We start from the raw sequence: 55,904 nt of genomic DNA on the forward strand, positions 1-55,904 counted from the left end.
AAAATTTAATATCATGACTTGTTTACACTGTTCTATCTATTATACAGTGAAATGTAAGTACAATATTTATATTCCAGTTGATTTATTTTATAATTATATGGTAAAAATGTGAAAGTAAGCAATTTTTCAGTAATAATGTGCTGTGACACTTTTGTATTTTTATTTCTGATTTTGTAAGCAAGTAGTTTTTAAGTGAGGTGAAACTTGGGGGTAACACAAGACAAATCAGACTCCTGAAGGGGGTACAGTAGTCTGGAAAGGTTGAGAGCCCACTGATCCAGCAGCCCTACATCAATACTCTGGGAAGAAAGGAGGGGAGAAGCCAGGGTTAGCAGGGGTGTCAGACAAGGGACCTTATGCCTCTCATTATCTTTTATTCATACATTTCACATCCTTCCTATATCCCAATCTAGTTTGCCATCCTTTGCTCTGTTGTATCCAGATTAGGCCCTGATCATGTAAATTGGTCTAGTAGATCCAGTTTCAGGATCAAGACCTTAGACTGTAGACTCCTTGGAGCAGGTACACATCTTTGTTATTTGTTTGTAAGGCATCTTGGCACAGTAGACATGAAATAGCCATGAACTATGCTTTATAATACAATGATATCTATGTTTTCCAAGAGTACTTTTTAAAAGCTATGTAATTACTATTAGACACACTAGGATATGGACTTTTACATAATAACAGCAGGTCTCTGTTGCTGACAAGCAGTTGATCTTCACATAGTTTCCTTACTGCACCTATTATACAGGGGCAATTACAACTGCATAACAACACAAGCTCCACTGTGCCTTCTCCTTTATGTCAGAAGATTTGCCACAATCTCAAAATAAAAGCCACATTAGCACCTGCACATCCAATAGCTTAACATATAAAGGGAACTTGTTCTTATATAACTGTGTCATTGTGATCAAAGACCATATTAAATACCTTACTGTAGAATGTATTTGTTGCACCAACCATTCCCTGACACGACCTGGTCACAGATTTTCTATTCCGAATCGAAAATGTATATATATAAATAGTCTGGTGCGTGAATTTATTATTTTCAATTCTAGATTTTACATTTTCTTTGTAATGAAAAGGCATTGTGTGAAGGCTGTCACACAGCATTTTGTCAATGAAATGTCATGCATTGAGAATTTTCCAAGACCCATTTACTGAGTAAGATGATGTGCCATGGAACAAAGTGCTACCACCTATTTGTGAGCAGAGATTGGGGATACATTTTCCAATCTGTAGTTTGCAGATAGTAGTTTATCTGAGCACAAGCATCTTGTTTGCCTGTGCCTAATTTTGAAGCTGTAGCCCACAGAAGCTTGGGTTTCTTGAAAAATTATGATTTGCTAGAGAGTCACTTTTAATTAATTTAGACATGAGAACTAAGTTAGTTTCAAGCAGCTACAAACTAACCTCTAAGGAAACGTAAGCAGATTTTTAAAATATGCAAGCATTGTAATTAGTATTCTGTCCACTAAATCACTTCCAAGCTATTCCCTTTCCCCCACCACACATACAAAATCACAACAGATAGGCATTATGCAAAGTGCACCACATATACATTCAGGTTAGATAGCTTATTTTAGGCTAAGAAAAATCTAATGCACGTATATGGCTATGATATTTGAGCACTTCAGTCTTCAACTTATCTATATTCACATGCCCCTGTGAGTTAGGGAAGTGTTGTTATCCCCATTTTAGAGATGGGGATTTGAAGCACAGAGACTAAGGGGCAGATTTTTAAAAGCGACTTGCCCAAATCTGTGGCAGAGCAGGCTCTAGGTTTCCTCAATTAACCATTTTCTAGAAAATAAGTGTAAGTTTTCCACCAGAGAGAAAGCAGAGTACGTCCCTCATTCTAAGTCCCCGCTCCTTAAACCTTAAACTGTTTCACAGTCCTGGTTGACAAACCTCTCACATTTAGAGATTCTGTGCATAGGAAGCTATGTAGCTACATACAACATGGACAACTCTTAGGGTACATCTACACTACATACCCACCGTAGCTCTGATTGAGCTAGTATGCTAAACATGTAGTGTAGCTCTGGCAGCACAAGTAACAGGAGAGGCAAGCTGCCCTGAGTAGTACCTTCTGAGACCAAAGGCACATAGTCAGGGCAAGTAGCCACTCACTTCTGGGCTATACTCTATTATTAGCACGCTAGGTTGACCAGAACTAGTGCGGGTAGGTCTTCTTGTGCAGGGAATCACACCCCCAGCTCAACGTGTAAACAAACCCTCAGAAGAATGAAGGTTACATTTGTCTAAGTATTGGACGGTCAAGGGCCAAGTTCGCAGCTGATGTAAGTCAGCATAGCTCCATTGACATCAGTGAAGATACACCAATGTATACAAATCAGGAATCTTGCCATGGATTTTTAATCTGGTCTTTAGAGTCTCAGAATTTGCTTTGAAATTTCAACGAAACGGCAGGTTCTCTCACTAGATTTCTGAAACTTCCTGCTTCCATTTGCCCTCACAATACTCTAAGAATAGTATCTCTCTAGGTATGTTGGCACTTTCACTTCTGATTCCAGATGTGCTGATCCATACAGACATTTAAAATAATTCCAGAGGCCAGGTATTAACCAAGGCCACCAATTTTCAGACTTGGGTGCCTAAAATAAAGTAATGTTATGTTGCAACCTTCCAGAAAGAGTATTTTATGTAACTTCTCTTTGTGTATGCCATGAACATAATAACCTAAACTACACACACACAAAGCCTGTTGGGCTGCAGTCTGCCTGCCGTGCTTGGGGTAGCAAAAAAGCTAGAGCCGCCCCTGTGCAGGTGTAGAGTGTGCCCATAATCCCACTCCAATTACCACATTTAAGCAGGTAAAATTCCCACCTTACTCTGAACAATCTAAACACACTGGCTATAGGCTAAAAGTTACCCCTTCACATATTTGTCTTTATTTTTAAATTAAATTAAACAACTTATCAGCTACAAAAATCTACCCTACATTTCATTCTATGCTTTCTCCACAAGTATAGCTACTCATAAATTGATTTTCCTCCCCCAAGCTTCTCTATTGCCTCTCTGAGCAGAGAGGCACCTGGCCTTTTAATTCTCCTGGATTAGAGCTAATGAGCCTCACCTGGTCTGGCTAGCAGCATGAGACTGCAACACAAGCCCTGCATCTCCCTGCAGAATCCTAGAGCTCATTCTGTCCCAGCAAGTGTGAACTCTGTAACAGCTTCATAGTATACTTAGTATACATAGTTATACTTATACATAGTATACTTCATAGACTAATACTTAGTCCTTCCATGGGTGCAGGGGACTGGACTAGATAACCTCTCAAGACCTCTTCCAGTCCTGTGAATCTATTACAGAAACTATTTTATTTTACTAGATTAATAAATATTTAATGATAACAATACTCAGTATTTTATATTTCCAACTGTTGTATAAATACTAACTAATGAATGAATCTTCACAACAACTCTGGTGATTGGTTAGCATTATTATCCACATTTTAAAGACAAGAAAAATAAGGCACTAACTGAGGTTAAGTGACTTTTTTTCCAGGCCAGTCAGCAAGGGGTCTGATCTTGCAGCTCACTTGAGCTGTCTTGTTGAAATCAGAGAGAGAAAGTGGATGAGGTAATATCTTTTACTGGATCAACTTCTGTCCAGTAAAATATATCACCTCACCCACCTTATGTCTCTAATATCCTGGGACTGACATAGCTACAACTGCACTGCATACAACAATTGTTGAAATCAGTAAGAATACTCAGGTGAGGGTGAGCTTCAGGAAAGGGCACCAAGTCACAGCAGAATATACATATTTCTTCACACTGTCTGTTACTCCTGGAAATATGGGGTAAAATCAATAATAGCTATATGTAATGGCTAGAAATTTAGGCCCCAGTCCTTAGCACATAGACATACTTAATTTTAAGTATTTGCAGGACCAGGGTTTTATATAGGCACATGAGAATTGTTATATTGGATCAGACCTGTGGTCCATCTAATCCAGTATCTTTTCTCCAAGAGTGGACAGTACCAGATGCTTCAGAGGAAGCTATAAGAAACCTTGCAATATGCTTCACCCATCATCAGACAAAATTCAGCTGAGAATTCTATTGGTACTACATAAAGAAGGAAATCTGATATACATACAAATGTCCAGATCCTACTTTGGGATCTCCTAGCAAAGACCTCTTCTTCTGTGTGGAGTCTCGATGACTCTACTGGATCGGGGGTGGTGATTTTGATACAGATTTAAATATGTATTGTATTTATACCATACATTTTAAATGTCATGAAAATGGGCCAGTTTTGTAGGGGATTTTTTTATTTTATTTTATTTTAGTTCTTATAATATACATGTAAATAGATATACAATCCACACCATTAAACTTATGGTATTTTATGTAAAGAAACTATATATATTTTCTACCTGGACCTGTTACCCATTATGAAATACAATCAGAGATCTGGAATATTTTTGATAGTCTCATTTATATTTCATCGGTAGCATGAAGAAGTCCCTGTGTGAGATGCTGCCATTTAATATTTCTCTCTGTTTGCAAATTCAGCAGCATCCTGCAGAGTACAAGTGGGGGGGTCTGACATTTGATCCTACTGTATATTTGTTGCATGACGTTAGATGGTTTCTTGGGGCTGCCATGCCAACCTAGGGTGTTGCTAGACAGAGGCAGAAAACAGATTTATCTGAGCCAGCATAGGTGAAAATATTAGTTCTAGTGAATTATTCTAGTGATTAGTGAGTTATCCTAATATAGAGGGTTCACACCGCTGGCACCTAGGCAGACTTCTTCAGAGTACTGCCTATATTAACAGTCACAGGTAAATCTTGGGACATAAACCTGGAAGGTTCTGAGTGTCTCATGAGAAGTGCCCAAAATTTCTCCGTTTGCTTATGTTAGAAATATCAGGAATGTAGAGTTTGATCTTTCTTGGGTTTGCAGGAGGACCTTAGGAAGTCTCAGATATGTTTATTGTGAGATCTAAAATGCTAATTGAAGGGGCAAAGGTGTTGAACTTCAACAGAGGCTTCCTTTATCCAAAATGTGAATTAGTCATTGAAGTGAAATATGTTCAAAATTAAAAAAACCACACAAAACAATTAATTTTAAACAGTCTGCTTTCCCCTGCTCAACTTTCACTCTCTTGATCATCCTCCATTATCATCAATGGAAGATTTGCCATTGACCTAATGGGAGCAGGATCAAGCCCCTAGCCTTTGTGATGTCATCATTGCACTTATTCTCCAGACACCATAAAAACTTTCAGTCTAGAGAGACCTGAGTTTCTAATGTACAAGCAGGAAAATACAAAATCCATCCCCTCTCTGGACTTCTTTAGACACCAAAAAGTGCCTTTTTTTCCCCACCTGTAAAGAACCCATCTCTTTTTGTAAGTGTAGATTGACATTGAAGAACACTGGGACAAACAATATCCCCACTCCTTACCTCTTCCTCCAACTCCCTATTATTATATTATTATTATTATTATTATGTAGTTTACTGCCTAATGGCTGACTGCCATCCTCCATGATGCATAAGTACATAAGCCTGATTCTGCAACTTGTTGCATTAGGAAAGACTGTTGTACCTATAATTAGCACTATTGATTTCAAAAGGGCTCCATACAGACAGATGCAACAATTTGCAAGATCAGTGGTGTCGTTTGTGATGCACTTTGAGATCCTTCAGGATGAAAAACACTATAAAAATGCAGTAGGTTATTGCTGTTATAAATCAACCTAAGGTTTTACACCACACTTATCACTATGGCATCTCAAATATAAAAATACCTGTCATCAAGGCCAACTTGTTAGTCATCCAGGTTGGGACCACTACTCCATGCCTATTGTCTGCTCTGAAAATAAACAAAAATTGGCTCTTTGGGGCAGCAAAGGGTTAATGGCACAGCCACTTGCCTCTCTTGTCATCGTTGTCATTCCCATATAAAACATTAAATAGACCTTTTGTTTAAGTAATCAGGAGGCAGTACCCGATGAGGCAACATCCTGTTTGAATAATTTAAGTTGTGACAGTAAAAGACCAGCCTCCTGGTGTAATCTAAAAAGACGCGATCATGGTGTGTTGCCTTAGTTCTTTGTCACTGTTATTATATCTTAAGTTATGTAAAGTCAGCGCTTGTAATTATGTTTAACATCATTAAATCCTATTTTATAGCCTCATTCCAATACATTTATGGTTTAAAAAGTAAAGCAGCTGTGAATTGTTATCACTGTGTTTTCACCTGCTTGGCTCATTAGTTTCCTCTCCCAGAAAGACTTGTTGAACAGGCTTTCTGCCCGCCTTCCTTCCGCCTACCCCCACCCCCAACTACTGGTGGGGTGGAGAAAAGGATGTCTCTTTTCTTTCGTTCTTTTTTCCTCTTCCTCCTCCCTCCCTCCCCCTTTCTCTCTTCTGCCTTCTCTTTACCATTAGGTCTCGCTGACAGGGCTAGCTCAAACTTGCTCAGGTTAGCCAGAGATAAAGAGCTGGGCTTAATTTGCTCTCTGAAGTTTCAAGAGAGAGTTGTGTGGGAGGGTGGGTCTATTTCAATTGTTGGTAGTAAGGGGTCGAGGAGGAGACACACGGATACTCACAGAGAGCTTTCTGCAGACGGTGCTAATGACTGAACAACAGTCTGATGTGGAAGAACTAAAACCTGTAAGGGCTGTCAATAAAAGAGAAAACAAAGGTGTCCTACTCCTGTAAGTATCCGACGTATTGCGTGTAAAGTCTCTGCGCCTGTTGCCTGTGGTGTGGGGCCGAGCTGAGCTATAGCTACAGTATCAAAAGGAAAAAATCCTGTATACATTTTATGTTGTTTCTTAACTTTTGATACTGGCTGCCTTGTGATTCTGCTGTTTTCTTTTACAGCTGTTAACGCTGGAAGTTAGTAGAGAGACTACAAAGTTTCAGGAATGCAGGCTCGATATGATCATGTGAAATTAAGAAAATATTTGAACGCCAATAGCGAACTGTTTATAGTCCAACTACACGTGACTAGTTTTGTAACTCGGGGACCACGAATAGGGCTGAACAGAACTTGAGTCTGGCTTTCGTTAAAGCTGGGAGACTAGAATGCTATCTGTGGAACATGTACATATGTTGTCTTCAGAGTTCTGTGTGCCAGAACTTATCTTCACGTTTGTGTCCAGTGCTTCAACAAAGCTGGTATTGTACAAAGTCTAGTCACTAAAGTAACAATGATGTACTATCTCCCATGACTTTAGTTTGTCTTCTAAAAGTGGTTTGAATCCTTTCCCCCCACCCTCCAACTTCGGAACAAGAAATTTGGGAGGGGGTTAAGTTCACCTTCATTCAGAGTAATGGAACTATAATTAGATCCAGTCTAAAAAACCCTCTAAACATCTCGTTGTGAGTTTCCTTGAAAGCACAGGACACTGTGTGGGGTGTGATGCTGGTTTGCAGGAAGCATAGCCTAGTCCTGATTCTGATTCCCCTGAGAACAGTTTTATACTGGTTTGACTTTTCGACAGTTGCACAGGTGTAAATGATACTAGAATTATTCTCCTTATCTCTGAAGTGAAAGGTCAGAGTTTCATTTGGTGTAACCAAAATGCTGCTTCTGTTTTCCCTGGTTCCCTTAGTGGTACTCTGTATTTAAGGGGAGGGAAGGAGTTTTTTATTCCAAAGTTGGGGGTGGGGGGAATAATAACTATTGACTAATGGAAAACTGACAGGAAAATCGTATTGTGTAAAGACCAATAGAGCCCTGCAAATCTTGCGTTGCATCCGCGGATGTGGATATCCGCGGACCATGTTTGCAGATCGGATGCAGATACAAACCGCGCAGGGCTCGAAAGATCAGTATCTCTAGCTCTGTGATCAGTGTTCGCTCTATACTTTAGTGGCAGTGATACCCAGGAACTCATTCAAACTTAAATTTCTTTCCCTTTTTAATCTTTGAAGGTTCTTGTACTCTGTATGATGAGTGACACTTTAAATATTGAGCTTACTTTAGAAAGGGGGGAAAGCTTTAAAGATAAAATGGCCGTTCCCAATACAACATTAATATGTGAGATTGACTAGAAATGTCTCTCTCCTGAAAGGGTTGGTGTTTCTTTTAAATCATGCCTTCATGACGCTTCTTTACATAATTACTTCTTCATGATGGGAAAAATGCTTGTGTTAAAATATCCATGGTACAGATGGGAACAGAAGGTGGAGAAAGATATTGGTAACATTTTCAAAAGTGCTTAAGTAACATAGGAAGCTAAGTCCCATTTTCAAAAGTAACTTAGACTCTTAAGTCTCATTGAAAGTCAGTGGCACTAGAATCCAAAGTTACTGGGGAATCAGATTCCTAAATTCCTTGAGCACTTTTGAAAATGTTATCTGAAAGCTTTAAAAAATAAAAGAGAGAGAGAGAGAGAGCAAAGGAAGACAGACTGTGTCTGTGTGACTGCCAGAAGGATTAGAACTTAAGTTCCTGTACAAGTTCAATTTTTATTAACTTTGCATTAGAGGTTTTCTCCTTAAAATTTCTCCTTAACACTTACAACAGCATTCCTTCATAAAGAAGAAGAGCCCATCTCAACCATCATTTTGGGTGCTGTTTGAACATCCCACTACCGCCTCGACATGTTTATGTAATTGCATCTTTTTAAATCCAAAGAACTAATAATATATACACAACACGCTGATCTTTCACTATTTCAACATACCGTATGCTCTTTATCCCCTCCCTATTTTGTCTTATCCCCACTCTGTTTAGTTCAAGATAAGATCCTTGTATGGCTTTTTATAAGTAATTTATGACGTGTACATAATTCCATGTATAACTGATGAGGCAAACCACATGGAGTACTGTCAGTTAAAACTGAACTTCCATCTGTTTTGCCTGAATATGATAGACCTCATGATAGTTCTTATAGAGGGAGTGGTTTGCTCTGGTTTTCTTGGTCAAAATTTCCCGTTGTTCTTCCCTACCAAAAAATTGTGCAGTGTGCTGTATAGTGTTTAGCTTCTGCTTACTGCCTGACAGATGGCTACATTTCCTGTGTGCTGTATATATGTAGCTTGTGAAGGTACAAACAATCCTTCAAATGTAAAATACTCTTGGAAAGTTGAAAATACTTGGTGCACAATTTTGCAATAAAATATTGAAGAAAGATATGACCAGTGTTACTCACATGCCACCCAAAGTACCAGAGATTAGAGTTCTACCCAAACCAAATATCTGGCTTCAAAGAAACCTGAATTTGGGAGAGTTTGAATTTTGCACCTTAAGGCCTCATCCTTGTTGGAAATTACAGTTCCCAGTTACACATCACAGATCATGATTAGAGCTGGTCAAAAATTTTCCAACACAACCCTTACCTGTCAGAAAATGCTGTTTTGATGGAATCTAAACAGTGTGCCAACACTTTTGATGGAAACCACGTAGGCAAGAAAGCAGGTCATCCTGCCTGGGCTGCCTCTACTTCCTAGGAAGTGCCTCCCAGGCCTGCTTGATACCCCATGACTCCAACTTCCTGGGGAGTTGGGCACCATGGAAAGGCAGTTGTCCATGGAGCTAAGAGAAAGCTGAGAAATTCAGTTTCAATTCTCCCAAAATTGAATTTTTCAGAATGTGCTCCTGTGAAAAATTTAATCTTTGACTTTTCATCTGGAGTTGGGACTAAATTATTTGTCCAACCCACTGACATTTCTCACAAGAGGATCTTTCCATTTTCCAGCCAACTTGAATCTCAATCCTGTAAACACATTTAGGAAGATGGAGAACATAAAAGGCAGCGATCTCATTTTCTGGAAAGGTGTATATGCTTCCAACACTTTTATCTCTGGTCCAAACAGGTGCACTCCCAAAATACCCACCACAGTGAAATGCACTGGCAAAAATAACTTGTTCCTGAGGCAATGCTTCAGGAATGGAAGAGGCATGTTCTGCATTTTTTTTCCCCTTTCCCACATAGGAAAGGGAGCAACTATGTCCCATACAAATGAAGAGGCAGTTCCCTGAATCACTCTTGAGCTCACTGACTTCCTACAATTGATGGCCCTGACCCTGCATACAGATCCATTTTGGTGGATCCCTAATAATTTCAATGGTGCTTTTTATGGTGCAAAGGTCAGGTCATGAGGATCTGCTTGTGGAATCAGGACCTATGTTTGTTAATCATATAGTTTATATTTTTTTTGCATAAATGTGAATTTTAGTCTAAATATATACACTTGGACTGCATAATACTACCCTAGGCTGTGTGAGTCTAAATAGAAGATCCCTATGAGATCCTCTTCTAGTTACAGTAGCACATAAAATCAAGTGCACAACTGTAGTTTCAATGACACTCCTTTTAAGGGTGTTTTGTTTGATTTTTACTACAGCAATCTTTTTATTTTTTTTTAAAGCAGGAGTTAGGTGCATAGCTTATCTAATTTCTGAAAACTCTCAGAGCACTAAACGACATTTTTTTTTAAATCAGTGTTGCATTAATTGAGGAAGTGTGTGACTTTGTGAGTGCAAAGGATGTAAACAAACCCTGCCATCAAAGGGTTTCATGTCACTTGAAACTTTGTAATGTGTTTTTTGTAGAAACAAGTAATGCAATCCTTATGACATTAGATAGTGTTTTAAAAACACTATCAGACCTGTTTACTTACACTCACTCACTCTCCTGTAAGCTTTTCTGGCAAAGCTTCAATTTTAAGAGAAACTGGGTTTCCTGATAGACAGGTGGGATAACACTCTGTGAATCTATATGGTCCTCATTACCACAGTATCTGAGCACCCCACAATCTTTAATGTATTTCTCCTCACAACAAACCTATGAGGTAGAGAAGTGCTATTTATCCCCATTTTACAGAGAAGCAACCAAGGCACAGGGACGCTAAGTGATCACACAGGAAGTCTGTGGCAGGACATAGAGCTGAACCCAGGTCTCTCAAGTCCCAGGCTAGTTCCCAAACCACTGGACTTTTCTGGTGCTTTGCTAAATAATAATTAATCTTACAAATTTCCATATGGTGAAAGACCTGAATTATTTAAAAAAGGAGTAATTATGTATGCTTGAAAGTCAGGTTTTAGTTGTTGTAACTTTGCTCCTGTAGCTAAAGGCCTTGTGAGCATACTGCCTCTGTGCTAAAATATCCATGCTTGCTTCCCACTGAATATGCAATCCAACTGATATTCAAAACCCTCCATCAGGCAGCTCCTAGCTTCCTGAGGCAGTGTGCTCACCATGGCCTGTGTCCCCAGTGGCTTGGGAGCTGTCTGTAAGAGACTGCCCCCTCGCTCCATGTGCCCTAGCAGTGTAGTTGACAATCAGCAGAGGCACTTCAGCTGGAGGTACTTTGCTTTGTAAGAGAGGACTGCTGGTTGGACTCCTTGGGGGCCCTTGAGCTAGAAATTGGTCCCATCCCCATGCCTGTTGGTCCACAATAATCTACCTTAGCTAAACTTGGGGCATTTGTCAGAGCCAATGTCTATAAGTCAGCACTTGGAGATGGTTGAGGAGTGTGAGGCTCTGTGGGGTTGAGAGTTTTGCAGAATTTGAGATACGGAAGCTTTGTTTGTTGGGGGTTGGCCTGTTGCTGTATCTATGAAATGTAATTGTAACTATCTGTCTGGAACCCTACAGTACTTAAACAGCTGTCATTAAATGTGTTCACATTGGTTATTTCAATGTGGTGTTTAAAAAGCATCCCTCTCTTCTCACTGTGCCTTTGTGCTAAGATCACAGTTCAGGGTTCTGGGATGGGGTTTTCACCTGAAATGTTGAGCTAAAGTATCTTACACTATCATATCATATGTTAAACTCTTCTTTCTTCTCTCTACTCCTCAGAGAAGTTGTTCTCTGAAGCTCTTCCTAAACACATCAAGAGTCCTTAAATTGCTTCCAAATTGGCATTCCTGTGATTGATATCTTGATGTAAATCCCTTTTGGTCATAGAGTATCTGGTTCTCATATTGTATGTAATGTAAGGAGCCTTATTTTCCTTTCACATGCACTTAATTCCTTTGACTTCAATGGAGCCACTCTGATTTATACTGAAGAGAATCAGGTTCATGCTCTCTAAATCTGTCTGTGATAGAAAACTCCCGACAATACACCAGTTAAAACAGTACATAATTGGTTTTATGCTGAACACGGTATGTGGTGTGTATTTGTGAGCTAGCACGCTGGAGTAGTAGGGCTAGTATTAACTGACACATTCCATGCACTAATGATTACAGCACATGACAAATTTTGTCTTGCTAATCTTGGTGCACCAGACTTTGAGAAACGAAGGATTTTAACTTAAAAATGAGTGTAGGTCTTTTTAGGGCATTACAGGTAGGGTAAGCAAAAGTATTCCTTAATACTGAGAGAAAATATAAAAAAACAAGTGCTTCCAAGGGCTATAGAAAATAATTAAATAAAAACTGTCCCCTGCTAGGAATAGTGTCATAATACATATCAGATAATTATATGTATACTGTAGATCATTGGTAACTTAATGTTTCTGTTTGATAAATAATCACAGGTTGGGAGAAGGAAAAAAAATGGCAGCCCTAGTCTGTTGACATTCAGGTGACAGTACACAGTACTTTATTTTTCCTTTGAAATGTGTGTGACTTAGGGCCATGCAATTGGTGGAGACTTTGAAACTGGTAAAGACCCTCCCTACTCTTTCGATTATATGTGGGGTGGTTGTGAGGGTTTTTGGCAGCTGTCTGCAGTTTAGTGTTTCTAGTTATGAAGAGGAGTTAACCTGGCCAATCTTCAGCTAGGCTCAGTACGCTTTAAATGTCTGCTCTTCACTTTATTTTTTTAAGTATGTGTCTGACACACTTACATGCTTGGAACTTTGCAATAGAAGGGTTTAGTGTCCTCTGATCAATAGTACCATGTTCATAATCCTCTCTTGTACTACATACAAAAACTACATTTAAAAGAACATTATTTAAGGTTGCAAACCCTCAACTTAAGAAATACTAGAATTAAGGTTCTGTTTTCTCCATATAAAATTAAATGTGTGGTTGGTTGTTTGTTTGCTTGTTTGTTTTTTCCAAGGCTTAGTCTTGGAAATGGCTGAACTATTTTGTCTGAAATTTTCCCAAAAATGAATCCACCTTAGGCAGACACTTGGCATAGAAAATTTCAGCTGAAACAGTTTGCCAAAGCTATAAGCAACTGATACCATGGTTTTAAAATGGGAAGTGTTAGGCAACCTCACTAATAGGTGGTGCTCTCAGCCTTGCCTATAATGCATGCTCTGGACCTGATTTTCAGAAGTGCTGAGCACCTGCACTTGTCTGACTTCATTTGCAGTTGTGGTTCTTCAGTACTCCTGAAAATTAGGCCATGTAAAATTACCCCGGTTGCCCTGCAGGTCATGTATACTGTCAACACACACAAGTGCAAAGCTGCCTGTCTAAGTCTTACTGTGTGATACCTGAAAAAGAGCTGTGTAGCTCACAAGCTTGTCTTTCACTAACAGAAGCAGGTCCAATAAGTTATACATCATCCAGCTTGTCTCTCTTACTGTGTATGTCACATACAGGAGCATGAGTTTGCGTAGGCTTTTGCTCTACACCAGCTAACCCCATTGACTAAACTCCGAAAATAACAAGATTCCAAACCTTTTTTTATACCACTGTTACTCAGAGATAAAGAAGAATTTTTGCTGGCAACTATCATGATCCTACTGGTCTTCAAGATGTGTCCCCAGGGTCCCCAGTTGACTGTTGCCTCTCTGCTGCCACTCAGTGGCTTGCTACTAATCTTCTGAGCAGGAAAGACAATGAAACCTGAAGTGACATCAGGGAGGACTTCTCAGGGCTTGATTGGAGGAACACCATGAATTCTGATTTGTCAGGGCTTCCTATTTAAACCCACAGGAAGTTGTCTCTACAACTGGTCTCTACCTGGCTGTTACGTTGGACCTTGCCTTCTTGCCTGACTCATGAATCCTACTTGCTTGCCTTGCTCCTGGTTCCTACTTTGTTCTTGTTTCTTGCCCCGGTCTCTGAATCCACCTCTGACCCTTGGCTCGACGCCAACTCAGACTCCAACCACGAGACTTAGCTGCCTATAGCCCTGACAGCAGCTTTATAATTGGTGCTCTCTTCTAATGTTCAACAGTGACCACAGGACCCTCAGAGTGTCAGATCTGCTAGTTGATGCCCAAATATAATATCTTTTCTCTTTGCCACCCCAGCCACACACATGCTTCTATCCTGTAGCTGGAATAGTGGTACATTTCCTTCCTGAAGCTAGAACAGATCCTCATTGTCAACAGGCAGTTACCAAGAGAACCAAACACACCCTACCATGCTGAATCAGAGAAGCTATACAAAACTGCTCTCATTTGGAAGCTGCTCTATATCTCTTCTGAAGAATAAATGTGAACTTTGTACAGCTTCCTAAAGCAGATGTTGCAGTGGAATCTAATACTGTCACCCAGCTGACTCTTCCCACTCTGCACCCCCAAGACCAGACAGATGAGTTGACAGGCCCTTGAGGAAGAAAGTATAAATTTCATTTACTATGCAGGCATATGTTACTGCCAGCCCTTATGGCTAGAAGAGCTGTTGCTTGGTCTAGCAACCTTCAAAGATAAAATCAATATGAAGAAAAATGTCTTAACCAGTATTCTTTGACAACTCCCAAGATACAATTAAGTTCTCTGCCAGAGCTATTTCCTCAAATGCTATATTGCACAAGAAGCTCTGGCTCAGGATGTAGAAGGCAGATAGCCAAGTACAGCAGCTTCTGTCTGCCTCTCTATTTTCCATAGAAAGAAAGCTCTTCGGGGAGCAATAGCTGAGTCAAATGGAGAGAAATACTCAGTTTTCTCACAAACCAGGTAAAAAGCCAGAGGCCTCTACAGACACATTGTCCTTTTTCCATTGACAAAACAGCAAGAGAGTCTCACCTGAGGGAAGGCAATACACAGGTGACAATTGCCTGTCTGTCTACTTCCAGCCTACTCCAACCTATAGAACTTTACTATCTCCTTATCATAAAATGCTGTGTTGTGTTGCCTAATGACAGGATGATTATTGTTAAGTTTACCCTAGAACAAAAGGCTGGAGGCAATGGGGAACAAACATATCTGAATGGAGGACTATCCAGGGCCAGGCTGAGGACTCTTGATGGCTTTCCCATATGTATATGAGCATGTGTTTGTGACTGATAGACCGTAACACCTCCTGGGTGTCCCAGCCTATGATGGAGGCTACAGTGCAAAAGTGAAGGATGCAGTGCAATTTACAATCAAAATGTTTACAAAACAGCATGGAGTTTGCTGATGCACTAATCTGTCACAACCAGCTTAGAGAGGAAAACTCTACAGAAGGTTGGCTGCTGTGAAAGATGACAATGTGTGGCAATGGTGGAGATGGCTGATACAAATTGTAGCAAGAGATGTCACTATAGCAGACTGATCCCCAGTGCAATGTGAAAATGGGATAAAAGATTGCCAGAGGTGGAAATCTTATACTGCAACATAAAAAACCCTCTGCAATCTTATTTCATGATACTGCAGGAGAGGAAAAAAATGTTTATTTGTATCTGCAAAGTCCTGGTCAAAGGAGCTGTTGCAGATTCTGGATTAATTAGGCTCTGCATACTGCTTACATACAGGATTAGAGTCCAATACTTCCTGCTGCGAGAAGTCTTCATGTTTCCTAGTGGATAAGATTGCTCGGATCTGCTGTGTGTCTCCATGGAAGCAGACACATGATTGCGGGAGTCAAGTTGTGGATCTGCTGAATTTGGGTAGGGTTGCTTGCTGAGGTGCTAGGAGAGTTTTGAGTAATAAACTAAGATAGACCTGTGTCCTTCCTCTCTGGTGGAGGGGGAAAAGGTGGCTAGTTGGACAGGCAGTGTGTTACTTATGATTTGAACCTGTGACAAGTCAAGAAGCATGTGGGTTTTTTGTTTGTTTTTAGCAAACTCTCCAATTATTGCCTTGTCTTTAATCTATATTTCTTAGCCAAATGTTATTAAGAAGGTTGAGATCAGGCAGTTCTGTGATATCTGTTCACTAAGTCTCCTGGACCCTGACCCAGTCCGCTTTGTTTTAGGTCTGCTTCTGGCACAAAGACTGTACTTGCAGTGTTGACTGATCAGGTGTCTGTGCTAATTCTCAGATATCTCGTCCATCTGATAAGCTTCCATTCAACAGTCCCTTTCCTTCTCTCTCTTTCTATGTACCTAATCAAGAGCTAGATATTTTTGATTATGTCTTTACACAGATGAAAAACAGTTTTGCACAGTTATAATCCCTGATATCAAAACAGAAGAATTCTAAAAAATGCTATAAAAGAGAAGAGATCTTGAGTACACTGCATCTAGCAGCCTAATCTCTCACTGTAAGTGCTCCACTATACCATTTTTTAAAAGGGAACCAGTAGGACTTCCTAAATCTCACAACAGACTTTTTCACTAACATTCTTTTAATATGTTAAGTTTAAAAAAAATTCCTTGCATCTATATTTTTAAAAGCACCTGGTACAACTAACCATTGCTACAAGGATATTGAAGAATCTACCATATTCATGCAACAGATCTCTTGCATAAGCACAGCTAAATCTGAAAACTTGGCTCACACTCATGTGAAGAATATCACTTTGGAAGGCAGGTACTTTTTCCAAACACTTAAACAGTGTGAAGACTCTTCAGTGGTGAAGCCAAGCTTTCTTTTCCTCACTTGTTTACTCCTGTGACGATGCCCACAAATGACTGCATTGTTAGGTGGCAGCCATGGATTTTCATAAACCATGAATATTTGTCAGGCCCTACTGTAAGTATGACTGTTAGCAGGTTCTGCAGGCAACTATATTTCTTCCTTATTTAATTTGGCAGAAAAGAATTGGAAGCTGACACCTGCAGGTGCCTCTTCCCTCCCTTTCTTGATCCTGAATAAAATTTAGGGCATGTCTACATTAAAAACTTCAGTCGACCTATATTAAGTCAACTTACAGACACCACAGTAATGACTGCTGTGGTTCATGTCCACACTACCTGCCTTCAGTCAGTGGCACATATCCTCACCAGCACTGACCTAAGGGGGCAGAGTGGGGAGCTGAGAGTCCAGGCTCTCAGCTCCACTCACTGCTCCCAACCAGGAGCCTGGCTGCCCCACAGGATCTGGCCCTGGTTTGATTTTGGGAATAGTGCTCCGTCCTTGGACTTTCTGCTGAGGCTAGCCAGAAAGTTGCAGTGGTGAGGTATTGGAGTGATGGGGTTTTTTTTTTTGTTTTGAAGTGGACAGATGGACTGGGGACACTTTGAAGAAAGATAGAACAACCAGAATGGCTTACATTCCTGTTCTGTTCTGTTCTTTTTATAAAATATTAGCCTCTCACTTAATGGCACAAGGAATTTGTTTCTATTTTTCTATGGAACTTGATAGCATCTGTCTTTGATTAGATGGGGAATACTGACTGTTAATAATAGATGGTATTTAAGAACTGAGACTGTACATGCTAATGACGTCCACAATGTCACAATGACCTTACTGCTGTCTGCTGAGGTATTATGGTGTGAGACTTGACCTGGTTATTAGGTGAAATGTTTATCCACTGGGCTAAAAAAGTACAATAAGATAAGATACCTTTCCATTTTTTTTGCTGTTTTAAAAGGTATAAGTCCATGCTTAATAACTAGACAATTTTATTATTTTCACTAGACAAAATTCATTAGTTGTTTAAAATTCAAATGTATTCAAATTTTCTAAAACTATATAAGAATACACATTTGGTTTGAAATGTTGGTATATATTGCTATGTTTAAAGGTATTGCTGCAAAGTGAGACTACATCAATAAATATTCAAATAACTCTGCTTCCTCACCCTCACAAATATAACCCGTGACAAAAAATAACTATCAGAGTGAGGAAAAGCAAACTCACCACTGCTAATGTCCCCAAATCCCTCTGTGTCATCGTAAGAGCCATTTCATAGGCAAAATATGCATACGGCACACATTGCAATGCCTGTCAGGAAACAGTCAATCATAGGCCCAGTGCCTTCTCAGACTGCTGCCTGTGTTGCTGAGAAGGGCTGACACCGAGCAAAACAATGGTGTTCAGAAGATCTGGTAAAAGAGAGAGGGATAGCTGGAGGCAGGGCAGAGGGTATAATTCAAATATAGTCACATCTACTATAGCAGCTTCACTCTGTGTTTATATTTGGCTCGTGAGTTGTTTCTATAATGAGAATTAGCCTCCTAGCATTGCTTTCAAAGGGATTGAAGATATGCAGACCATTAGTGTCTGCTAGAAAAGAACAGAGCATCCACTATCTTTAGTTCTGTATCCACTTGTAATAACAAGCTGACCCCCAATTTTAGTGTTCTTGAATTCCTTAAGCTCTGAACACACTCTCTTCACATATATAAAGATATGTCTGACAACTTTACCCCTCCAACATACAACTGAAATGGTATCCTTCCAAAATCAGATGCTCAGTTTTGGGCTCTTGTATGTACAGACCAGAGTACTGTGTTTTTAAATTAGACAAAGATAAATTTACTCCATCCACTTGAATACACCATTGGTCTACTTAGCTTCTTGTTTGCCCCATTAAGCAGCTCTTCATTTCTTCACTCTTAGTCCAGATGTATTCTGCTTGGAGTTGTGAACATATTTCAATAGTATTAGCTCTCTGAATCAGTGTCAAAATCACAATGCCCTTGTGTGTTTTCACTTATGCCATACAAATGTGGTGTTTCTTTTAAATCTTGGAGCTGCATTATACCACAGAAGCAGGATAGGTGTACGTACAGAGCTTAGATGTTTAACTCCAGAGAACAGGACAGTTCAGACTAAACAGATTCTATTCCTTTTAAATGCTGAGCATCGTTCTGGATTTTATATGGTGTTAGTGGCATGTCTGCTTCATTATGACTCACCACATCCTTATCTGGTAAAGATAGGATGCTAACTGTCATCGTTACAGGGCAAAATAGACAGTTTCTCTTTTAGTACCTCTGACTTATACCTCTTTAGCCTTGCTCCCTTCACCCCTCTCTGGCCAGAACTATATGGTTCAATTGGTCTGATCTGGATCTCTGAACAGCAGCACCCCTATTTCCCAACCATGTTAACACAACAAGTTCAACTGGGTTTGGTACCTGTAAACCTTCTTTCTCTATCAGCCTGTAACAGTACAAGTTCACAGGGACACAGAGCCATCATCTTCAAAAGAAAGTCTTTATTTATTCACTTATCCAAGTACACAGCATGCAAAGTGAAGGGTAAAAACAATAAAGATGTATACATAAATTTCCCCTATATTTACCTTTCCTTGAAAGCTTTGGTACGTTTCATCTGCCTAGTTACCTCCATTTCTGGCTGGGAATAGCCTGCTCTCTGTCTCCTTGCATAACAGTAGCTCTCCCTGGGCAGCCCCTCTTGGATCACCCAAACCCCCTCTTTTCTAGGCCCTCTGTGTTGTAATGGTTTAGTATCCTTTATTTGATCCTAGGACTAGGCTTGGAAAGAGTAAATCATTCTTAGTTTGGCTGGAGCTCGGTAGGAAGTATTCCCCAATAAACAGCTTCCCCATGGTTTCCTCAAGGGCTCTTACCTATGTCATTGTTTTGCTTTCCCTGCTTGGTCCTTTTTAATAACCCCACATCAAGTAACCCCACATAACTAAACACACGGTACGTCTGTGCTGTAATTAAACACCTGCAGCTGGCCCACGTCAGCTGACTGGTGGGGCTGTAAAATTGCAGTGTAGACTGTCGGCAGATCCTGTGAGGGGGAAGGGTCCCAAGACTCCAGCCTAAGCCTGAATGTCTACACCACAGTTTTACTGCCCGAGCCCCATAAGCCCAAGTCAGCGGACATGAGCCACTCACGTGTTTAATTGCAGTGTAGACAGTCGCATGCACCATATTCATAAAAATAATAGATATTTCCCTGTAACATCATACACCAACCAATAAAGACATGGGCCAGGGACGACGTACCACACATTACTCACTTGGCAGATTAAATGTAACAGTAGAAAGCGTCCCATTATGCTGTTGTGAAGGAAGTCCCTTAAATATCCAGGAGTATAAAAATAACCTGGGTAACAGGTAGACATGTTGCAGTTGTCCAGCATTCAAGATGGAATTGACTGGATTCAAAACTAGACAAAATTTTGGTGTGTCATGGCATTGCAAACCAGTGAAGTCATTTTCTAACCTGTTCAGAATTAGAAAATATTCAACAAACAGTGCAAATGAACAAATGGCAGCCTTTGTGGTGGTGGAGTTTCGGAACTGGTCATCCAAGCAGCATGTTTCTGCTCTAAATGGATGAGAGACCGCTTAATAAACAAGCAGCTAGTGGGACGCTACTTAAGATAGCTTTTGATCTCCGAGAGAGGGTGGACTTGGAAGGTAAGAATAGCCAGTCTAGGGAAATATGAGCAAACCTACAGAATATTAAGGATCTACATAATACGTTTCTGTGTGTTCTAGGGATTGTTTCATTTTTGCTGAATTATGTGTTGAGAACTAAAACAAATCAAATTTATTGGACCTTTCTCAGAACACGTAATGAATGCCTATAGTGCATTGGTCAAATAACGCTGAATATTTGTAAGCAACTTTCATTCAACATCTGCCAAAACATCCAAAAAGCGGTCTTTGGTGAGTGCAAAGGGAACAGGATGTAGTGTAGGTTTTTAGTAGCAATTACACTTCATAATAGTTTTTCAAAGGAAAAAATTTCAAATAAAATTCCATTGTAATCAACTTAATACAATTTTTGCGACATAGGTTAGCTACAAGTCTGAGTGGCTGATCTTCTGACTTCAGAAGGAACTTTCTTTCTGTAGCATAAAGAACTTGGGCTCCCAGATCTGCCACTAGTTTTCTGTGTTTATATACAGTGTATAAAAGAGACAAGATCCATTTCCCATGACTTTTAAAATGTGCTGGCTAATGATGGGTCTCAGTACGCTTCATTAGATACACATTCAGTTCACTGCTTTTTGTGAATATATTTCCCTGCTCTTTTTTTCTTTTACTGTGAGTTAATCTTATGTTCCTCGGTTCCATTCTTGGTGTATATTATGGTTATGTACTGTAACCAACTGTTTTTCTAATACAGAGTTCATATCCTTTTAATGTCACTAATTTTATGTTGTCATTTTAACTGTGACTCATCAGTGAAGATGAATCTCTACAACTTTAAAATGTATTCCCTTTGTGCCATAATAAATCTGAAAGTGATTTTTTTAAAGGGGGTGGCATGTCTGAAAAGTAGGTAGATTTTCTTTTTGCATGTTCATCTTGAAGCAGATATTCTATCAGCGTTAGAGTTGTGCTTTTAAAAGTATATATTCACAACAAACTCAAAATCTTGATATTTCACCTTGATATGTACAAAAATGGCCCACTTGCATGAAAACCCTGTTAAGCAAAATGACACCTACCATAACACCTTTTTTGGTCTTTTTTTTTGAGGTGGAGCTACTTTTTCTCAATAATTGCTCTGTTAAACTAGAGTGAAATCTTCAAATTGCAAAACTTTGGAACACTAGATCTAAATCTAATCTCCTGTGCATCACAGGCCACCAACATCACACTCTCACTAAATCCAACAACTGAAATGAGACTCTCAGAAAACTAGACTATTGTATGCTACAGGCGGAGAACTAGGTGGACTAAGGGGCAGCAGTATCTAAGGAGCCTGAAATGGCAGAGGAATTACACACTATTGCTGATATTTTACAGCTGTGGTGAGTTAGTTTCCCAAGAGATCTGTAGGCTCGTATGAGAGGAAATGAAGATTTACTCCTTTGTACTGAATTTCTGATTGCATGAGCTAGGTGTTGCATGTGGCAGTGGTGTTGGTGGAGGGTATATATGAAGCATACGTAGGAAGGGCATGTGTAGCTGTGATCCGTGACACATTTGCAGGGGTGGAGTCTACTTAAACTTCTTTACTTTAATCAGGTACACCAATACATTGGCAGGACTCTCCCTCTTCTTCCTGGAGGCAAGGCCTGAGTTGGGGGGAAAGGACTTTGGCTGCTTTTAGAGATGCAGTGAAAAGAGAAGGTGAACAGGTTGGGCTGAGCCCAGCTCTTCTCCCTCCCTCGACCCCCTCCCCCCGAACAAGTAAAAGGAATAACATAGTACCACACTTCCTCAATCCCTAAAACACTTTTTACCACCCCATATCCTCAGGGAGCTGCACCTTTATGCTAGGAAAGGCATGCATGGGTGGAGCCTTGTGACTTTGGAATGGTGGCTGGAGTTGCTGTTGGTAGAGAAGGCAAGGGGTTGAATGATGGACAGAGTCAGGGGAAGGGAATTTTAGGTGTGAAGTCATTTATACCACTGTTCCACTGTTAAAGCAAGTGGGGAGGAGGGATTAATTGAAAGGAGGAAAAAAAATAAAACAAGATGGAAACAAAACTACTCAATGGATCATAGGTTGTAAAGGATTTGAAGATGGGCAGGAATTTCACTCTTATGGGTTGTTACAGGAGAAAGGAAGAGGTGAAAAGGGTATGTGTGTATTATACAGAGAGATTTAACGGCTTCTCTTTATCTTGTTGAGCCCTGTGAGAAATCTGAATAACTGCATGATGCTTCATTGTTCCTCATCCTTCCTTCTGGTTGTTTTTGTGTCCCCTACTTAACTCCTGTCAACTTTCTCTGTAAGCAGCACTGTAACCTCTTTTATATAGCTTTTTACAGTGCCCAGTCTGGTGTGACCCTGATTCCTACTGGGGCCTCTCAACATGGCAGTAATATAAATAACAATCCTACATCCAGTTAAGAGTTACTTAAATTCAAGGTGTGTACACACAGACTCACCAATCCCAACACTGCTTGCTTCCTTCTCAGGCAAGTTACTTCTCCCAGGAAGCTTAAGAACTTTGGGGGGAAAGAGACGGACAGTTGACTACCTCCTGAAGCCATCATAAGAAGTGGCTAAAGGGCCACTAGGCCCTTCTATGCCCTAAGATAGCCACAACCTGTTCTGTAGTGGGAGGGAGCATCCCTGGCCAGCCCAGGTCCTGACCAAAGTCCTCTTTGAGGTTCATGCCCATTGGAACCTCAAACTAAATAAAACTGCTGGTCTGGGTTCTTGATATAAAAGGTTTGTGCTACCCAATGCCTCTAGAGTTCTGGTTCAGGTTAGATCAGCAGTCACTGAAAGCTGTTACCTCTGGTCAGACAAAATTGACGCCTGTTGGTGGAACAGTGTGGAAACTTGCTGTGTTGATCCCTGTGCTTTGACTCTTCTGTGAGTAAATGGAATTTTCCTTAGCAAATGTCTATTTGGTATCTCTTTCATGGGCATTAAATTCACTGGGTGTGGGACTGGTTGCTCAACAGGTGGGTGTTCTCTCAAGCTTTCAAATTTATAAATCCCAATGTAAATAAGGCATAAGGCTCTGATTATTTGTGTCCTATAAAATAAACATTGGTAATCAGCTGCTGGCTGAGAGAATGTGGTAGATTTGCATGAGCATTTTGCAATGTTTCTCTCCTGACCTCACTCTGCCAATGTCAGGTAGACACTGTTTTGATTTCTTTGTGCAATTCCAAGTGAAAATATGAGATTGAAGTCAGTCTGAGAAGTCCTATGCTAATATGAATGACAAGGTCTTGGTCTTGGTTTAGTAATTAAAATATCTACCAAAACTTTTAATTGAAGTTACATTGCAAAATGTCATCAAAATGATGATCTGGACTGCGGTTGCCTTGCCATCTGTATAACCATTGTAAAATTGCATACAGATCTATTAAAAACTACATGGAGAGGTCTCTTGTAAATTGGGGTCATCCAGGACCACCTTTAAGGAACACAGTTAATGTTGACAGATGCAACATTTACCCTACCTTCTTATTTTCCTTGCTGTTTGTTGGCAAATTTCTAATCTTTCTTTCTAGGATTTGATCCCCAAAATAAGAGATGTATGTGGTAGCTTACTAAAAAACCTAAGCAACTTTATAACTAAAATCCATGCATACCAGAGGATTCTGCCCTCAATTGATTTCTTTTTTTAAAAAAATGTCAATATCAGCTTCCAATGTGGAACAGTATTAAACAATGGATGGGGATGGGGAAAGAGGCTTAAAAATACAGATGGTTGGACAGCCTCCTCCTTTGCCTTTAGACTTGAACCCGTGTGTGTAATATTTAAAAAAAAAAAATCTAGAATGGTGTTAAGAATCAGGGCAAATTTTACAAAGGGTTGTGTATTTGTTTAAATTTGGCTACCATTTTGCCTACCATATAACTTAATTAGTATGGTAGTATATGTGTTTGCCATGGGAAAGACGGATTTCAGTCTCATACACAGGCTATTAAACACAGATCCTGTAGTGTGACCTAGGTCACCTTCATAAACCTGACAGATGCTTCTTCACGTTTAAAATAAAATAGAATAAAAATGCTTTCATGGAAACTTTGTAGTAAGTAGTGACTGAGGGGTCAAACGGGACCTATTGGTTCCAGTTAAGAGGAACTCTGCCTTAACACATTCTTTATAGCCAATTGTATGTTATACTTAACTTGATTTTATTATAACTTGTAGGCTGACTAGAAAATTTAAAAAATTCTAACTACTTGACTCAGTTAAGCACTGAACTCATTTAGTTTAGATTTATTCCTTTACTACTTGGAGCCAAAGCTGGACTACAAATACGATTGATTGTGTAATACTAGCACTTTCGTTTCTGATCATTTTTCCCCCATTGCTAGAATTTCAATGCTGCAGCTCATGTTGCTCAGGTGATATCAGGTCTGTGGTTGGAGAGTCTTTCCAGGACACTAAATGAGTGTGTACTAAATAGTTACATTTTTGCATTAAGGTGTACTCTACATTGAATATTATACTTTGATAGATCTGCTGGTATTAAATTTCCCAATTAAATGGATTTTAAGAGCTGTTGCTGTGTACTTGAGTACAAGGAACAAGATAAGCTCCTTGTTTGCTTTATTTGAAAGCTTTATAAAGTATGACATTTGAATGCTGCTCTAGAAAACAAAGCAGTTCCACATTCATATGTAGGATTTGAGGTTATCCTTCAGCTAGATTGGTGCTTTTATCAAAAGGATAGGGGGGGTTGTTTTTTGGTTTCCTGCATGTTAGTGAGAATCCTCACAAAGATCTTTGAAAGTGCTCTTTTACTGATGTCTTTAACTTGGGGCTTATCGATGGGTTCTGCAATATGCCCTGATAAGGCTTTATAGCTACACTTTGTACATTTTGCTGCATCCTAGAAAATGAGACAACTTTTTGAAATGCATGTCATGGAAAGGGTTTAACAGGAAAAACTATATTTATGTTAGCTATTTATAGAACTAATAAAAAAAAAACATGGTGAGGGGGACTTTTGTCAATTTCAAAACAATAAAAATTTTCAAAGGAGCACTTAGCACCAGTCACTGTAGTATCTATGTAGACATTAGCTGATCTAGAAGGTTATTTTAAGTTCCTATGTTAGTATGACAGAAAAAGACTGACGATTAAAGCTCTAAGTAAACAAGAGTGGAGGCTATGCATTTAGTTTTCCCAAGTATGATCAAAGATACAAGAATGCCTATTGTTAAAATCTTTATATGTTAAAATCTAAAATTAATGATTTGAAATACACATCAGACAATTTTCTTTAGATCATTTTGCAGTGGCTTTTGTTTTTTGACCTTGTTATGAATCCTCAGATAAAGAGAATCTCTCTCTCTCTCTCTCTCTCTCTCTGCAGTTCAGATGGAGAATATGGTGCAGAGGAAAAAAAGAAGGCTGGAAAATCACCCAGCCTATTGCCACAGACCCCTACTAATGAGGCTGAATGTTTTGATGACCGGAAAAAAGCTGGTGCCACTAGGTAATGTCAGAAAACTGACTAGCAGAAACTGAGCAGCAATAAAAATTGCTGAGACCCATCCAAAAAAACTGGTTTGAAACCAGATAAATATTTAGTAAACATAAGGTCCTGGTTGTGGCCCGGTCTTGTGCCGCTGTACAAGGGAATAATGAGGTATCAGATGCTCACTTGTGCCAGCTATTGGAACACAGAAAGGAGCATTTCAGGGGAAGAGCAACCTCCTTGGGGCTCCTACATCCAACCCCCTATGCAAGTAGGTGGGAAAGGACAGGATGAGGTAGGTAGTGGGCAGAACTAGCTGGCATAGTTGTACTGGCATGCCAAAGAAAGTACACTGCACAGATCTAGACCTGGTGCAGGTTACTTCCATTGCAGAACAGGGAGAGACTGGCTGCCAGGCTTTGTCTGGCTCCAGGGCTACTCCTGGTGCAGCAGAATGTTCATAGAATCATAGAATTCAAGATCAGAAGGGACCATTATGATCATCTAGTCTGACCTCCTGCAAGATGCAGGCCACATAAGCCAATCCACCCACTCCTTTAGCAACCGACCCCTGCCCCATGCTTCGGAGGAAGGCGAAAAACCTCCAGGGCCACTGCCAATCTGCCCTGGAGGAAAATTCCTTCCCGACCCCAAATATGGCGGTCAGCTGAACCCCGAGCATGCGGGCAAGACTCTCCAGCCATACCCTCTGGAAAAAGGTTAAGAATATCATATCATTGACCCATTGTACTATTTACCAGTTTGGCACTTAATTGACCTATTGACTAAGCCCGTTATCCTATTATACCATCTCCTCCATAAACTTATCTATCTTAATCTTAAAGTCATGGAGGTCCTTCGCCCCTACTGTTTCCCTCGGTAGGCTGTTCCAGTATTGCACTCCCCTGATGGTTAGAAACCTTCGTCTAATTTCAAGCCTAAATTTCCTGACTGACAATTTATATCCGTTTGTCCTCGTGTCTACATTAGCACTGTTGTAGAGTCCTTTGCTCATGACACAGGTATAACTGAGCCCTAATATGGGATCCCTGTGATAAGAATCTTTTGTCTCTTCAACCCCTCAATTACACCATTCTTATAGGGAAACAGGATTCGGTGATAGAAATCTCTGTAGCAGTATATACTAAGTCTTGTGAAAACGCTAAATCAAAGAGTTTGGGTGGCAGGGAATACCAATAACTCCTCCAAAACTAAGGCTGTGATGGTTTTAAAATTCTATTCAAACAGCTAGATGACGCACTGCATGGTTATGAGCGGAAGTCCTAATGGCGTGTCTTCTTGCCTGTTCCTTAGATGACCAATGCAACAACCAACCTAGGATCACAGATTTGCTTACAAGGCAAACACACATGAGCCTATTACATCTTCTTGCACATACTGTGTTTCCCTGCTGCTTCATGTAAAACTCTTGAGGAAGTAGAAGAATTTTCACTGTAGACTGCACCTCTCCAGTCAGACATCTGTCCCACGAAAAATTTACCTGATAGTCCCTGTACAGTGTTTTTTGTAGGGTTAATATTCTTACTATCATTCAAGATTTGAACCCAGTAGTGACTATATCAAATGACACACATGATGATTTCACATAAAACAAAAACCACCCAATGAAATCAATAGGCAGCGAATTAAAAACCAATATAAGGACTGGGCATTGTGTGAAGAAGTCCTTCAGTCTGTGGAACTAATTGCCAGGGCATGTTATGAAGGCCTTAACTATAACTAGGCTCAAAAAAAGTAGATAAATTCATGGAGGATAGGTCCATCAGTGGCTATTAGCCAAGATGATCATGGATGCAACCCCTTGCTCCGGGTGTCCTTAAGGCTCTGTCTGCCAGATGCTGGGACTAGACAACAGGGGACGGATCACGTGATAACTGCCCTGTTCTGTTGATTCCTTCTGAAATATCTAGCATTGGCCACTGTCAGAAGACAGGATACTGGGCTAGATAGACCAGTATGGCCATTCTTATGTTCTTCTATCCAAAAGAAAAGCCATAGTCTTTGCCTATAAGGTGAACAAAGTATACAAAAGAAACTAACAGTAGTTAATTTTCTAAACAAGAAATGAACATTCCCTCTAACGTTAAAAGGTTTTCATTGATCTGTGAGACCTGGCGTGTTCTGAAACTGATGTTAACTGTGCTGTCTCTTGATGACAACAAAGCAGATAAGGAGAATAAGAATGAAAGTTAATAAAGGATGAATGTGTGCCATAGACAGAAGTATAGATCTGGATGGTAACAAAACTAATGAAATGACACTAAGAATGGTATTAGGAATGTTTTCATACCCTCAGGACAAAGATCAATGTGGACAGCCCCCTCCTGACAGCAGATATCAAGAGTGACTCCAAGATTGAAAGGAAAAAACGTGCCTCAAATCAGGTAATACAGCGATAACGTGTGTGGTTTTTAGTTAGAGTAAATGACTATACTGTCATTGTCTAGCCCAGTAACAGTACTGTTCATTGTAGTGTAAGTACTCAAGGTTTGGGCACTGCCACTGGTTTCTTGCCCAGTGCCTTTGAGTGAAACATGGTAAGTGCAAAAGTGAAGCCTTACTACCAAGTACAGCCACTGAGGATTTGAGACAAAGGAACAATCTTTAACAGGAGCAGAAGATGACTTTTCCAGTTTAGTTCAAAAGATTTTAGAATATCATCCTTCTTTTGGGAAAGTTCACCCATGGGATATTCTCTCCCTCCTCGCCCTTGCCCTCTGCATATCTATTCTAAATATAGATCACATCAGCTTACTGGTGCAGATACTCTCATGTGGCAACATCTAGAATGTATATTTCTCACTTTGAAATGTTCTTTGAGGTTTTTTGTTTGCTGTCCTCTGATTTAAGTTGGAGTATGGATGTAGTTTTGCCCCCAGAGTTGAGTAGTGTTATTTCTCCTGCCCTGCCTTCGTGAATTTCTTCACATCACATTAGATGGTACAGCTATAGAAGAAAATTCAACTCTAACTATGGCATTACAACTAGTGCCTCCTCCTCTTCCATCTCTGCAGAAGATAGTGCTTTATCCAGACAGCAGAGCTGGAGGATTCTGTAAAGTTAGCAAAAAGCTCAGTATGGATGTACCACTCTCAAACCACTAAAACTAGTGCTATCTTTCTGTTGTATAAAGGTTGCGCAAACACAAATAAAATATCACTGAGCTCTTTTCTTTTGAGGTGTTTAAAAGAAGAGCTATAAGGCAATCTTTTACTTCCAGAACTCTTGAATTTGAGGATAAGGGGGTATTTATTCATTTAACTGCATTTCTGTAGCACTAATCACCAATGTATCTGAGCATATAGAGGATGCTAAAGGAGAAAGCAAGTGTGCAGATTAAGGGGGGTAAATATATTTTAATGAAAGAATAACCAAAATGTGTTCTGTTTGTTTAATTTTAGTTCAAGGCAAATGCTCACTATCACAAGCTATTTCTGGATGTTCCAACTGCAGAGCCACTGAAGCAAAGTAAGTACCACACCATTATTTTATCTGTCCCAGAATGCAAAGTGAATCCATGACAGGACAATGGAAGCTGTCGGTTATTCAAGATCCACTACATAAATGAATATCTCTGTTATAAGAGCAGTTTAGCTGATTGGATTTATATATTCATAAGGCCTGTTCCTCCATCTACTTAATGTTCCAGTGGAAATCTTGCAGAATTAAACACATCATTCCTTTGTTTTCAGTTGTCAGGAGATGTTTGTGAATCATAACCTGTGATGTGACAGTTTTGTACTTCCAAATAGAAATAACCAAGATTTACACATTCTACTTGGTTACTACTGACTAATCCTACCAAAACCTGCAGTAGAGGTGTGAGAGAACTGACCAAATGACTAGTTCATTCTGAAGACATTCAAGTATGTAAAACTCTTAAAGTTCTGGCCAACTTTGTGTCCTTTTACCTGGAAATACACAGTGATCAAGCTCAATCCCTTTAAATTTCAGGTGTTGGTAAGAGAAGTAGTGGGTTAGAGGGTGTTAAACTTTAAAAGTTTATATAGAGCCATAACTATATAAGAGCACAAAAGATGCACAGCTTGTGGCAAGACCTTAAAAGAAGGAATAGCAACTCCGCGTGTGGTCAGCATGCACTACATAAATGGGGAAGGCGGGATTGTTCTGTAGCTGTAACATAAAACGCATCCTATTCAAATGCGTATCTCTCAATCTGCTTTGGGACTAATCTACAGGATTCATGTTGTATTTAGTGGGTTTAGGGAGAGAAGTGGCTAACACACCAAGAATTCTTCTTGTTTTCAATATGTGGTAACCTGAAATGAGCATAATATATTCATAGGAAGTAAGTGGAAGTCATTGTGTAAGGTACTTTAACCTTTGGAAGCTTTTTCACATTGTGTATCTTGCTGTACTCCTCAATGGAAGGTTTTACATTTAAGTTCAGAATGTGTAAGAAACTTCCTGAATTCTTCTTAACTCATTTGGCTCATCCCTATTTACAATGCGTTTTTAATACCTTGAAGGTTTAACAGAGTTCAAACTCATACACGTTTGAGCTCTAACGATTTTTCTGTGCATAACTAACTCTTTTGTGTGCTTTAAAGAAATTTATCAATTTATTTTTATGAATAGCACAGGGCTTTTTTTAAAGCACCCCTGCTCATCTCGTGGTTGCCAACCCTGCAGGATCATCCTGGAGTCTCCAGGAATTAAAGATTAATCTTTAATTAAAATTGTCATGTGATGAAACCTTTTATGTACTTGAAAACTGTTATCATGTCCCCCCTCAGTCTTCTCTTTTCCAGACTAAACAAACCCAATTTTTTTCAATCTTCCCACATAGGTCTAGACCTTTAATCATTTTTGTTGCTCTCCTTTGGACTCTCTCCAATTTGTCCACATCCTTCCTGAAATGTGGTGCCTAGAACTGGACACCAATACGCCAGTTGAGGCCTAATCAGCATGGAGTAGAGCGAAAGAATTACTTCTCGTGTCTTGCTTACAATACTCCTGCTAATACGTCCCAGAATTATGTTTGCTTTTTTTGCAACAGCTTTACACTGTTGACTTGTATTTAGCTTGTGGTCCACTATGACCCCCAGATCTCTTTCCTCAGTACTTCTTCCTAGGCAGTCATTTCCCATTTTGTATGTGTGCAACCGATTTGTTCCTTCCTAAATGAAGTACTTTGCATTTGTCCTTATTGAATTTCATCCTATTTACTTCAGACCAGTTTGTCCAGAGCATTTTGAATTTTAATCCGATCTTCCAAAGCACTTGCAACCCCTCTCAGCTTGGTATTGTCCGCAAACTTTATAAGTGTACTCTGTATGTCATTATCTAAATCATTGATGAAGATATTGAACAGAACTGGACCCAGAACTGATCCCTGCGGGACCCCACTTGTTATGTCCTTCCAGCATGATTGTGAACCACTGATAACTACTATCTGAGATGGTTTTCCAACCAGTTTTGCATCCACCTTATAGTAGCTCCATCTAGGTTGCATTTCCCTAGTTTGTTTATGAGAAGGTCATGCGAGACAGTATCAAAAGCTTTCCTAAAATCAAAATATACCACATCTACCGCTTCTCCCCCCACACCACCCCATCCACAAGGCTTGTTACCCTGTCAAAGAAAGCTATTTGGTTGGTTTGACACAATTTGTTCTTGACAAATCCATACTGATTGTTCCTTATCACCTTATTATCTTCTAGATGTTTGCAAATTGATTTCTTAATTATTTGCTTCATTATCTTTCCGGGTACAGAAGTTAAGCTGACTGGTCTGTAATTCTCTGGGTTGTCCTTATTTCACTCCTTTTTTAAAAAAAAATTTTTTAATGTAATATATCTGTGTTTATAGGCTTTACCTGCGCTCTACAGAAAGAAATTCTGTACCAAGGAAAGTTATTTATATCTGAAAACTGGATTTGTTTCCATTCCAAGGTCTTTGGTAAAGACACCAAGGTTAGTAGCATCTCTGTGTGCAAAAAGCAATGTAATTATGTGGGATCTTGGTGATTTTTTTCTAGAAATTCCTGCTCTTTTAATATGCACAAGTGGTATTAAGCCTCTTATCTTCTTGCTTAAGCATTACTGAACACTAACAACTATATTGCCGTAATGCCCAAAAGCACCAGTCAGCCATTGTGCTGTACAATGTGCAGAAGAAAAGGCATTCAATATGCAGTGATCAGAGTACTGACAAGCCCACATCATGTTAGTTCCATGTCTGAATTTTTTTAATGTTTGTTTATAATTGTTATTTACACTACAAAATCTAGAGCTATTGCAGGGGACACTCTGGGTAGAAGTGGAAGATAGGAGACAAACAGAAGGGGGAAGGAGGAGACAAAGCCAAGAAGCACAATGGGCAGGGAGAGTGTGGTTTGGGAGTTGAGGAGGTGTGGGAAGGTAGGAGAAACACATTCTCCCAACCACTGCTGTTACTCCCTATGTGGAGTGGTGAAGGGAGGCCATTGGACCCAGTGCTCTGTATTCTTGCCTGTGGGTCTGCTGGGATGGGCAGAGGTTGGTTGTGGAGGTACAGACTTACCCCTATAGCCAGTACTGGCTGTTTGGGGAAAGAGTTCTGAGAGATTTTCATGTTGTATCATGGTGTGACAGCTCCAAGCAAGTTTTTGGGCCCCATTGTAGTAAGCACTGTACGTATGGACAATTAAGAGATGGTCCCTGCTTGAAGAGGTTTCTGTTTTCAACATAAATTTTGCCCTGACTTCTAGTCCTTGGGATCCCACCGAAACAAATCGGTGTAGCTGAATTTTGGGCAGTTGTTCTTTTCAGTGGGAATACTGTGCCCTGAATGTGTAAAATATTTGTACATTTCCTTGAATGAGAATAAGATTTAGATGCACATCCTTTCCTCCTTCTATAATTACTAGGGTGCTGACGCCATACCTTTTGACTTAACTTCAATCCATTTCTCTAACTATCAGCCTAGGAAGGAAATCAGATCAAAGGCCTTAATAGGACACCTGATATTTGGAGGAATTTTTTTAAGAATGTAAAATAGATTTAAAGAATGATTAATGATAAATTGTTCATAATAGTAGCTTATTGCATTTGCAAGGTGTACTATTAGATGACTCAAGTAACTGAGTTATTGTTTGTTGTGAATTAATAGATTGGATTAGTCAGTTAATTTTTTGACATGAATGGGGAAATGGCACAAGTGTTTAATAACAGCCATATAGAACAAATAAGGAAGCTGAAATTAACAAAAGGGACATGTTGTGCCACCCTTGCTCATTGAGTACAACCTTCCTTGTCAGTAGTTCCATTGAAATTAATGAGACTACTTGTAGAGTAAGCTGATACTCAGCACAAGTAAGTGGCAGATTTTGGCCCAAACTGAAGTTCAGCTTTGAAGTATGCAAGCTAACATACATGATGAAATGTAATCTGACACTCAATGGGAGGGATAAACCTGGGAAGTCAGTAATGTGGAAAGAGACTTAGGAATTAGACATTTAGCACTGTGTTATGATTTCAAAATAAATCAGTATAGATTTTGGGCTACATATGGTACACAAAAACATCCCATCATAGTGCAAGGAGATGTACGATCTCTCTTTATATGACTGTGATACAACTGCACCTAGGTTACTTGTTGGAAAGATATTGAGAAATTGAAGGAATTCAGAGAAGAGTAACAATTCCTGCCTCTTCTGGGCTGTGCAGCAACCACAAATGTTCCCAAGAATGAATCACACTTCTGAATCACAATATCAGGTTATGCTGCATAGTCCAAGTTGCCCATAGTTTCAGTCCTCTGGACAGTGAGTATTGCAGATGAATTGCACAGATGAGTAGAAGTGAAATGGTCTTACAGTGATTCTCCGTGGTAAACAATTGCTGGCATAAGTGTGTAGGAAATGGGTATTCCAGCCCACTTACATTATTTTTCCTCCTTTTTTGAACTAGGATATCAATTAATATCAGTCATCAAAATAGTATTAAGCAGAAACTTCATTAAACTTTAATGCAGTCGGGATGACTCTATTTGATGAAGTTTGCAGAATACATTTTTAATTGACCTATTTTTATTTAAATATATTTATTTGATAATGCTGACAGTAAGTCATTTTCCAGAAAAAAATTACAAACAAAGCCCTGTTAAGAAATTCTTACCATCTAACTACACAACATATGATACAATGGCTTGAAGTGGTTTCCATCATATACAGGGTTTACAGTTTGGTTCAGGGGCTCTCAGCACCCCCACAAATTGTTCTAGCACCCCTAAGGAAAGGTAAAGGAAGCAGGTTGAGGTAAGCAGGCTATTTTCAGTAGAGATTTAAAGAAGTGGGTTAGAGGCATTCTGGTCATGATGTGAAAACAGCATAGTAAGCAGGCCAAGTAGAAGTTCCGGGGGTGGTGTGGGGGGTGTATCTATGTATTTTTATTATATATAAAAAATAATACATACACACGCGTGCACACACATGAAATTGAGAACTGGAGATGGGCCAGAGTTGCAAATTTTGCATCCAAGTCTCCCAAAAACCTCAGGGGTGTTTTGAACTTGAGACTTTTGATTCAGGCCCATCTTTTTATCAAGAAATTTATTAGCAATGGCTTTTGATCAAAGCCTTGACCTCTTCTCTAGCCTTTAAGCTGAGGGTAGAGTATCCATTTGGTTAGCCATCCCTAAAATGGTGAATGACCAAAATGTCATACCCAGGCTAAACATAAGCAAAAGCATTGGTGGTGATAGTTAGCCAAAACATAATAAGACCATTTCATGTCTCAGTGTTGCTTTCCTTAGACCAGTGGTCCCCAACCTTTTCAGTGTGGCGGGCGCCTGATGACTAGCCGCCGAGGAGCGTGGCCGCAGGGCAAGCAGCTGCCAAAATGCCACCGAGAAGCGGCAGCGCCAACAAGCGTCACCGCTGAAATGCCGCCGAGAAGTAGCGTCATCAAGAGGCGTCACCACCAAAGATCAGCGGGATTTTGGCGGCAGCGCTTCTTGACATTGCCGCGTCTTGGCGGCATTTCGGCAGCTCCTTTTCCGGTGGCCAGTAGGCGGGTGCACATAGATGCCTTGGTGAGCGCCATAGTGCCCACGGGCACCACGTTGGGGACCCCTGCATTAGAGGCTCTTCATAAACAGAAGCTAACAACTAAAAGGTGATAGGAGACTTTTTATTTATGGAATAATCTATTTCAATTTATTTATAATTCTTAGTCTGCAGTACTAATGTATGCTTTCAATTCAGTGCTATGAAAGGTCATTTATTAGCCAAATTTTAGACACATTTCCCTCATTCCTAATCTCTCCCATGTCTTAGTCTCTCTGGACTCTGCATCAGTCAGAAGTGTAAATAACAGAAATTCTAACGGGGTGACCATTCCATCCTCTGTATAGCCTGAAGTGTCACATCTGCCTGTCTTGCTGCCAGTCTTTGGTTGGAAACAGAGCCTGCCCATCATGCTCTCTCTAGTAATATGGGATTTTGAAGTGGGGCCGATACCAAACTCCTGAACTAAAACACCCTGAAACTTAAGAGAAAGTCCTCATTAGAAACCAAACTTTGTGATCAAGCATATGATCTCACTAATGAAGGCAGGAAGGAAAAGTATTGAAAGTACTGATTTATGTAAAGTATAGTTTGCAGGTGTATTTGCAAAAAGGCTGGACAGCATACATGGAGATGTGTTTATATTTAGCATGAGTGGGCTAAATCCTTTTAGTTATGCTGAAAGATCTGAACTGTTTACTCAACTGCTTGCCACAAACGAGGCACTGTATAAGTAGTGGGGTAGAGCTTGAAATATGTTGATTCTTTGACCTGTATCTCCTGCAAGCTACGTTCTGGAATGTTTCTTCTCCTAAATAGTCTGCTATGGGACCTCGCTTCTTTTACAATATTTGCTGACCAGATGTTCTGCAAAATTAGAATAAATTCAGACCTCTTCTGAAAACTCTAGACCCCAGAAATGGGGAGAGGGGAATTGCTTTTGTTTCTTACATGCTTCACAAACTTTTGTTAGCGTAAAACATAGCTGATGAATTAACATTTAGACTTGAGTGAAAGCAAAAAATAGAGCTCCTTACATCAACCCACACCTATTGTGTGTAACAATCAGAACGAGGCTCTGGAAAAGATTTAGTGTTTCAGCATACTTGATCTATGTTAGTGGATTGGTTTTCACACAAACTGCTATTTGTACATAACCAATAAGGTGATTGAAGTATTATATTATTTTGGCACTCTAACAACATGATGATTTCATTTCAGATTAGTATTCCTGTGCTCTCGGTAAAAGTAATAAAGAAAACCAAAACTGCCCTTCTGGTGCCAAATGCTCTGGTCATAGCAACAGTCACTGACCGGGTAAGTGTAGCGTTATCTTTGACCTCTCTTGCTTTCTTCTCTCCTTACTCCTAGAACTTGTCATGGTGGAATCTTGAGGAAGCAGTTGCCAGGTGGCTGTTCAGAATATCGAGGCACAGACCAGTCCCATGTGGCCATTTTAGGGTCACAAAACCAAGCCTTATAGGATTTGACCAGCTCTATGGCCTGAAGCACCCCTCTGAGGGGACCTTCTCTTTGCCTGTCCTGTGGGAAAGGGGTGCTTCAATCTTCCAGAGTACCATATTTCCCCTGGGACTCACAGAAGATGCAGCTCTGCAGGGTATTGAGAGAAGGGGGTGGGTATAGAGAAGCAGGGCACCAGCAGCTCTACATGGACCTACAAACCTCCCAGATTACTACATGGCAATCCAGGATGGAGCTAAAACAGCTGAGGAAATTAATCTATTTTGGGGGCCCTTTATGCAACTGCAGGGAGTCCTATCTAGTGGCAGCAGGTCTTGGAGGGAAAAGTATCATCTACTGGATCAGCAGCCCCACCTCCTACAGCACCTCTGACACCTCCAGTCCAACCAGTAACAATCTAATTTAGTTCAGATACAGCATAATAGCAGCCCATATTGGTATTCAGGATTGTTTCTGGTTTGTTTGGTTTTTAAAAAAACCTGAGAACTCCTACAATATCTATGCATTGGAAGGGGTCTGATTTGTCAATATAATTTGACCAGGGAGGATAAGGCAAATTGACTTCCCCCTCCCCCTGCCTCTCCCCCCCCCCCCCCCAGATGGAGAAAATATAGTTCTTACCCAGCAAAACTTCTGAGTTTTACCTGGGTGTAGACTGCAGGCTTTGGCAAATTATAGGCCTAGTCCACATTTTTTATAAAACTCTTAAACTGTGTTCTTTACTTCATATCTTCTAGGCCTTTCTTTACTATCTGCAGGCCTTTGAAAGTAATTGCTGAACCAGCAAGCGCACCCTGTTAACAACTGATAAGATGAAACTTGTGCAAAATACCTTTTTTCAAACAATTATGTAAATTATTACTTTTGTCTTTCAGTTCATATTTGTCTCCTTGCTCTCCAGAGACACAACCTACAAGCTATTAAAATCTGTCTGTGGACACTTAGAGGTAAGTATTGACAGAGTGAAGTTGTGAAGCTCAGTTATGTTCCTTATGACTGCTTTTTATTTTAAAGATTAGCAATTAAATAATTTTTTTTTATTTTAAAAATTGGCTTTCAGGATGTAAGTGTTGGCAATAGTCCCAATCCTTCTTCCGCCGAAAACAGCTTCGGGGCCGATCGCCCTATGACCCTGCCTTTGGTAAGATGGTTAATAAATGGAACTTTATCAAAAGCAAAATAAAAGTCTAAATTGTCCAAACTCTTCTATTGTCTCAAACTGAAGGAAAGCTTGACACACACACATTCTGTCACCTCAGAAAGCTCCGAATGAACTGCAAGTGGTTGGTGATACCAGCATAGATGTAATCTTCTCTCCACAAGAACGATGCATGAATAGATGTGGTGTCTGTATATGTGCACTGAGTATATAACAATGCCCGTTATTAAGGTCTGTATGTGGGCTGTGCGCTGACTTGCATTTTTCTTCCTTTCCACATGCCTGCGTTTCCAGCAGTCAATCTTTTACTATGCTCTGTGCTAATTTAGAGTTGCAGTAAGCGGCTTCCCTTGTCATTGAAGGCAGAATAACAGGCTTCTCAAAGCTTCCCCTTGCAAACTTTCCCCTATGTGCCAGGTCAGTTCGTTGGTCTGAAGAAAAGCTGCTATTCAGTAGCAGACATATGCTGCAATCAATGATCAAATAGTTCAAGCTACAGCTATGCTAAATTCTTCATCTCTAGAGTGACACCTTTTAATTTCTGCTGCTCTGGCTACAAATTTCAGGTGCAAACAACCCAGAGTAATGAAGTAAAAACAAATAATCTTCATAATTTTAGGCCTTGCCTGGTCTTTTCCATTACGTTTTATCCCTTCAGGATTTCAGTGAAGACTACTCAGATTTGGATGGTATAGTGCACCATCAGAGACGAGAGTTGGAAGAGTCTAGCAGTACTGGCTCTCAGACCCCTGAATCGGAACACTTCCAAGGTCAGCATAATCTCAATATTTTAAGACTGAAAGTATTTAGAGCAGTGTTTTCCAAAGTGTGGGGTATACCCTCCGAAGGTTAGGTGACATGAAAGGCTAGCCTTGAGAGTACAGATGTACGTCTCAGTTGTTCTCCAGAGTCTCAGCTTTTGATTTTAAAAAAAATGCCTAGCTATTATGGGTTGTGAAGAAAACTTTCAGAACATAATCCAAGTGTAACTAAGACAAAGACATCTGCCAGAGTCTGCTGGCAGCCTGAAGCAATGGTTCTGAGGTGTGAACTGCGCCATTCATTTCAATGGATGTTAAATCAGATGCGAATGACCATGCTTTAGAGATCAACTTTCCCCATCAAAGCATTTAGGAATGGAGAGGAAGTATCATACTATGAAGATCTACATCATGTTTTCCCAAAGTGTGGTTTTGGTGGAGGAGAGGAAAGAACGGAAGATAGATAAATTAAGATGTGTAGGCCTTTAATGTTATATCCAGCTGCCAGCCATTGGGGGGTGTGTGTGTGTGTGTGTTATGCCTTTGCTAGTTTAGAGCGCTCTCTACTAGCAAAAACTTTCTTTCCATATAAATACATATAGGTACCTCTTAACCTTCTTTTAAATATGCTAATAGATCAAGCTGCTTTACTCTTGCTTCAGGCATATTTTCCACACCTTGAATCATTCTTGTAGCTCTTTTCTGAATCTATTCCAATCTTTTAATCTCCTTTTAGAGATCTGAACACCAGAACTGAACCCAGTAGTCTAGCAAGAGGAAGCATGATCCAGTTTAAGGTGCTAGACTGGAATTTGGATTCAGTTCCCTGCTCTGCCTCAGACTTCCTGTGGGACCTTCGACTTTGTTCCCCAGTTCTCTATCTGCAAACTGGGGTAGTAGCACTTCTCACAGGGATGTTGTGAAAATAAATACATTAAAGAATGAGGCACTCATTTACTATGTTAATGTGACCTATATAACCACCTTAGATAGACAGTAATGGTCTAAGCAATACCCTATACAGAGATAAGACCACTTCCCTATTTCTACTTGGCATTCCTATTTGTTAGGCTTCTCAGGGTATGTCTACACTCCAGCTGGGAGCCTGCTTCCCAGGGCGAGTAGACAAGACATGTATTAGCTCTACTCAGTCAAGCATCCTAAAAATAGCTGTGTAGCTGTGATAGCACAGGCAGTGGCTCAGGCTAGCCACCTGAGTACAAACTTACCTGGATCCCTCGGGTATGTATTCGGGCACCTAGTCCAAGCTGCTACCCATACTACCCCCAGCTATATAGCTATTTCTAGCACACTTGCTCAAGCAGAGCTAGCACGTGTCTGTCTACTCACACTAGGAAGCAAAGTGAAGCACTTACATTGTAAGTCTTTTTGTACAGGGCCAGCCCTATGTTTTCTGTCACCCAGGCACAAAATATTGTTGGGGTCCTCGAGCCTGGTGACTTGCCACCCCTGAATGTTGGCACTGAGGGCAGCCATCCTGGTCTCCTGTCCTGAGTCTGGGTCTGTCTTTGATAAGTTGAGGGCATTAAACTCTGTTCCTAGGATCAATAATCTAATTTCCTTTTTACTTAAAGTAACTGCAGTGATTTGTATATGCCTTTGTGCCAGAAACCAGTTTAAGTTCACAAAATATTGTCTAATGCATTAATTTTCAGTTTTATATGTCAAGTAGCAATGTAACTTCCTCCTTCGCTGCTGATCCATTCCTAATATGAACAGCTGAATTCCTGCTTTATCCCATATTAGTTTAAGTAAATAGGTGCTTTTGTGTAATGGTGCAAGACAGACAAAACAAAAACGATTTATCCTTGCAGCCTTGGGAAGTATCGCAGATGTTTCCACTTTTCCACCATTTTATTAGAAGAGGCTGGCTTTGGGCATATGAGCTTATTCACTCAAGGTTCTTTGAACAGTATCTGCAAATGCCTTAATATATACAAAGTTATCCTTCCTTAGCCCTGTGTTTTGCTTGATGTAATTGCTTTCTGTAACCAATCATCCCAAAACATTGCAGGAGGAGGGTGGGAGGCGGAGAGGATTTTGCTGCATCCTTTAATTATAATGGGAATAGTGGAGTGTCAATCTTTGCAATCTAAAGAAATAAGGCAAAAATCTGCTGTGTTACACTAGTGTAAGTAATGCTAATGTGCCCTGAGTGTCTAGTACTTGTAATGTTTTATGCCTCCTGGGCCATTCTGTGTTCTGCCTTGCAATTCCAAATCATTATCTGTATCACATGAAAAGCCATTTGAATAACAGTAACTTCAAATGAGGCAGTGTATCAATCCTCTTTTTTGTTTAGAATAGCCTAAATTATTTTTGGGAAACTGTTCTATGCCAGTCAGGAGGTCAGACTAGATGATCGCAATCATCCCTTCTGGAGTTAGAATCTATGAATCTATTAACTGGGTTAGGTTTAATTTAGTAGGGTTTTTTACTTTGCCACAAAGTTTGAAGCCCTTCCCCCCTCCCCTCCCCTTCCCACCCATGTTTACCAAGTGGGTTTCTGAAATGATTATTTGGTGATGGTAGGGAGCAACAACTAAACTGCTGAGTTGCTACCACCCACTGAACACGTTTCAGTTTCAGCTCACATCTCCATGGCAGTATTGCTATACCACCAGTTATATGGCCAACTTTTCTAATACTTGCATTCTCTAGGCTGCTTCAAGAGTGCAGAATTCTGTCCTGCAGGAACTAAGAACTTCCTTGTACTGCTCTATTCAAAGTGCACTTCTCTAACCTGCTTTCACAAATAAAAGCCCCAGCATCCCATTTAAAAAAAAAACAACTTAGTGCATCATTGTGGCATACTCAGATTCCACAGTTACAGGTATGCTATCAGAACCTGAACTGAATATAATTAAATCAGATTCCTAAATATAGCTACCATCCAATTCCCAGCAAAATAAATTGGCAGTCATCAAAGAGAATGGCTGGTCAGTGTGGCTAATGGCAGGACTTGTGATTTAGTCACATTGACCTGGTAGCTTGCTATTTTGGTGAAAACCACTATTTTCAGTGCTCTTCATTTCAAAAGGGCAGGTTCTAGGATTATTCTCATTTCACTTCCACTCATAATCTAGAAAACCTTCTTTTAGGACTAAATATTTGTTTGTACCTATATGAAGAGGAGAGAGAGTAATTTTCAAAAAAACATATTTCCTTTTTGCTTTCCTCCAACAAAAAATGAATAGTGGACACACTTGTGCTTCTGCCCAGTATATGCCTGCATCCAAGTACTTAAAATTCCAAGTACTCAGTTTTTGTGAGAACTCAATGGCAAGAGCAAAATTTTAATTTAAATTTTAAAAAAAAAAAGACACCCTTTAGAATATTAGGAAGCAAGCGTGTTTATTGGCGCTATCCTTTTAAAAAGTAGTAGTGATCCAATGCCCCAGAGTTCACGATATTGCTACTGAAAGTGGTTTGGGTCACTACTATAGAACATTTGTGTCTAATATTTCTACATGTTCTTCACTGACAGATGGCAACCCTCATGAGCTTTGCAGGTTAACTTTTTTAAACTTGCCCAAGGAACTTGAAACTTGAATACATTATAGCAAAGCATTTCACCATTGCGGCTTTTTTAGCTTATAAAATGTTGAACTTTTATGCAGATTGTACTAAAATCTGAAGATGAATCTTCTAATTCAGCCACCTGTATCCAGATCCCAGAAGGGCTTCCCTTCAGATCTTCATATTGGGGGAAACTCTGTCTAAGATGACCGTAATCATTTCCTTTGTGCTTCATTTAATTTAAAATCCAATCTTGTTTTTGACAGATTACCACGTCATTGAGACCCAGACTCACCTGAAAGTTTCCAAGGCAGAAGCAAAGTCTGTCCATACAGACATACTCAGTAAACATATGCCTGAAGGAATAGGCAGGAACGTTCCCAGAAATGGTAAAGAACCAAAACTAGATCTTCAGCAGGTATAAATTGGTGTAGCTCCACATAGGTGCAGGCAGCTAAACCAATTTACATCAGTAGAGTATCTGTCCCTCACTGTCTACATCCTTTGCCACATATTTGCAAAGTCTCTTTTGTTGTGTTGTCAGTCCATTTTGATCAAAATAATTCTGTTCTTCTCACGACAGGCCAGGCTGGAGCCTTTGGATTCTTCCACAGAGTGAAGTCCCACAGATTTTTGTCTCTGAATCACCTACTTGTTTTCTATGCAGCTCTGTAAGTGAACAGTTTTTTACCAAGACCATCAGAGTCTCCTCTTACCTTTATTACACCAGTCTTACTACAGTGCTGATTTCAATGGAGTTGCACCCCTGCCCAGTGTAAAACTAGAAGCATGTTTAAAAGTGGGTTTCTTCATTCCTCCTCGTTCGTGTACCAATAATAGGATTTTACAGTAAAATTTGTTCTTCTGTATAAAAGCCAACAGAAGAATACTGTTTCTTGTGAACTTTCTAAATTGTTCAAAGAAGTGATCCAGGGCAGGTGTGGAATTTATAGCCTATGCCCTATAGAAACCTCTAAGGTGATTGTGACAGCTAAGTTTAAGAACACTACATAAATGTCCATCCAAATAACACTTAGCACTGCTGTAGACTCTAAGGATGAGATTTTTTCAAAGCTACCTGAAACATGGGGGCACCAGATGAGTTGAGAGTCCAATGCTCTAAGGCAGCTTTGAAAATCCCGCACTAGGAATTGTACAGTGTACAAATAATAAAGTTATTCATTGATTTTTAAAATGACAAGTATTGTCAAACTTCTTTTTGGATACATCTGTCTGAGGGTGCTATGCTCCAACTAACGCAGCTGTCTTGTCATTTATTTTTCCCCTGCAGTGTCTGTGTCCTAGTCTTTTCTACCTTCTACATGAGATATAAAATCAATGTTCTGGAGGAACGGCTAGTCTCCATGGCTTCCTTTGTTGACTCCCATATTAATAAGTAAGAAGGCATCATTTTTAAAGGAGAATAATATTCTTCTGTTTTTACATACTAAGCCCTGCTGGACACATATCTTCAAAACCTTCTGATAATTGATGACAATTTAGTGCTATGCAGTTCTTGAGCCTGCATTAGTCTCATCTCATAACTTCCTCTGTTTCTCAGGAGCATTGGGGTACTTCAAGAGAATTCAGGTGTTACCTGGATTTAAGCAAATTTCAGTTAATTGGGAGTAAAGGTTACACAGTGTTATGGGACAATCTAGAGTTGTACTGTACCCTCCCTTCAAAGAGGCATATTTCAGAGTTCCTGAAATTGGCTGCTTTGCAAAGAGCACCTGGAGAACAAAGGTTTGATCTGGCTAGCTTTAGACACTTCAAAACCTGCAGGCGGGTTCCTCTGATTGTGTATTGTGGGGAAGAGGGTTCCTGAAGGTTTGGGCTACCTTCATCTTCAGGCTATACCCATCCTACTGCACTAATACCCCCATTAAGTTGACTCCCTCAAGAATCTGGGCTGCTCTGGGTACCAGCATGGCCATCATCAGCATAAATAAGAGCAGTCAAAAGGTCCTTTAATTTACAGCAACCTCCTGAGGGCTGTCTAAAGACTGCTACACAGTTCAGAGCAGGCTGGAGCCCCCATAGTGCTGTGCACTATGGGCCTGCTCCCTCCACCGGAAATTGTTACTGCCACTTATGGCTGCTGTGTGCTGTGCGTTCACTAGGGGAATTTTCCCATGACCCTTGTGGCCCAGTTCCATTCCCTCAATGTTGCAGCAGCAGGCAGAGCTCAGGTCAGGGGGAAAATTTGTCCCCAGTGGGCAACCCCCCTACTGGGGACATAGTTTATATAGACAAGAGGGGTTGGGGGGGGGGTGTTTGTTTGGGTGGGGTTTTTTTCCCCCACACTCCTGAGGTAGCTCTCCCAGCAAAACTTTTAAGTGCAGACCTAGCCTTAAACTGTTAAGTATATTAATGGGGCAAGGGGAGAAGTAGATGGAGAAAATACAAGTAATTCAGTTAATGTCAATATCAATAACCTAATCCACTAACTCATGAATATTTATTCTTACTGCCTACTATGTACTATGAATATGTCTATATTGCACTAAAAAACATAAGAGGTCAGATTTAATAAGCATTTATTTCTAGTGCAGCCAGTTGTGGTATTCTGGGATCATTCAGTGCTTAAGGTGCTTGGAAGAGATCAAGTTTATTCTGTTTGCGCTTCCAGTTGGCTGTGCTTAACAAGAGCTTCAGGGTGCCCCACCCAGGCTCTGTCTGGTAATCTCAGCCATTGAAGGCACAATCCCCAATACCAAACCAATGAACTCTCATCTGCACTTCCAGGTGGTTTAAAATAGATTTCCATGCCCCAAAACAATGGCCTCAGTTAATGGAGAAGTCAATAAAAAGTAAGTAGTGTGTGGAGAGTTTTTTGGATTAGCCCTTCGGACTCTCCAAATGAACATTCATCATCCTTGGTAAAAGGCAGTGAGGTACATAGTATATTTATAAGCAACTCACTGACCTTCCTGAGTTATCTAAGCAAACACAGGGCCTGCTTCTCATTACAATATAGTTCCCTCTCCAGGCCCCATTTCTTAGCACCCACTATGGCTGTTGTTAAAGACAAAAACAAATAACATTTCCTTTGCCAACCTCATTCTTTACCTACCTGTTATCAGGAGCCAACCTAGTCTTCAGCACAGAGCAGCTGGGGGCTCCATGAAAGTCTGACAATACAGATTTCTCCTCAGGCTCCTCTGCTGCAAGCACATGATTCCCAGGCTAAGGGAAGGAATGGAACCCAGCAGCAGGGAGACAGTTGTCCTTAAGAGAGCCAATTAGAGAAGAAATAGTTATTCCATAGCAGGTCAGAGCACAACTTGCATTAGCTAGGGCTCCTGACCTAGCACCGGTCTGAGCCTCAGAAACTTAAGATCTTACCCAGACATCGCAACGCCTAGTTGCTGCACCAAAACCACAGCTAGTTGGGTTCAAAGGTGGATATAATTGGGGAAACTGACCAGTTTATTTAGGGTTACATTCAAGAGTGGACTATATTCTCGCCCTCATGTGATTGTGAACCTTCCTAATCTAGCACGCAAAAAATTGTTAAAAATCAAATAGTAAACCAGAATGCAAAACTGCAACAGCAGGTGTTGTACCCGGAAATGTTGACATAGTCAGCCAGCTGGAGAAGCACCACCTGAAAAACAAGCAGCCAAAGAAAGCAACAAAAGGCTAAACCTAACACAAGGCAGTGCCATACCCAGAATGGGTGGGCCTGTCTGCAAAGTATTGAAAGGGCCCAATCTCTTGGGTCAAGTTACGTTACACCTCTAACTCCATTTTCCTGGCGAGTCATCCATGACAAAACATTCCAGCCCACTTCGAAAAACTGTTGCACCATTTAGGGTCCAATTCTGCTCTCAGCTATTTATGCAACTTCCACTGACAGTGGGGCTAGTGTGCATCTATCATAGGGCAGAGTTAGGCTCTTGATTATTAATTTAAAGGAGTAGGAAGGGAATAATGCCTTATCCTTAAATGGGAATGTCTGGAAAGCTGTTCATCCACTGTGTTTTCCCTTATTTGGAATTGTGTGAAACTGTTATGGCCCCTTCAAACCACTTTGATAATGGAGGGAGGGTCATGCCAATGTGGTCCAAACTTCTAAAGGATAGAGAATAATCCTAATGTGCACTTTCCACTCTTTTTATTTCCCCATAAGACACAAGCATACTTAAAGAGATTTTACTAATAAAAATGTTAAGAATTTCCATCTTGGTTTCTGTAGAATTAGTCTGGTAAAGAATGTAGTCTGAGGGTACAAATTACATTACAGAAATACTGTGCTAAATAAGCAGTAACAATGTTCCCATTTAAATCCTTCATTGTTCTCATCTTTCCTTTCCTCCTTCACATCTCGTTCTTTTCTTTTAACAGCCAGCCAGTGCAACAAGGCCTGGGATCCCATCTGCAAATTAATGCTGATGCCCTCTGTGGTGAACTAACAGCTAACCTCATAAAATTGGAAAAGGTAATTGATTGAGATGAATAATATTGTGTAAATACTTAAATGCCCGCTACTCAGGATACTTGATGATCACAACAGGTTTTTGTCAAACCACTGATGTTTCTTTCCCAAAAGTACCAGACTCTCCAAGATTTGCTTTTGTAGATCTCTGAACAGCATCTCTGGAAGAGTGTGCACCACCTTCCTGAGGTGAGAGAGTTCTTGGACAATGGCATAAATTAACAGTTAAGCCTGAGCATGTGTGTCAGTATGTGTGAGTGCTCCCTTATGAGAGGTTGAGAGATCAATTGCCATTTAATTACTCTGAAACCTCCAGTGATTTGTTGTGTTTATGATCAGTTCATGACCTTCATTTTTGGCTGGTAAGGCAACAGACTTGATATTACCTTTCTTGGGTGATATTGTTTGGACAAAACAGACTGGAGAAACATAAAACCTGCTGGAATGCCGGTGTCCGCCTACAAAGTGGGTGTTTAGTAATGTCTGTTACTACTAAGTAACATGAATGCACCAGCTGTTTGTTCCCTGCAGATGACCTCTTCTCTTTTCCATTTACTAACTGCAGAACTAAATGTATTTGCTATCCCCAGCTGGAAAATCAAACAAAAACAAGGCTAGGCAGGAAGGTATATTTTCACTCGGTTACATTTTATACTTCAAGTGCAGTAAACTGATAATTAAAACTAAGGTGTTTCATTTTTTCCATTGGCTCAGCATGTAGGTTGTATTTCTACTGTAATAACCCTTTATTTGAATTCCTATATATTACAATCACATGAGTGTTTTTTTTGTTTGTTTTTTTTTTTTCTAAAATGTTGATAGCGTGCCAAGGTCTTCAATACAGTTTGTTTTTCCAGAGCAAACTTTTCAGGTTGCATGTCACTGAGATTATTTAATATCACTGCTAGCTGTATGTCAAAGAACAACTTTGCTACCAACTTTGTTTCAGAACAATTTTGCTACCAAGGAAATGGGGCTTGATTCTCTCTTCAATGTAAATCTGGAGTCATTCAATTGACTTCATTGTCAATGTTTACTAGTTTAAAACTAGTGAGTGAGAGGAGGTTACTCACTATATGGTAAGATATATTCAGAGACTTTCAATATTGACCCAAGTACACAGGCCAAATCATTACAATGGGATTTCTCATATAAAGACTAATGCTTCAGTTCAGCAAATCACATGAGCGTGTTCTGAAGTCTCATTCATTTCAGTGGGATTTGAGCCTATGCTTAAAGTTAAATGCTTTGCTCAACTGGGGCCAAAAGAATTGAACCCCTAAAGGGACCTTAACTGTGCATATTTTCACACTTGGATTGCTGCCAATTTACAATACAATGGTCCTAGTGTCCTCTGAGCACAGGTTGTTGCATACCAACTCACCTCTCTTAAACTGGCACTGGCACTCTTCAATAAAGAATTGCTAAACCTTAGCAAGCATTTAAGCTAACACTATATGGAATAATTAGCTATTTTTTGTTTGTGAAAATTGTACTACTGGGTTGACATTCTGCTCTGATAAATTTTTTTTTAGAAGAGGAAAGTTATTAGTCCTGGTACCTATACTTAATGTATGCTTTCCTCTCCTCATCACATCTTCCCCATAGGCTTGCAGAAATCTGGCCTTACACCTACTCTCAAAAAGCCTGTTCAGAATTTGACCCTGTTGCACTGACCTCTTTTGAATGTGACCTTGTGTTTCTCCCAGCTCTATTGAATTCCACACTTGTGGGCCACTGAATTCCCATTGGCTTAGTACCACAATAGCACTTTTAGACTATTTTTGATGGGCTTCATACAGTTTGGTTGCCAAATGTACCAGATGTATCCACCTGACAAGTGCTTGAAATGAAAAACCAAAAGGACTCATGTGCCTGACATATGAGCCCCAGGATCTCGGTTGACTCCTCCACCTCTTCTGAGAAGGGAATACAGTTAAAATGCAGGCACTAGATAAATTTGTATATATTAACCTGGAAGCAGATTTCATTTTTTTTCTTTCCATTTCTTTCTTCCTTTCCCTCGGTGAACCTATCCCTGCTTTTTATTTTTTTTTTCTTAACGGGTGTGTTTGGTGTGCCTCAGGGAAGTGGAGGTATGATAACATGGTTTTAAGGTAACTTTCCCTGATCCTGGGTCAACTGGGGGCTGGACTAGGCATGGCATAATCTTAGAGCAGCTTTAAGGCAGCTCCATATTACACCATCTATAGCCAGTGGCTATGGCAGCTGAGGCTCTGGCAGAACACCATGTGTCCCACTATGACATGCCCTATGCTAAAGTGGAGAGAGAAACAGGAGGCATCAAGCTGGCTAAGCTAGCTTTGCACCATCCAATTGTCCCCTTGGGTAGCATTTTGGTTGTTTTGCGCTACCTTCTACAACAAAGTAGCTGGGGCAGAGAATAGAGCCCAGTATCTTTTCCCTGGTGCTGGCTGCCACCTTGCTTCTCCTTAAAGGAGTAGGCTAATTTCTGGAGCATGGAATGTTTTACTTCATGATCTGTAGATTGTATCCTACTGTCCATCAGATGAGGGGGAAGCCTGTCCTGTTTGAGCTCGCCAAAACACTTTGAATTTCCCACTTTAAAAAACCCAAAGGCTTTGGATAAAAGTTCTGTAGATGTTTTCTTGAGATTTTGGCCACCTATAAAGATGGTGACCATCTTTCAATTATCAAAAAAGATCAATTATGAAATTTTGAAAAATTACAACATATTGATAAATCACTTAAAGTTAATGAAATTAATTACTGGGTTTTTTTCCCAACTCTACTGTTAGTCATGGAGTAGCCCTGCTCTTTCACTAGCTCAAACTTAGTGGAAGAGCAGGGCAGCTACAGAATTTACCAAAAGTGCTCCTAAGTCCTGACACCTCAGTTCCAACTTTCCAACTGAGTTTGTACCTGGCCAGGGCTGTCCCTAGGGGGGTGTGGGCCCGGGACAAAGGTGCCAAGTTTCTAATCTTGATGGGGTTCTCCTCCCTGGCTCTGTCTAAGACCTGTCCCCATGCCACCCCTTCCCCCAAGGCCCCACCCCACCTCTTCCCACCCCCACCCTGCCTCTTCCCTGCCCAGTTCCACCCCCTCCCCCAAGCATGCTTTTGCGCCCTCACTCCTCTTTTTCCCCCCCTCCCCCCCGTGCCTTCTCATGCCGTGAAACATCTGATCCACAGCAGGCAGGAGGCACTGATCGGCGGGGCCTGCCAGCAGGTAGGAGGCATTGCGGGGAGGGGGAGGTTCTGGTAGGGGGGGCTCCTCCTTGACTGCCTGCCTGCTGCTCACATCCCTGTTTGCTTCCTCACCTCACCCATCCTCCTGCCTCACCTCCCTGCCCGCTGCCTCATGATTTTATCGATGTGCGGGGACCCTCCAGGGCCTGGGGCAGTCACCCCAATTTACCGTACCCAAGGGACAGCTCTGTACCTGGCTGATGCACATGGATGTTGGGTTGACTTCAGTATAGCAACCATTCGAAAGGGCATAAATAGCAGTGCCAGAATTAACTGATGCACTCAAACTTGCACTGAAGAATGCTTTCTAACTGTGTGAATAGCAGTAAGTATATCTGAACCTTCTGTTCTTCTTTAAGATACAAAACAACTTACAAAGACTACTTGAAGATGGTGACTGAAACCTTCATGTTCTGGGCTACTTCATACCTCATTCTCCTGCGTCTGATAAGCAGCATCAAACACTGCAGTGAACTCTGCAGGCTGGAGTTCATGTTCCATTTTTTGAATTTAGAGCCACACTTAGACTGCTGCAGTAGCTTCTCCATCTCAAGAATCTGGAGAGTGGTTTATTCTTGTGCAATGAAATATATCTGTGTATGCTGACAATAATGTTTTTCTATTGCTAGTCACACATCAGTATGTGATTTTTATAGTTTGGGGCCAAATTCTGTTCTTGGTTACTCCAGTGTAAATCTGGAGTAACTCCCTTTATCTCAATATTTGTTTTTCATTTACATGGATGTGACAGAGCAGAATTTGGTCCTGGATGTACAGATACGGAACCATCATGTGCAAATGCTTGTTGCCTTTCAGAGAGAGATCCCTGTCTCTCTGATATTACTGTAGTTATTTATAAACACTTCATTTTTAGTTTTCTTCTCTTCTGCTCTGGTTCCCCAAAATCTATGCATGTGTCAAATACCTTCATGTCTGGTCTCTCTGGGTCTGAATCTGAGGTGCTGAGTGCATTCTGCTTATGTGCCAGATTCTCAGCTGGTGTAAATCATCAGCACACCTCCATTTACTTTGCTGGAGCTATACCAGCTTAATACCAGCTGAGGATCTGGCCCATTGACTTCAATAGAAATTGAGTGCCCAGTAGATGACCAGATCAATCCCTATGCAAACGCTCACAATTTTTTACAGAATATCCCACCCACTATGAACTGTAGCTTCTGCAAACTGTTTACAAGGCTAAGTGGCACACCGAGCTGCTAAACACAGTTTAAAATATCCAGTATATTTTAAATCTATCATTGTAACATAGTTTGCTCAGGATGCCCTTCAGTGCTAAGACGCTGTCAGCTTTTCAAAGTGTCGCATGAGGTCTTAGTTGTGCAGTTCCCATTCCAGTTACCGGGAGTCCCATAGCTAATTTGGTCACAGAAGATCCCACAGAGTCTATCACCCTTACACAGTGGGAACTGGCAAGTTAATGAAAATACAATAATAGAAACTATTTTATTGGAGTGAATAGAAGAAAAATAGGTGTTCCTCTTGTTACACTGTTCTGTTGTTTTCACAGAGCCTTAAATGATGAAGTAACTGGTGATTTTAACTCTTTGGTTTCCGAAGTGGGTTGGTTGGTTTTCATGAGGCAATATTTAGGGTAGCATAAGATAGAGCCTGTAAGTAAACAGATGTTTATATATGCATTTTTATAATCATTTCTGTGAAATGTACCTTATTTTGTTTAATAAAAAAAACTGTTTAAAAAAGTCTGCCTACAATTTCGCTTGTACATTCCACATGTAGCAGTTAGTTTTATACTATAAACAAAGCTGATATAGGTTTTTGCAATCAGAAATGTTGCTCTTACTGTGAATCCATTTTGTGCCTGCAAAATCTGTTTTCAAACCACTTTCTAAAAATCATCCTACACAATGCAGCTAGGGCCCGATCAAAAGCCTAATGCAAGCCATGAGAGCCTTTCCATTGAAGGCTTTCATTCAGATTCTCAGTGTGGATGTATTTTTCCTCCTCTCCGGCCACTGGAGAAGATCCTCAGCTGCTGTAAATCCATGTAACACCAGGACCGATTTACATCAGCTGAGGATCTGCAGGAACAATTTTTATAGTGGGGATGCTGCTGATGGAAACCAGATGATGCGGCAGCCCCACCAGTAGCCCTAGTTCTAACACCACTGAGCATCTGGCCCATATTTGTAACATGTTTGTGAACCTTGGGTAAAGCCTGTTGCCCTCAGCCTGTAGGCAAGGTGCAGCAATCTGCACAGCTGAGCCAGGGGCCAGTTGTATATGGTGCCTATTGGGCACCTCTCCCATTCAGTGGATCTGTTTCAGGTTGATGTGGTTTCCCCAGAAATACACACCTCAGTGAAGAGAGCACTGCAAGGCTTTGCTCTCCAGCATGCTGGAAGTTAGAGTTCCACACCCCAAGTGGCCATTTTCCATCCTAAACACAGCATGGCAGAAGTTCCACTGAATGTACTCTTTTTGTGGCTGTAAAGTTTCTGGGCGGGTCTTCCCTATTTACTTAGAGGTATAAATATCACTAGCTAAGCAAATTGATAAACAGACCTCTCCACACACAACTTTTCACCTCACATTCCCAAATATGAGCCACATTCTGCCCTCACTTACAAAGTCAGTAGATTTGCAGGGCTGCAATGGAGGGCAGTAGCTGACTTCCAACAGTGAATTTAATGCAAGGAACAGGAGAGACAAGCTAGGGCACCACCGAGAGCTGTCCTAATGTGATTCCACTGCTGAGGATTATGGCAGTGAGGAATTGCCAAAACACTAGATCTCCACAGTCTTATCTCCTCTCACCCTAACACAGCCCGGTCCATCCCACAACGGCTCCTGGAAACACCCGCTCTATGAGAGCCGTAGGCCAGCAGTAGATCTGAGCCTCAGAGTTTGCAATATGAAATGTGTGCCAAGGCTGGTAATAGTTTTCTCCATGACATTACTTGGTGAAATACCACAACAGAGATTGTACTAAATTTTTGTTGCCTCTTGAGGCAACTTTTAAGTAGAGTTGGACAAAAAATCAATTTTTGGGGATTTGTCAGCAAATCAGAAAAATCTGTTTCAGACTAGCAAAATAAGAGTGAGCGTACCTTTGTTTTATAACCTTTAGGTTATGGTTATGGCACTTGTCTGGGATGTAGGAGGCCAGGTTTAAATCCCCACCCCGGAGCTGTGCCTAGAACTCAGATTTCTTGTCTCCCAAGTGAGCACTGCAAGGACCAGGCTATAGGCTGTTTTAGAAGAGGTTGCTCTCAATCTCTCCTGTTGAAGCTGGTCCACTTTGTGGACCTACCTACACATTCATTGGCCCAAAGAGAGAGAGCACAAGAGAATGACTCTATAGCCTGGTGATGAGTATGAGGCACTCACCTGGGACGGGGCAGTGCTGAGTTCAAGTCCTTGTTCCATGGAGTGGATTTAAGCTGGGGTTTCCCACATCTCATGCAAAAACCCTAACCCCTGGGCTAAAAGTTAAAATGGGGGGGAAAAAATTGTCTTATTTTTCTGGCCTGCGATAAGTTTTTTTTCCAGGAAAACTAATTGGATCAAATTCACAAAGTTTCAGGTCAACTGAGACTGCATGTTTTGGCAAATTTAACTATTCAAAAAAAATTTCATAACCTAGATCGCTAAGGGCCAAATGTTGCCTTTGGATGTGCCCACATGCCTCCTATTTAATTCAAAGAGAGCCCTGTAAGCAGAGCCCAGGATGGAGAAAAGACTATCCCAGTCTGTGTTCAAATACATCTGAACAGTATTTCTAAACCTGGTGTCTTTTTTAAACCTTGTGGAGATTATACAGAGCTGCCTATGTAACTCCATCCAACTGAGGAGCTGACTTTGAATTTGCAAAGGGTATGAATTAAAAGCAGTTCTTGAAATTACAAAGCACAGAAAAGATGTCTCAGAAGCAGGGTCAACTGATGTTATTGTGAAGACATCAAATAGTTCTACCTCTTAACAGTAAGTGGGATGGAGAGGGGTTTCATGCTGGACAAGCTCTGATTACACCCACTTTGGAAGAGATCTTTACTGAATTTAGTGGTGAGGAACCGCTAACCAGGCGGGTTTTTATGGTGTCTTTTAGATTTAAAATCAAACTAATTGGACAAGGAACAAGAACTACACTATTTACCAAACAAAGGGATATAAAATACACTTGCTGGAATTCTCTACAGAGTAATTTTGTTTCCTACAAATTTCATGGGGAAAATTGTAATGGAGAAGCCCAAGTTTTCAGAAGTGACTATTGATTTTTAGGTGTCCAACTTGAAGCACCTTTAAAAGGGGCTTTTCAGAAAGTTTTGAACTTCCACCCTATGAAAATCAGACACCCCTGAAAATTTTGACTGCCTACTGTATTGTAATATGCTGAGTTAAGTTTTACAGCAGACTGGGAAGGAGAGCAGGTAAGCTAAAGATTTATCACTAACAATGCTGTTCCCCAAGCACATATATTAGATAACAGTGACCAGAATAAACAATTGCAGCAGTGAATGAGTAATCCGAATTTATTGTAATAGATCTTTGGGCTGATAACTGCCCTTTAACCTACATGTTGTTTGTAGTAGTGTTGGTCCCAGCATATTAGAGATACACAAGGTGGGTGAAGAAGATCTCTGTGTAGCTCGGAAACTTGTCTCTTTAACCCAGGTGGCACAATTCAAGGTAAGGTGAATCCAAGTAACCTAATTTCTTTCTAATGCAGGAGAAATAACTGCTGCACTGCTCTGTTGTGGGGGAAGATCAGAGTCAGGGCTGGCTCCAGGGTTTTTGCTGCCCCAAGCAGCGTGTGTTTTTTTAATTAAAAAAAAAAAAAAAGCACCATCTGCAGCTCTACTGCTGCTGCTTCAGTCTTCGGCAGCTGGTCCTTCGCTCCAAGAGGGAGTGAGGGACTTGCAGCCAAAGAGCCAGACGTGCCGCCCCTCTCCGTTGGCCACCCCAAGCAGCTGCTTGCTGGGCTGGTGCCTGGAGCCGGCCCTAGTCAGAGCTCATATTTGTCTTCTGATATTGGTAGTGTCACTCGCACACTGCCTTCAGCAAATCATTTGTGTATCAGTTTCTGCAACTGTAAATCTGGAATGATGCTGGATCACTTCACAAGCGTGTTATAAATGTTTCAATAGCACTATGGGATCAGAGCCAAAAGGTGTTGTGTAAGTGCCAATTATGGTGCAATGCCCTCCCCAGACTGGGAAACAGAGAGCTGCTGGGAAAGGGCCTATGAAACCTCTGCAAGGTTCATCTAGTAAGAACACGTAGAGCCTCTATCTCACAGCTCTGGACTTGCTCTAGTCAATAAAGACCAGATCATCCCCTGCTGCAGTAGAACACATAGGATTATTACCAGGGATGATAAGGCAGAGGAGTTGAGTTTCATCTGTCTGTTCCAACTGGGTTTTGCCCATTTGTTGGGACCCTTCTGCCTCTGCCTTGGCCCTTAGAGCTCTATCAGAGTTGCTCATGAAATGACCGTGTGTGTGTGAGAGAGAGAGAGAGAGAATTTTCAACAAAAACAATAAAATGTCAAATTTTCATCACATTCCTTCTACATTTGAGAGGGGACAGGTTGTAGCACAACTGTTTTGAGTACGTACTCAGGCCACTAGCCCAAACCACTGCCAGTACTGCTGTGTATGTTATTTTTAGGCATGTCTCTGGCTACGTGACCTAGGAATTATACTTTCCAGCTGCTGCGTAGACATATCCTTACTGCTACAGATTTCTTAGGTACTGTTATCAGTTTATCACCTGACTGGATCAGCTGCAGTTACTGGTAACCTGCTGCACTTAAGAGCATTGAGAGTTTGAAGTTATTAAGGAGGAATAGCTTGCAATAAAGATAATGAAAGAAGAACGGCTATTTATAAGTGAAACTGAAGCAAACAAACTGGACCTTTTATCACTCTGTCATATGCTTTTTATAAATAACATAACAATAACTTCTTTATTTGGAAGAAGCTACACATTAATTGCAGTTTGCCAGGTGAGAAATAGCAGCACCATTATTTAACACACTTAATTTACTAGCATGCATAGAATGGCAAATCTTACTTATTGCCTCTGTAATTTGTGGCTTGAAATCAGTGAGCTCCTCCCTAATTCCTGCTGGCTGCTATACCAGTAGCAGAAATTTTATAATGCAAGGAAGACAGAACTTTGGTAAAATCAGGGTTTCACAAAATTGTGGGACTAGATGATAGGCTATTAGTATGTTACTTACTAACAACCTCCCTCCCCACCCCTGCAAACCTCCTGTTACTAAAAAAGAGGCAAAAGCTTAACTAAATAGCTAGATCATACCTGGTGCACCCTGAAGTGCTCCAAATTCTAGCTTAGGAAGACTACCAGAGAAGAGGTTTTAAAGATGTGACACCACTACCTTCCACGGAGCTTGCCCTGCCATGGAGAGTTTATTCCTATATATCATAGAAAGAACAAGGAGCTACTACAAGATGTCATATAGCCTATAGG

The 55,904-nt window shown here is 40.5% G+C and overlaps 1 protein-coding gene across 1 annotated transcript; it reads left to right on the forward strand.

Annotated features, from left to right (window-relative positions):
- Window positions 1-6,301: 6,301 nt before the first annotated feature.
- On the forward strand, window positions 6,302-51,130 carry GRAMD2B (GRAM domain containing 2B). Its single transcript, XM_045022310.1, has 14 exons — window positions 6,302-6,706; window positions 25,682-25,804; window positions 28,104-28,191; window positions 29,209-29,275; window positions 31,640-31,743; window positions 36,039-36,134; window positions 37,175-37,246; window positions 37,360-37,440; window positions 38,117-38,228; window positions 42,026-42,148; window positions 42,343-42,430; window positions 43,051-43,155; window positions 46,110-46,203; window positions 49,790-51,130. The coding sequence occupies exons 1-14, from the start codon at window positions 6,624-6,626 to the stop codon at window positions 49,829-49,831; spliced, it is 1,278 nt and encodes a 425-aa protein (XP_044878245.1). The 5' UTR covers window positions 6,302-6,623; the 3' UTR covers window positions 49,832-51,130.
- The last annotated feature ends 4,774 nt before the right edge of the window (window positions 51,131-55,904 follow it).

The sequence above is a fragment of the Mauremys mutica genome, chromosome 6 (genome assembly GCF_020497125.1).
Source record: "Mauremys mutica isolate MM-2020 ecotype Southern chromosome 6, ASM2049712v1, whole genome shotgun sequence".
Lineage (NCBI taxonomy): Eukaryota > Metazoa > Chordata > Testudines > Geoemydidae > Mauremys > Mauremys mutica.

Bases quoted from the DNA above. Each gene is read 5' to 3' on its own strand.
- GRAMD2B (XM_045022310.1), top strand. From the start codon at position 6,624: ATGACTGAACAACAGTCTGATGTGGAAGAACTAAAACCTGTAAGGGCT. The intron at 28,192-29,208 runs GTAATACAGCGA...GTTTAATTTTAG, and splicing joins AAAAACGTGCCTCAAATCAG to TTCAAGGCAAATGCTCACTA. The intron at 46,204-49,789 runs GTAATTGATTGA...TTCTTCTTTAAG, and splicing joins ACCTCATAAAATTGGAAAAG to ATACAAAACAACTTACAAAG.